Here is a 66,899-nt window from a genome sequence, read left to right on the forward strand (position 1 = left end):
ATATAAAGGATATATATATATATATATATCCTTTTGGATAGTGGCCTACTGTATGAGAATGCAGATTTTTTTTTTTATTGCCCACTCTCTACAGTACCCAGCAGAGCACAGCTCAGAATAGATCCTCAATAAATATCCATGGTAGGCTTAAATTGCAAATTGCTCCCGCAGTGACAAGAGTCTTAATATTGAGAAAAGATTTTCAGAATTTGTGGTTGGTCCCCACCCACACATACCAGTACACACACATGTTATTTTTCAAATGCATTTTCTTTTATTGGGTATTATTATTATCATAGTCTGTTTAGAAAAAAAACCCCACCAAATCAATGTAAGTTTTTTAAAGGTCATATTCAGATACTCTCCATAAATATAAGCCTCTCTGGAGCAACACTTAGAAAACATTGCAAAGTAAATTAGATGTTTTGTTCCTTTGAGGCCAAGTATGTTTTCATTTCTGTGAGCAAATAAAAAAATATTGATTTTTCCCTTTCTTTTACTAAGAAAAATTCTTTAAAATACAATAGGCAAACTGCTTCCATGCTACAGAAAGCCAAATGTCTAAGGGCACTGAAATAGAAAAATTAGTACTGCATCTCATAACTTAAGGCTATCTGAAGGGAAAACTGATGAATGCCGTGATTTGAAAACTTGAGGCTGGCTAGTTTTTTTTCCGCTTAATATAAGAAATGCCTCCAGTACCCACTTCACTTCCATATATTAATATTATTGGCATGAAGGTCTTTTCCTACTAGATTGCTGTCCTCAGAGCCTCACTTCACTCCTATGTATTGAAATTATTGGTATGTTTTTCTTCACTAGATTATAAATTCCTTGAGGGTTATATTCTTGAAAGTTGTTGGAATTTATAAATGGATTTTTCCTCACTAGACTTTAAGTTTCTGGAGGGCGGGAACTGTCCTTTATGTATATTCCACCAGCACTGACCATTGATCTTTGCACAGAGCATTCACTCAACAAATGTGAAATTCATCTTGCCCCATGGCTACTACTCTATTTGACTTCCTTTGTTTGCTAAAAGGACCTATCCCAGACTTAGAATCTTGTATTAACTGTAACGGGACTTCCCTGGTGGCTCAGATGGTAAAGAATCTGCCTGCAATGTAGGAGACCAGCTTTCAATCCCCAAGTTGAGAAGATCCGCTAGAGAAGGGAATGGCTACCCACTCCAGTATTCTTGCCTGGAGAATTCCATGGACAGAGAAGACTGGCGGGCTACAGCCCATGGGGTCGTAGAGAGTTGGACACAACTGGGTGACTAACACACACACTTTCATTAACTGTAATGGAGGTTCAGAAGCTGTAGCACAGATCCAAAGTAACAGTCATGCATTTATTTATAAACTTTTAATTTTATATTTGAGTATAGCCGACATAACAACGTGATAATTTCACATTGTGATAATTTTAAGTGGACACCAAAGGGACTCAGCCATACATATACACGTATCCATTCTCCCCCAAACTCCCCTCCCATCCAGGCTGCTACAAAACATTGAGCAGAGTTACCGTGCTTTATGGTAGGTCCTTGTTAATCATCATAGTTTATTTAATTTTTACTTTTTTGACTGCATTGCATGGCTTGAGGTATCTTAGTTCCCTGACCAAAGATCAAACCCAGACCCTCAGCAATGAAAACACAGACTGCGAGGGAATTCCCCAAAGTAACAATATTTGAAATGATCCAGGTGTAAGCTTCCCTCCAGGGGAGCCCTACCTGGGCAGGTGACTCTGGGATGCTGTGTGCTCATTTGTCCTGATGTCTGTTGCATAATTCTATGGGGTCTGGTTCACACTGTGGGCCCTTGGAAGGATACCCACTATGTCATTTCCAACTGCACAGTCATATTCGGCAGCCCTGTACCAGCTCCACAATGGGAGAAATCCATGCTCCTATTTCCTATTGCTCTGTTATTTCTGGGGAGCTCCAAGCTGGATTGCTCCAAGCATCATGCTCCAAGATGGACTGCTGCCACTGCATCCACATTTCATTAAGAGCAGAATTACTGGAAGCTGCATGTGTCACTGCTCCTCATATCCCATCATCTAGAACTTAGTCATACAGGCATGCCTGGATGTAAGGGACCGTGGGAAATACCTTTATTCCCCGTGGCAAGTTGTACCTCAAGGGTTCAATTACCATAAAGGAGGAGAGCAGATTTGGGGGATGACTATAAGTCTCAATTACAAAGCAGAATGTCACCTTCCATTTGTCACTTAACGTTTCTAGTTCTGCAATCTTTATTCCAGCTCTCAGTCTCCTCTATTCCTAATAACCAGGAGAACTTCATTTGCTGCCTGAATCTCTGCAGTATCACCTGTGAAGAATGACAGCTTTGTTTCTCTCTTCCTCATGCTTTTTCCTCCTCTCATGTCACTAGGCAGGACCTCCAGGCCAAAGCTGAATTGAAAACGTAATAGCAGACATATGTTTCCTGTTATGAGAAGGGAAACATTCACTAGAGCACTAGTCCTCAACCTTTTTGGCACCAGGGACTGGTTTCGTGGAAGACAATTTTTCCACAGACAGGGGCGGATGGTGATTTCAGGATGAATCAAAGTGAAAGTGAAAGTCTCTCAGTCATGCCCGACTCTTTGTGACCCCATGGACTGTAGCCTGCCAGGCTCCTCTGTCCATGGAATTCTCCAGGCCAGAATACTGGAGCGGATAGCCGTCCCCTTCTCCAGGTGATCTTTCCAACTCAGGGATCAAACCCAGGTCTCCTGCACTGCAGGCAGATTCTTTACTGTCTGAGCCACCAGGGATGATTCAAGTTCATTACATTTATTGTGCACTTTATTTCTATTGTTATTACATCAGCTCCACCTCGAGCATCAGGCATTAGATCCTGGAGGCTGGGAACACCTTCCCTACATCACCTTCATTAAATATGACATCTGCTGTGGATTTTTTGTAGATAAAAGGTACTCGTTTAAGAAAATCCCTTTCATTTTCAACTTAAAGCACAGCATAGCTACAACCAAGAGTTTCTAGCGATGAAGTACCTTTGGGACTCCAGGATCCCCTTTCTAATGCCTCTGAGATTTCTTTGGATACTTAGAGACTCAACAGTCTCCTGCTTGAGTCTTTCTATTAAACAAACTCTGGCTTTCTGTCAATAGGATATACATTTAAGACATTTAATCTCTATCACTATAGCAATGTTTTGTCATTTGTTTTATTCATTCATGTACTCTTTATTTCACAAAAGATTTTAGAAGATTTATTTATTATATATACCAAACTGGGAAAATAGAAATACAGATAGAAAATAACTTCATGAAATGTCTAGCTAGTATAGAAAATCATCACTAGGGTGTAATTAACACATAACCTTATACAGATCACATGCTATAGTATTATTAAAATTGACCTGTAAATTTTTTGGATGTTCTTTATAATCAGTTTTGTACTGACTGTAAGAAACAAGTGTATCAGTTATTCACAGAAAATAAAAGATTTCCTAGCACTTTAGTTCAGTTCAGTTCAGTTCAGTCGCTCAGTTGTGTCTGACTCTTTGCAACTGCATGAATCGCAGCACGCCAGGCCTCCCTGTCATCACCAACTCCCGGAGTTCACTCAAACTCATGTCCATCGAGTCCGTGATGCCATCCAAGCCATCTTACCCTCTGTCGTCCCCTTCTCCTCCTGCCCTCAATCCCTCACAGCATCAGAGTCTTTTCCAATGAGTCAACTCTTCACATGAGGTGGCCAAAGTATTGGAGTTTCAGCTTCAACATCAGTCCTTCCAATGAACATCCAGGACTGATCTCCTTTAGGATGGACTGGTTGGATCTCCTTGCAGTCCAAGGGACTCTCAACAGTCTTCTCCAACACCACAGTTCAAAAGCATCAATTCTTCGGTGCTCAGCTTTCTTCACAGTCCAACTCTCACATCCATACATGACTACTGGAAAACCATAGCCTTGACTAGACAGACCTTTGTTGGCAAAGTAATGTCTCTGTTTTTAATATGCTATCTAGGTTGGTCATAAATTTCCTTCCAAGGAGTAAGCATCTTTTAATTTCATTGCTGCAATCACCATCTGCAGTGATTTTGGAGCCTCTAAAATAAAGTCTGCCACTGTTTCCACTGTTTCCCATCTATTTCCCATGAAGTGATGGGAACAGATGCCATGATCTTAGTTTTCTAAATGTTGAGCTTTAAGCCAACTTTTTCAATCTCCTCTTTCACTTTCATCAAGAGGCTTTTTAGTTCCTCCTCACTTTCTGCCATAAGGGTGATGTCATCTGCATATCTGAGGTTATTGATATTTCTCCCAGCAATCTTGATTCCAGCTTGTGCTTCTTCCAGCCCAGCGTTTCTCATTATGTTTCCTAACACTTAGGATTTGGAAAAAATTCTTTAATCTCTTCATATAGGTAATGTAGAGGATATTATCCATACTCAGAGAAATGCAGAAGCAGATTGCCTGTGATGGTTTATTGATTCCTTCAAGGTAATAGGGCATTTCCAGAGCAAAACTCACTAAACACAATTTTTCAAGCTACCTAAATATTTGGGACTAAGTAGCCAGTTACTAAATTAGCCAGTTAGCTAGTGAAGTAATGCTCAAAATTCTGCAAGCCAGGCTTCAGCAGTACATGAACCATGAACTTCCAGATATTCAAGCTGGTTTTCGAAAAGGCAGAGGAACTAGAGATCAAATTGCCAACATCTGCTGGATCATTGAAAAAGCAAGAGAGTTCCAGAAAAATATCTATTTCTGCTTTATTGACTATGCCAAAGCTTTTGACTGTGTGGATCACAATAAACTGTGGAAAATTCTGAAAGAGACTGGAATCCCAGACCACCTGATCTGCCTCTTGAGAAACCTGTATGAAGCTCAGGAAACAACAATTAGAACTGGACATGGAACAGACTGGTTCCAAATCAGGAAAAGAGTACGTCAAGGCTGTATATTATCACCCTGTTTATTTAACTTATATGCAGAGCACATCATGAGAAACACTGGGCTAGAAGAAGCACAAGCTGGAGTCAAGATTGCCAGGAGAAATATCAATAACCTCAGATATGCAGATGACATCACCCTTATGGCAGAAAGTGAAGAGGAACTAAAGAGCCTCTTGATGAAAGTGAAAGATGAGACTGAAAAAGTTGGCTTAAAGCTCAACATTTAGAAAACTAAGATCATGGCATCTGTTCCCATCACTTCATGGGAAATAGATGGGAAACAGTGGCAGACTTTATTTTAGGGGCTCCAAAATCACTGCAGATGGTGATTGCAGCAATGAAATTAAAAGATGCTTACTCCTTGGAAGGAAAGTTATGACCAGCCTAGATAGCATATTAAAAACAGAGACATTACTTTGTCAACAAAGGTCCATCCAGTTAAGGCTATGGTTTTTCCGGTAGTCATGTATGGATGTGGGAATGGACTATAAAGAAAGCTGAGGGCCGAAGAATTGATGCTTTCGAACTGTGGTGTTGGAGAAGACTGTTGAGAGTCCCTTGGACTGCAAGGAGATCCAACCAGTCTATCCTAAAGTAGATCAGTCCTGGGTATTCATGGGAAGGACTGATGCTGAAGCTGAAACTGCAATACTTTGGCCAACTGATGTGAAGAGCTGACTCACTGGAAAAGACCGTGGTGCTGGGAAAGATTGAGGGCAGGAGGAGAAGGGGATGACATAGGATGAGTTGGCTGGATGGCATCACCGACTCAATAGACATGAGTCTGGGTAGGCTCCAGGAGTTGGTGATGGACAGGGGGGCCTGGCATGCTGCGGTTCATGGGGTCACAAAGAGTCGGACACAACTGAGCAACTGAACTGAGCCAGTTACATTCTTCCTTGTTCTGAGGGGGTGGGACATGCAGACTTTTTGTTAACCTATAATCTTAAAACTTTCTTCAAATAAGTTTGTAAATCTCCTTTCTAGGATTTATTTTAATATGACTTGTGTAGTGCACATTTGAGTTGCAATTAATTTCTAGTAAAGGCTTCCTGTGACTGCTTAAAGACAGAGGGACATCCCCAGTGGTGCAGTGGTTAAGACTCCCTGCTTCCCAATAAATGCTGGAGAGTGTGTGGAGAAAAGGGAAACTTTACACTGTTGGTGGGAATGCAAACTAGTACAGCCACTATAGAGAACAGCATGGAGATTCCTTAAAAAACTGGAAATAGAACTGCCATATGACCCAGCAATCCCACTGCTGGGCATACACACTGAGGAAACCAGAACTGAAAGAGACACTTGCACCCCAATGTTCATCGCAGCACTGTTTATAATAGCCAGGACATGGAAGCAACCTAGATGTCCATCAGCAGATGAATGGATAAGAAAGCCGTGGTACATATACACAATGGAGTATTACTCAGCCATTAAAAAGAATACATTTGAATCAGTTCTAATGAGGTGGATGAAACTGGAGCCTATTATACAGAGTGAAGTAAGCCAGAAAGAAAAACACCAATACAGTATACTAATGCATATATATAGAATTTAGAAAGATGGTAACGATAACCATTTACGTGAGACAGCAAAAGAGACACAGATGTCTAGAACAGTCTTTTGGACTCTGTGGGAGAGGGAGAGGGTGGGATGATTTGGGAGAATGGCATTGAAACATGTATATCATATGTGAAAAGAATCACCAGTCCAGGTTCGATGCATGATACTGGATGCTTGGGGCTGGTGCACTGGGATGACCCAGAGGGATGGTATGGGGAGGGAGGTGGGAGGGGGTTCAGGATGGGGAACATGTGTACACCCGTGGCAGATTCATGTTGATGTATGGCAAAACCAATACAATATTATAAAGTAATTAGCTTCCAATTAAAATAAATATATATTTTAAAAAATCTTACTCTAAAAAAATAAAATAGAAATTCATGCTATCTAAAAGCCTGAGCTTTTAAACACTACACTATATTGCTCCTTTTTATTATCTTACATTGCAAACTTAAGAAACAATAAATATATAATTTTACATTTTCCAGTAGTCATGTACAGATGTGAGAGTTGGACCATAAAGAAGACCAAGTGCCGAAGAATTGATGCTTTCAAACTCTGGTGTTGGAGAAGACTTTTTTTTTTTTTTTTTTTTTTACAGTGTTACTAGATAACATATTTATTTTTGTTGTTGTTGTTTTTTTTTTAATTTTAGTTTTTTATTTTTTAAATTTTAAATGAGAAGACTTTTTAGAGTTCTTTGGACTGCAAGGTGATCCAACCAGTCAATCCTAAAGGAAATCAACCCCGACTATTCATTGGGAGGACTGATGCTGAAGCTGAAGGCCCAATACTTTAGTCGCCTGATAAGAAGAGCCAGCTCATTATAAAAGACCCTGATGCTGGGAAAGATTGAAGGCAGGAAGAAAAGGAGATGACAGAGGATGAGGTGGTTGGATGGCAACACCAACTCAATGAACATGAGTGTGAGCAAAATCCGAGAGATGATGTACAGGGAAACCTGGTGTGATACAGTCCACTGGGTTGAGGAGAGTTGGACACGACTGAGCGACTGAAGAATAGCAACAAGCATATTATGTAGAAATGTTAAGGAATATCACCAGAACAATGTAAAAGAAAAGAAAATGTTTTAATCTACAGAAAGGAGTTTAGGGCAGGGAAAGACCAACCCAAGTGACTGCTATTTCTCAATATAAGCTTGCTGGAATTTTTTATTTAGGTACTATATACATGTATAATATAATAAAAAAAATTATATAACAACAACAACAACAAAAAGACTCCCTGCTTCCAATGCAGGGCACACAGGTTTGATCCCTAGTTATGGGACTAAGATCCCAAATGCCACGTAGCAGAGCCAAAATAAAAAGACAGATAGACATAAATGAATCATCACTCTCTGCATCCAGAGGTGGCTTCTTGTCCTCTCCCCTTGACTCCAGGTTGAACCTAGGTCTGCCTGAACAACAGAATGGGCTTCAAGTGATGCTGAACCAGTTCTAAGTCTCACCTTTATGAATACAGCTTCTCCTCCTTGCTTCCTTGGGCTTCCCCGGTGACTCTTTTGGTAAAGAATCTGCCTGCAGTGTGGGAGACTTGGGTTCGATCCCTGGGTTGGGAAGATCCCCTGGAGAAGGCAACGGCTACCCATACCAGTATTCTGGCCTGGAGAATTCCATGGACTGTATAGTCCATGGGGTCACAAAGAGGTGGACACGACTGAACGACTTTCACTTCACTCCCCTTCTTGCTCTGGGGACGCAGCCTCTCTGCACCCAGCTACCCCAGAGAAGCCAAGACCAGACAAAAAAATCCATGCGAAAGCCAGCCAAGAGGCCCAGCTCAGCTCCCAGGTGACAGCCACATGTGCAAGTTATCATGGGTGCTCTTACCCATTGAGTCCCAGGTGACTGCAACCTCAGCTGACATCACATGGAGAAAAGGAACCCCCCAGCTGAGCCCAGTCAACTCAGAGGCTAGTGGGAGAGTAAAATGATAAGCTTTAAGCCACTAAGTTGTTTTGAGATGGTGGGGTCTTTTCTTGTTTTGCTGTACTGCACAGCTAGCAGGATCTTAGCTCCTCAACCAAGGACTGATTTCAGGACCCAGCAATGAAAGTGTGAGTCCATGTGTCTCTTTCAATTCTGGTTTCCTCGGTGTGTATGCCCAGCAGTGGGATTGCTGGGTCATAAGGTAGTTCTATTTGCAATTTTTTAAGGAATCTCCACACTGTTCTCCATAGTGGCTGTACTAGTTTGCATTCCCACCAACAGTGTAGGAGGGTTCCCTTTTCTCCACACCCTCTCCAGCATTTATTGCTTGCAGATTTTTGGATCGCAGCCATTCTGACTGGTGTGAAGTGGTACCTCATTGTGGTTTTGATTTGCATTTCTCTAATAATGAGTGATGTTGAGCATCTTTTCATGTGTTTGTTAGCCATCCGTATGTCTTCTTTGGAGAAATGTCTATTTAGTTCTTTGGCCCATTTTTTGATTGGGTCGTTTATTTTTCTGGAGTTGAGCTGCAGAAGTTGCTTGTATATTTTTGAGATTAGTTGTTTGTCAGTTGCTTCATTTGCTATTATTTTCTCCCATTCAGAAGGCTGTCGTTTCACCTTGCTTATATTTTCCTTTGTTGTGCAGAAGCTTTTAATTTTAATTAGATCCCATTTGTTTATTTTTGCTTTTATTTCCAGAATTCTGGGAGGTGGATCATAGAGGATCCTGCTGTGATTTATGTCTGAGAGTGTTTTGCCTATGTTCTCCTCTAGGAGTTTTATAGTTTCTGATCTTACATTTAGATCTTTAATCCATTTTGAGTTTATTTTTGTGTGCGGTGTTAGAAAGTGATCTAGCCAGGACATGGAAACAACCTAGATGTCCATCAGCAGATGAATGGATAAGAAAGCTGTGGTACATATACACAATGGAGTATTACTCAGCCGTTAAAAAGAATTCATTTGAATCAGTTCTGATGAGATGGATGAAACTGGAGCCGATTATACAGAGTGAAGTAAGCCAGAAAGAAAAACACCAATACAGTATACTAACACATATATATGGAATTTAGGAAGATGGCAATGACGACCCTGTATGCAAGACAGGGAAAGAGACACAGATGTGTATAACGGACTTTTGGACTCAGAGGGAGAGGGAGAGGGTGGGATGATTTGGGAGAATGACATTCTAACATGTATACTATCATGTGAATTGAATCGCCAGTCTATGTCTGACGCAGGATGCAGCATGCTTGGGGCTGGTGCATGGGGATGACCCAGAGGGATGTTGTGGGGAGGGAGGTGGGAGGGGGGTTCATGTTTGGGAATGCATGTAAGAATTAAAGATTTTAAAATTTAAAAAATAAAAAAATAAAAATTAAAAAAAAAAAGAAAGTGTGAGTCCAAACCATGGAAAGTCGTGGAGTGGTTTCTTTACAAAACACTTCTCATCCACATTTCAATTCACTGCATGCAGTCTTGCTCTGGCCATTCACACTCCCGCAAGTCTGTGCCAGTAAAATTTGTAATTTAACAAATTGTCGGGAAACATGATAGACATGTCCCATTCTTGCCTTTCTGAAATTCCCACTGCATTTGATTACTGATCTTTCCCTGTTTAAAAAATGCATGGGTAATATTTTCATATAGTTCAGAAACTGGAAAGCTTAAAATTGTCACCAGCAAGAAGCTTCCTCAGTTTTTTTTCCACACCTGGCCAATTCCACTCCCATCTCTGCCCCAAATAGGTAAAAATCATTCGTATTTTGTAAGATATCTTCCTCGAGTTTCTATTTATACAAACAAATATACATTATGTTTCTCCTCTTGCCACTTTTTAAACAAAATATGCATCTTACACACACTAGTCCACATTAACAACACATCCTGGAGGATTTTTACATGGTAGGAACTTGATTTTTTTAATCATATTCCTTTAAAAAAAAAAAAAAAAACTTCTGCCATATGACTAGTTTTAGATTAAAATGCTGTTTATCCCACTGAAGAATTTCTAGACCACCCACAAAAATGTAAGAGATTTTAGAACATAGGTGGTTCTTTCCTTTTTAGATTCACAAACAGACCCCCAAAAGCACTATTTCTGAGGCCTGCCCTTACAAGGAGACAAAATAATCAGTAAGTAGATCATAATGGGTTTTTCCTGTTTCATCTTGTGTAAGATTTTTTTGATTGTAATGTAAGTGCCTGACATTAAGCTTCTGATTGCTAAAGCATCTATTTCAGAGACGTCTATCTCAAATAAACACATTGCCAGATGCACAATGGGACAAAGGGTCAGGCACCCCCAGTCGTAAAGTCCCCCTTTACAAAAGCCCTGGATAACCTAGATAACTGATGATACTTGAGTGATCCCACTTTCCCCCTTTCTGCACTTTAATTCCTGCTCTTATGTCTTAAATTCACCTATAAAGAGTCAACCCAAGAAACCCTAGATACCGCATCCTTGACCCCAGTAAAGGCAGAACCCAAATTAACTCTCCTTCTCTCCCCACGATCTTGCTGTGTGGCCCTGTGATGTGTCTGTGTAATCCAGAGACTTGTGAGTCACAAACCTTGTCTTTTCAAAGTCCCCTGGTGGTTGTTGCTGAGGTGTGTCTTGCAATCGTATCAAGAACCACAAGCGTTGGACCAGCCACACCATCACAAGACTGGCTCCAGTCAGTGGAGAGTCTGTTGGGGCTCCGCCAGGTGGTAGGGGCTCAGGGCATTTCTAGTTAATAGCATAAAACATAACTCTGCCAAACAAATATTTCAATTTCAGAGTTTAAGTAGACCCATGCTTGTACTTGAAGAGACATGGAGACAAAAGTAGAGAAAAGAATGGGACCCGAAACACACAAATCACCTCCACTTGTGATAAGTTCAAGAGCCTTTCCCATCTCTGCTCAGTGTTATGGGACAGCCTGGGTGGGAGAGGAATTTGTAGGAGAATGGATACATGCATATATATGTCTGAGTTCCTTTCTGTCCACTGAAATTATCACAACATTGGTTAAAATAGGCTATGAGTGTCATTGTGTGCTTTCAGTTCAGTTCAGTTCAGTTCAGTCACTCAGTCGTGTCCAACTCTTTGCAACCCCATGAATTGCAGCATGCCATCACAAACTCTCAGAGTTCACTCCAACTCACATCCATCGAGTCCATGATGCCATCCAGCCATCTCATCCTCTGTTGTCCCCTTTTTCTCCTGCCCCCCATCCCTCCCAGCATCAGGGACTTTTCCAATGAGTCAACTCTTCACATGAGGTGGCCAAAGTACTGGAGTTTCAGCTTTAGCATCATTCCTTCCAAAGAACACCCAGGGCTGATCTCCTTTAGAATGGACTGGTTGGATCTCCTTGCAGTCCAAGGGACTCTCAAGAGTCTTCTCCAACACCACAGTTCAAAAGCATCAATTCTTCGGTGCTCAGCTTTCTTCACAGTCCAACTCTCACATCCATACATGACCACTGGAAAAACCATAGCCTTGACTAGACGGACCTTTGTTGGCAAAGTAATGTCTCTGCTTTTCAATATGTTATCTAGGTTGTCATAACTTTGTGTCCAACTCTTTGTGACCCCACAGACATCCCTGGTGGCTCAGACAGTAAAGAATCCACCTGTAATGTGGAAGACCTGGGTTCAGTCCCTGGATTGGGAAGATCCTCTGGAGAAGAACATGGCAACCCACTCCATGATTCTTGCCTGGAGAATCCCCAAGGACAGGAGAACCTGTCAGGCTACAGTCCATGGAACTGCAAACAGTCAGACATGACTGAGCAACTACTTTATTATTTTATTATTTAGACTGTAGCCCACCAAGCTCCTCTGTTCATGGAATTATCCCAGAGTGGGTTGCCATTTCCTCCTCCAGGGTATCTTCCTGACCCAGGGATCGAACCTGCATCTCCTGTGTTGAAAGGTGGATTCTCTACCACTGAGCCACCTGGGAAGTCACTTTTAAAATCAGCTATACTCCAGTAAAAAATATTAAGTTTAAAAAAAATACCAAGAGACCACTGGTGGTCCAGTGGCTAGAACTTCATGTTCCCAATGCAGGGGGCCTAGGTTTTCATCCCTGGTTGGGGAACTTGATCCCACATGCCACAACTAAGACTTGGCACAGCAAAATAAATAAATAATCTTATTTTTAAAAAAGGTCTTTCCTTTAATCTTGTAACTGTAATGTATATTCAAGTAAAGCAGAAATGAAATGTTTCCCTGACATATACACAGGCATCCCACTTTGGTGAGAAGGTCTTGTTCAAATTATCCTCATTAGAACAATTTGAGATTCATAAAAGGTAAAAGTAAATTAGTTCTTACCCTACCCCATACCATAACACTCAAAATTTCAAATGGAAAGAAAGTTACACAAGCCATAGAAGGATAAGAAAATTACTTAAGATTTTAAGATGTCTAGGTCTTTTTAAGCAAAACATAAAACCAGGGGAAACTTTGGCAGATTTTGTACCTGAAAATTTAAATCTCCTATAAGACAAAAGCCATTATAAACAAGCTAAACATAAGTGCACCATAGAAACACATGTGACAAAGAATGCACAGATATATATATATATATATATATATGTGTACATATATATTGGAGAAGGAAATGGCAACCCACTCCAGTACTCTTGCCTGGAGAATCCCATGGAGGGAGGAGCCTGGTAGGCTACAGTCCATGGGGTCACAAAGAGTCGAACACAACTGAGCGACTTCACTCACTCACTCACTCACTCACTCATACATATATATATATCTGCTTATCCAAATCAATAAAAATGACTAAAATTCAACAAAGGTGTGGGAAAACAATATGGGAGGGCAATTCACAGAAAAAAATACAAATAACTAATAAATACATGAAAATACACTCAATTTAAATAACTGGGTAAATATAAATGGGAAAAAATGAAAAGATTTGCAGTATTTAGTGTAAGAATATGAAGAAACAGGTGCTCCCATACCCTGCTGTTGGGATTAAATTGATATAAAATTTTTGGAACACAATTTAGTGGCATCAATCAGAATTTAAAATGGGTATTCTCTGTAACATAACAATTTTACACTGAGGAATCTCTTACGTGAATACATCTGTACAAAGGTCCAAAAGTCCTTGAGACTGTTACTTAACTTCTCCAAGTCTGATCCTTCATTGATAAAGTATGCATTAAAATATGCATACCTCATTTGCTTATTAAGTGAGATAAATGGTCTGGTATGTAAGTGTCAGTAAATATTATATATACCTATTATACATTGATATTACAATTATCAGCATTATCATCTCGTTATTTTCAGGACTTATCAATAATTATAAATTATAAACAAAAATGTCCATCATATGTTAAGAAGTAGCATGCATACGCACATATATATACACATGAAATCTCCAAGACATGTGAGCAAAATCATGCAAAATGTTTAAATTGTTGCCATTTATGTAACAATTTGTGTATGTGTCTGTGTGTGTGTGTGTATGGAAAGCAGAAGAGAAAAAATAAATGTGTTTTATAAAGGTCTAAAAGATACCAAGCTGTTATGTATGCCTAAAGTATTGGAACAAAAGGGAAAAGTGAAGAGACATACTTTTTCACTGAGTCACTCTGTATTGCCTAGATTTTGATCCTTCTGAACAGCCAATAGAAGCTGCAATGTTCCTTACAAAACCCGTGAACTTATCTGAAACATAACGGTTGGACCATATGACTTCATCAACTCTAACCAATGTGGTCATCTAGTTTTTCAGATTAGAAATGAAAGAAGATAATGTATAATCTAGATTCTGCACACCACTTAGGATGTCAGAGATTTATATCTATTTTTTTAATGGGTTGTATTTTTTTTAATGAGGTTGCTGAAGGTTTCTGGAAAATCATTTTATTGCTAAAAACGGCAGATTAATGAAGCATTTCTGAACAAAATTATTTCATCTTATTCTGATGAAGGAACTCTTCATTTGAGAAACCTATAATACTTTTACATCCTTTAATACCATACACACAAAGTGCAAGTGTCACTGAGTCATATCTGACCCTTTGCATATAGTTAACATATTAATATTTCATCCTCACAATAACCCTATGAGGTAGCAACTACTATTATCCTATTTCACTGCTGTGGAAATAGGAGAAAGGGCCATAGGCCAGTCAGCTGGGACCTAAACCCACCACGCATCTCACCGTCTACACTCGTCAACTACTCCACTGTACTGGTTGGGGCCTAAGCATATACTGTGCCTCGCTCAGTCATGTCCAACTCTTTGTAACCCCATGGACTGTAGCCCACCAGGCTCCTCTGTCCATGGGATTCTCTAGGCAAGAATACTGGAGTGGATTGCCCATTCCCTTCTCCAGGGGATCTTCCCAACCCAGGGATCAAACCCAGGTCCCACATGTTGCAGGCACATTCTTTACCATCTGAGCCACCAGGAAAGCCCCAATTATTAGTAATATGCTGACACAAGAGAATTCTCTAAAAAGATCTTCTGTTGTAAGGATAGTGCTCACATCCTTTCAGCACAGGGCCTCCTGTCAGTCTCAAAGCTCACCTCCTCTTCCCCTGCTCCTGTGAGCGATGCCAGAGGGCCAGGTTGGCTGGAAAATATCTCACTACAACTTCTGCATAATTGGAAATATTCACTATCAAAAGGCTCGCCAATCAGAATACCACATATATCCTAAAAGAGATAATGTCTAGGTTGCTCCTTTCCACTGTTCTGCTAAATGAAACTATAATCTTTTTTTTTAATTAAATGATTTTATTTATCTATTTATTGGCTGTGCTGGCTCTTGGTTGCTGTGTGGGCTTTTCTCTAATTGCAGTGAGTGGGGACTACTCTCCATTGCCATGTGCAGGTTTCTCAATGCGGTGGCTTCTCCCGTTGACGAGCACAGGCTCTAGGGCACACAGGCTTCAGCAGTTGCGGCATGTGGGCTCATGTATGGACTTAGGTGAGCCACAGCATATGGGATCCTTGTGGACCAGGGATTGAACCCACGTCTCCTGTACTGGCAGGTGGATTCTTTACCACTGAGCCACCAGGGAAGCCCTAGCCTTCTCTTCTAATTCAAGATAAGGAAAACAGCTAAACAGAAGCCTTCATTCAAAAAGATAAAAATAGAAAAAAACATAGAAAAAGAAAATTCCACCAAAACAATTCCCTGGATGTGATATTAAATTCTACCACAGAAGTGAGTGAGTTTGATATGACACCAGGCACAATATAGTTGTTATAAAACCATTAAAAGCAAATTGTCATTAATTCCAATTAGCATTGATTATTTCTATTTGCCAAGCTCTGTGCTACATAGTTGCAGATGCTATCTCATTTGCATCTCAGGCAATTAATAACCCCATTTTACAGGAGACGACTCTGAAGCTTAAGAAAATTAAGTATTTCCCCCCAAATCTAGCACAGGTCTCACTCCCAGGCTCCAGGTCTTAACCATTATACCTGTCATCATTCTATTGCTGAAAATAGCTGATTAGAGAATTTTAAAATATCTAATAATAATAACCTACGGTATTGCTTATAACTTTGTTAGTATTTTTCAGGAAATATATCTGTGGACACTTTACCCCTAAATAAATATTTATAGCTTTTGATGAATCCATTTTATTCACTACATGACTAGAATTAGCACTAAAACAACTCAGCCTTAATCCCACAGAAGTTCAAAATTAATGTGGTAATGATTTCTTCTTTTAATGTTTACTGAACAAAACACATATTTTAAAATAGAGTAAAAATAAAATTAAAAAATAACTTTTGAAGAGTAGGTAGATTGCAATAAAATAAAATGTACTGCAATAGAAATAAGACCATGCTAATTAATATCTTTACTATGCTGAAAATAAAGTTGAGCAAGTGAGTGAAGTAAAAAAAAATAATAATAAAATAAGCAAACTGTTCTATGATATATAAAATAGATAACAAACAAGGACCTAATGTATAGAACAGGGAACTATACTTAATATTTTTCAATAACCTATAAAGGAAAAGAATGTGTGTGTGTGTGTGTGTGCGTGTGTGTGTGTGTGTGTGCGTGTGTGTGTTAGTTGTATCCAACTCTTTGGGATCCCATGGACTGTAGGGATCCAGGAGCCTCTGTGCATGGGATTTTCCAGACAAGAATACTTGTCTTGGGAATTTCAGACAAGCAGCGGGTTGCCATTCCCTTCACCATATATATATATAACATAACTGTGAATCACTGTGCTGTACACTTGAAACTAACACAACATTGTATACCAACTATACTTCAATTTTTAAAAACCAAAAATAAATTTAATTTTTAAAACACAAAAAATAAGCAAACTCAGTAAGTGTTTTCAAGGTATACAAGCATTTAAAGTTAAATCACAGGAAATATTTTAAAATACTTCTTCAAAAACCATCTGAATGTAATTACATAAAGTATATAATTCCATAAGCATAATATACAATAAGGATTTTTCAGGGCCAAAAATGCTTCATAACTATGAACATGTACAACCTGTAAAATAACCAACATTTTCACAAACCTGTTTTTATAGGCCTTTTTTCCTACCTTATGCTCATACCTTTTTTTTTTTTTTAAAATACATGTTAGAATGTCATTCTCCCAAATCATCCCACCCTCTCCCTCTCCCTCTGAGTCCAAAAGTCCGTTATACACATCTGTGTCTCTTTCCCTGTCTTGCATACAGGGTCGTCATTGCCATCTTCCTAAATTCCATATATATGTGTTAGTATACTGTATTGGTGTTTTTCTTTCTGGCTTACTTCACTCTGTATAATCGGCTCCAGTTTCATCCATCTCATCAGAACTGATTCAAATGAATTCTTTTTAACGGCTGAGTAATACTCCATTGTGTATATGTACCACAGCTTTCTTATCCATTCATCTGCTGATGGACATCTAGGTTGTTTCCATGTCCTGGCTATTATAAACAGTGCTGCGATGAACATTGGGGTACATGTGTCTCTTTCAATTCTGGTTTCCTCGGTGTGTATGCCCAGCAGTGGGATTGCTGGGTCATAAGGTAGTTCTATTTGCAATTTTTTAAAGAATCTCCACACTGTTCTCCAAAGTGGCTGTACTAGTTTGCATTCCCACCAACAGTGTAGGAGGGTTCCCTTTTCTCCACACCCTCTCCAGCATTTATTGCTTGCAGATTTTTGGATCGCAGCCATTCTGACTGGTGTGAAGTGGTACCTCATTGTGGTTTTGATTTGCATTTCTCTAATAATGAGTGATGTTGAGCATCTTTTCATGTGTTTGTTAGCCATCCGTATGTCTTCTTTGGAGAAATGTCTATTTAGTTCTTTGGCCCATTTTTTGATTGGGTCGTTTATTTTTCTGGAATTGAGCTGCATACCTAACTTTTTTGTTACCTATCACATTGTTAGTTCACACTGCCTACTACATATAGTATCAACTCTTCTGCAGAAAAAAAAAATTATCCTGAAATTTGCAAATTTCCAATTAAAAAATGTGATACATTTTAATGATAAAAAATCAGCTTTTATATAAATTATCTTATATATGTTCATTTTGGAATTGAAACAAAAAAGTAATACTAGATTTTAGAGCAAATGCTTATGCATAAAAGTCACAAAGTTATACCTTTGAAAAAAAATTTGATGTTAAAAATCAACATTCTCCCAGCTGAAAACTGTTTAAGTCATTTTTTTCCCTTCTTGAGTAAAGTTATTGTAAATTAGTCTTTCCATTTCCTCAGTTCCTAAGATTAATTTCTTTTGTAAAGTTTTTAATAAAGTTCAGTTAAAGTAAACTCAATAAAACTAGCTTCGGAACATATCCATTTAACCGCAAACCTATTTTAGTCAAGTGATGATTAAATTATAAATCACTCAGGCAAATTATAATTATTTTCTATTGTGCATATTTCTCAAAAACAGTAACACATATGTTTTTCAAAATCTTGAATATATTCCTTTTAAGAAGCATGTGTGTCTTTAATTACCAAAAGAGACTAGAAGTTGTTCAATGAACAATACTGCTGCTGCTGCTAAGTCACTTCAGTGGTGTCTGACTCTGTGCGACCCCAGAGACAGCAGCCCACCAGGTCCCCTGTCCCTGGGATTCTCCAGGCAAGAACACTAGAGTGGGTTGCCATTTCCTTCTCCAGTGCATAACAGTGAAAAGTAAAAGTGAAGTCGCTCAGTCATGTCCGACTCTTAGCGACCCCATGGACTACAGCCCACCAGGCTCCTCCGTCCATGGGATTTTCCAGGCAAGAGTACTGGAGTGGGTTGCCATTGCCTTCTCCATGAACAATACTACTAAACTAAAATCTAACTGTCATGATGTCCATTTATTTCATAAGATTAAATTCGGTACAATAAATAACCTGATTATCACTCTGGATTTTAATACTGTTCTCTGTCTTATGCTCTAAACTACTTAAGTGAACAGACAGATCAATTGCATGTCTATAAAATAATGCATACTTTAAAAACACATACAAAATGTCTTACTATCTCACACTATGCAAATATCAAGTTTTTCATCTATATAAACTTAAAGCTACGGTGTTCATTTTGGTGAGCGACAACAGAACAATGAAGCAATGCTGATTTTTTTCAGTTACATAAGTACATACAATACAGTACTTGTAAGAAGTCACCTTTCTCGGCCCCCTGGTATCTCTCTAAGGCAGTGTTTCTCAAATGGATAGTGGAACCTCTAAACTGCCTATATCAAGCTGCCCAGGACCTTGCAAAAAATGCAGATTTCTCAGTTAACATGCCACTGGTGCAGAATCTCTAAGGGAGGGCGTCTGGGGTCCTAGGATCACTCTTATAGAAGCTGTGGTCAAAATCCTTTTTTCTACAGTCTTAACTCTAAAAGTAAAATCCACAAAATGTTAAGTGGATTTAAAGAACAATTTTAATTTTCAAGTTGTACAAATGACATTTTAAAATACAGGGGGAAGGCAATACCCTAAATCAAGAAATAAAATGTATTAAAAAAATTTTTTAATGTTTTAGTCTTGCTGCATGGCATGTGGGATCTTAGTTCCCCAACCAGGGATTGAACCCGTGCCCCTGGCAGTGGAAGCTTGGAGTCTTAACCACTGTACCTCCAAGGAAGACCCAAAATGTATTTCCAGAGCACGCTCAACCTTGCATTATGTATCATTTTGGTAAAGCAGAATATCATGGTGAGAGTATACAATAAAGTAGAACAGAAACTGTAGTTAAGAACTTGTAAGCAAAACCAAAGTATATTAATTAATCACAGAGTTTTACAGTCTAGGAGCTTAAATATCAACATAAAGTTTGATTTCATAAAACGCCTGGAAATTCCATGTGTAAAAATCATTTAGCACTTTTTAATCCCTTAAAAAGACATCAATCTTCATGTATCAGAGCAAGGCATATTAATCAGGTTAAAAAAAAATCCCAATGCCACATTTCAAAGCCAAACTCCAGTGAATTAGACCAAAAAGACCTATGTGTTACTCTGCAACCAAAATATGAAAAAACAAATCACGTAAAACATCAAAGTTAGTATCACCAGTAAATGGGACAAATTGATATTCCTGTGGAAGAGAGAATAAATTAAAGCTAGTCATGAGGAAATATCAAACTAACACAAACTGAGAGACTTTCTCCAAAACAACTGTCCTGTACTGTTGAAAATGTTAAAACCATGAAATGAAGAAAAGCCACGGAATCATTCCAGACAAGAAGAGATGACAACTAAAGGAAGTGCCAGAACCTGGATGGGCTCTTGACCCACAACATATGTTCAGAACTTCCCTCTTGGTTTTTGAAGGACTGTAGTTTAGTTAGGTTTCCCTGGGGGCTCTGAGAGTCAAGAATTCGCCTGCAACACAAGAGACCTGGGTTCAATCCCCAGGTTGGGAAGAACCCCTGGAGAAGGAAATGGCAACTCACTCCAGTATTCTTGCCTGGAGAATCCCCTGGACAGAGGAGCCCAGCAGGCTCCATGGGGTTGCAAAGAGTCGGACACGACTAAAATGACTTCATTTTCACTTCGTAGTTTAGATATTCTGTCAGTTTTAATTTCCTCATTTGGGTCATCGTACTGTGGCTGTTTAAGAGAATGCCCTTGTTCTTAAGATCATACACTGAAGAAACGGTTCACAAAATATTTCAAATAGAATGTTACAACAAAATCACAAAATGTTAACAAGTAGGGATTCAAGTGAAGACTAGCATTCTTGCAACTTTCTTGTAAGTTTGAAATTCTTTCAAAACAAAAAGTGAACCATGTATTTTTAAAAGCTGAAAAAGGAACACTGGAAAAAAAGATAAAATTTTAAGAACAGATTTTTAAGCTTCCAGTCTGGAGGAACACAAATATCTCTCTGTTTCATAAATTTAGACTAAACAAACTGAATTTTCAATTTCATTTAATGCCTTCATATTGCAAATTACAAAACTATGTTGCTCTTTTTATCATATATATATGTATATTCCAGATCTATGTATATATTGATGGAAAATATGTCTACATTTTACACATTCATTTAAATCTTGCTTCTTACAGTTATTCTTCCTTCAGTGTCGCACCTTGATGATTTAACAGCTGCATATCTGTAAGGGTTTGAAAATAAATTTAAACCAGAATATAACCTATTTAATGGCAGTCTGATACACTTATACACGTGAGTAACAAAGAACCTTGCCACATCTGGATGGGGAGAAAGGATACATATTTATGTATGGCTGAGTCCCTCTGCTGTCCACCTGAAACTATCACAACCTAGTTAATCAGCTATACTTCAACATACATAAAAAGTTCTTAAAAAGCCAATAAACTCTGCCACATCAGGTTATCTATGCACTCAGTTTTGTTAAAGCACAAGTAATCATTCCACACTGTGATTTTCTAACCAATCTGACCTGGTAATTATGTCAGAGGTTCACTGTGTATTTTGGCTAGACAGACGTATGCTAAGAGGAAGATGTTAATTCCTTAAAACAGTCCTTGGCACACAATGAGCACAAATATTCTTGGGGGCAGAGAGGAGGGGAAGGGATTATTGCATAATCTTATATCACTTCTGTGATATATCACCAGAAACCATGAGATAGTGGCATAATAATGAGATGCTTAATAATCTGAAGATGTAATGTTTCTGAGATCCTACAGATGTCAAAGAACCAAAGCCTTTAATATTTATTTTGGCATTTTTAACTAAGTTATAACTATTAGGGAAGTTGCTCTATTAATATCAAACTGAGGTATTTCCCTGGCAGTCCAATGGTTAAGAATCTGTGTGGAATCTGTGCTTCCCACTACAGGGGACACAGGTTCAATTCCTGGTTGGGAAATTAAGATCCCACATGCCACATGGTATAGCCAAAGAACAACAACAAAAATAACAAATTGAGAACCATGAAAAGTTGAAAAAAAAAAGACTGGAAAAATTTTAAAATGCATATTATACCTATTATTGTGTGATATATTAAACTATAGAGCTATGAAAAATTTAAAACTAGAATTACAAGGAATGTGAAATCCCACTGGAAGTTGTTGGCATCAAAATTTCTTGGTACATGGTTTGTCAAATCCAAAATCTTCAGGACTGAATTCAAAATCTATTTGATTCAAGCCTGATGTGCATACTCAAAGGATTGTTATAGTGGCTTTGGGAGATTTTCCAAAAAAGATTCTATCACAGGAGACAAGCGCAAAGGACTTTCAAATATTTCTCCTTATTGCAATCAAATTACCATTTAAACACTTTATTTTCTACACAAAAGATGGCTGAGAATTAGCTGAAATAAAAGATCCCGAAGATAAACTAAATCTAAAGTTTAGGCATACTTTGAGCATATTAACAGTCTCTGAATAGTCTGATGTATTGCATTTTTATTAAAGTTGATCACAATTTCTACTTCAAGATATTCCATCACTTAAGGGGAAAAAAAAGAGTATTAAATCTGCTCGTTAGGCGTACAAGGTGAATTAATGCAAATTTTAGGAAGAAGACTGAAAATACTTTTCATAAGACAGGCATCTAACAGGATAAACATGTGAACTTCTTATACTATGTTACCAAAGGGGAAAAGTCCCTGAAAATTTCTTCCATATAAAAATTCAAGATAAAAACAATCAAAGTCAAATAAATACAGAATGAACATTGCATTTTTGAAAATTAGTAACCTAATATTACAGAGAAAATATTAAAATGTAATAAAAGAAATAGCACCTTTTAAAAATCAAGTTATCTAAGATGTAAGTTTGCAAAACTATTCTGAACTACAAATTTCCACATGAAATCATTTGAAGAGGAAGTGATAATGCAAAACAAGCAATTCTGAAAAGTGAAAAGTTACATGTCAACTATAAATGGAAACAATACAGAACAATTAAAGCCAAAATTATACCTACACATCTATAACAAGCAAAAAATCCTGTTTTTTTTAAGTCACATATTTAAAATTCTCTTTAAAACAGGTCAGGAAAGCAATATACTTTAATATTAGAGGGGAAATTTTTAAAGGATATACTTAAGAATTAAAGCATGATTAGATTATCTTCAGTGTATCTTTCTATTAAACATGTGGACAGAAGCTTTATTATGAGACTTTTTACTGGTCAACAAAATTCAGAATAAAATAAGTCTATTTTAGATCATATCCTAAAATTTCTGTTATCTAAGTACCACAAAGGTGTATCACAAGATGAATTTTATTAGATGATCCCACAGTATAGAGCAGCCTTTTTCAGCCAGAGTTCCCAATGTAACCATCAGACTCAATATTATCATTTTTCTTTTTACAAGTGAAACCAGGTATACACTTATATTCTTTCTAATCTGTTAAAATCCTTACAGTTGGAAAGGTTGACCTTGAGTAGTCAATTCAAATGAAAATAAATGTGCTTTAGCAGTAATTTCAGGAGAAGGCAATGGCATCCCACTCCAGTACTCTTGCCTGGAAAATCCCATGGGCGGAGGAGCCTGGTAGGCGGCAGTCCATGGGGTCGCTAAAAGTTGGACACGACTGAGCGACTTCACTTTCAGTTTTCACTTTCATGCATTGGAGAAGGAAATGGCAACCCACTCCAGTGTTCTTGCCTGGAGAATCCCAGGGACGGGAAAGCCTGGTGGGCTGCCGTCTGTGGGGTCACACAGAGTCGGACACGACTGAAGCGACTTAGCAGCAGCAGTAATTTCAATGGCCTAAACATATTTCTAAAGACTATTTTCCAACTGTGACATCTTCTTGAGTATTTTTGACTTTTATATGGCTACTTTATCTAAATCAAAAGATTTATCCTAGCAAATTATGTCCACGTCTCCAAAAGCTGTTATTAATCAAAAATGCTACCTGATATACTTCAGAGAAATAGACCCTGGGTTCAAGAAATGCCAATACATTATTAACAAGTTATCATAATTCTGTATTTAGTTTCACTTATATAAATATCACACAAATATCACTGGCAGGCATTATAACGTTAAATCATTAAACTAATTTTTAAATATTGATTTTAAAAGCTTTGAACCTATGTAGCAAAAATTACTTAGTGAAACTTAAAAACTATTGAAGCTTTTGCCCCACCCCCACTCCAGGTAATATACCCAATTATTTTTTTTGATGATCATCACCTACCCAGGAGTTTACACTTGTAGCAAATGGAGCTGGCACAATCTGAAGACAAATATTGGCAAATACCACGTGCCCCAAGTTATAGTTTAAGAAATAATACAACCCGCAATATTTATCAAGTTGTTTATTCTTGTTATTAAAACTTGGACTCAAGTAATCCTGGTTATTCTGGAAAAAGCACCTTGTTGTGGGGATCATTTAATCATCCTTTTCGACAATCACCTCTCCATGAAGCACCTTTCTTCTCTGACGTAACATATGAAAGTAGAGTTGTGGAAACACTTAATGGAGAAAAGAGAACAAGAAGGTAAGCTTTTGCTGGAAATGTTTTATAGTTGCAGCCTCTCAAACATGGTGATCTTTGAGAGCAAGCCCGTCATGCACCATGGCTACCACCCTAATCATTACAGGGCTCAGATGCCCTGAGCTCAGATGTAAGGGCTCAGACGTAAGGGTACAAATGGAGGCTCCTGTACCATATGCCTAAATGTTTTAATACCATAAACTGTCAATTTTTTTTAGCAAACTTAAATATTTTCTTAAATATATCTTTGTAATGACATGGAAGGCCATGTTTGAATTGAGAACTCTATAACACTGGATGGACCTAGAGACTGTCATACAGGGTAAAGTAATTCAGAAAGAGAAAACAAATATCATGTATTAACGCATATATGTGCAATCTAGAAAAACGCTACAGATGAACCTATTTGCAAAGTAGAAACTGAGACACAAACATAGAGAACAAACATATGGACACCAAGGCGGGGGGTGGTGTGAGATGAATCGGAAGACTAGGATTGCCATGTATACCCTGCTATGTATAAAATAGGTAATTAATGAGAACCAACTGTATAGCACAAGGAACTCTACTCAAGGCTCTGTGGTGACAAAGAGGGGATATATGCATCTGTATAGCTGATTCACCTTGCTGTACAGCAGAAACACAACATTGTAAAGCAACTAAACTCCGATTAAGAAAAAAGGTTTCAAAAAAAAAAGAAAAAAGGTTTCTATAACTTTTAGGAATACTGTGCCAGAACAGTGCGGCACAAAGAACCTGGCCCCTTCTCTGTGTTCTATCAGCTGCCCTATGTCATGAGGGGTTTCAGGAACATCTGTGTGGATGTCCAACCCCACGCAACCCAGCTGCATCCATCCACCTCCCAAATAGCTTCCCCTTGTCTCAAGGACGTGCACACAGGTGACACAGTTAACCCTCAGGAGAACAGATGCGGGAAGAGAGCAAGGCAGTTCCTGGATGCATGCCCAGTGCCATCTGGGTAGCAAATTCCATGGTTCTAGCTTTCTAGGATGTGAACTGAAGGAAAGGGGTCCTGTGTGGAAGAGTGATCAGTGTGGGCCCAGAGCAAAAACCCCTACTGGTTGGGCATAAGGGTGGTCTGTTATTTACAAACACACAAATGCACATACATGTATTAGGTCAGTTAAACAAACGGTTATCCACCCTGTCGAATTTGGAGAATTATTCTGAGTCAGTTTGAACCAGTACTTTGAATTATAGGGTAAATGCTAGTGGATGAGCAAATTAACATTAGCTATAAATAATACAAATATAAAAATACATCTGAAAATGATACAGAATAACCAAAATGAATGAATCTAATGACAAAACAAGCTCTGAATATTTTGCTCAGGGAACTGTGGATAAGTACTTACAGAATTTAGCTCAAATGGAGCCAAAATGCATGAAAGATTTTACTTTTTATTTAAGTAGGTACTATCCACCTTTATAAATGTAACCATCATATTATATCTAAGAGTCTAAATATATTCAGGCAATGTAGACTTAAAGCTAACTGACCAAGTTTTGCAAATACGTCTGTAACATCCTGATTAAATCAGACTTGTTTTGAGTGCTAAGATAAGTGCTCAAAATATACTTTTATACTTGTAACTGGCAAAGTATTTAAAAGAGTCAGACATTACTTACAGACTAAACAAGAACATCAAAACTAATACTAATCAGGTGAAAAACATCCCCTGCTGACTGACTGATCCTCCAGCAGGAGGTGGGGTCTCAGGTAACTGACAGCCTGATAAACTGAGAAGCTGCTACTGACAAAGGCCAGTCTTCACAGGACACCTGAAAATGCGCTCTTACAAGTTACTGGTTTCATGGTTTCAAACCATGATCTCTTGGACCCTGGGTTTTCACAGACATGCCTTGGTGACTGTGAAGAAAAAGGGAACTCAAGACCTGAACCTGTAAGTATCAGGGGACAAGTGTGGTTCTGCTCCATGTGTGCTGCTATTCACTAGATGCTGGGAAAATCAGGGGAAGAAACAAGTATTATAGGCTTAGCATCCCTGAGCCCCCCTGAACTCGTTCTGGTAGAGAAAAAGAAAAGAGTCAGACTGAGAAGAGAGAGGATCGGGGAATAAAAACATATGACAAGTCTGTTCTCTGTGTCTGCCATCTCTCTCTATTCCTGCCCCACAAATAGGTTCATTGGTACCACTGATTCTACATATATGCATTAATATACAATATTTGGTTTTCTCTTTCTGACTTAGTCTGCTCTGTATCACAAGCTCTATGTCCAGATAAATCTCTTCTCTTTTTGGATTTCCTTCCCCTTTAGGTCACCACAGAGCACAGCAGAGTTCCTTGTGCATAGAGTAGATTCTGGTTAGTTATCTATTTCATACATCATGGTATATATATGTCAATCTTCTGACATCCTTCGAAGCACTTGCACAGTGTAGCCTACATCAGAGTGCTAACAGATACATACTCACATGGTATATATGAGGCCATGGTTATAAGAAGAAAATAATAGTAGTCAAAAGAGACATTGTATTTATTGGGAAGTCTTATGGAGAACATTCCTGTTTTCTTCACATATGGTAAGGCAGCGTATATTGTAAGAAGTTCACCAGCAACTCCAACAGGATATAAGATGATAAAAAAATTATATCTAGAGAAAGAATAATCAGAATTATTTTTCTAGAATAATTACTGGGTTTTATCATTCTTTTGCTACTACTTTATTTAAGTTTAAAAATTCTCCTTCCTATATACTTATATTAACCTCACATACAAGGTTAATCTTTTCTACTTTAATCATTTACTTAGTAATTTAATTATTATCACTTTTTTTTCTTCTAGCAGTTCCCATTTTAAACAGCAAGATCTTAATAAAGTAAGAAGTCAACTTACTTTACAGGACTTAACTATAAATTTTAAAGTCAATGATTGATTTTTAAGTATGATAAATAATGCAAGTATTTATTACAGTCTATTGTAAAGTAAATATAAGCATTGTAAGATATTATAAAAGTAACTGCTTGGGCCACCTGGAATCATACTGATTTTTTTCCCTGCAGCTAGTCATTTGTTGATCCAATGCTATGTTTTTAAAAGGTCAGTTATGATTCTAATTTTAGATCTAAATTTTGAAACTGCCAAAATAGTTGTTTGGAGGCATTCGGAAAACCCTTTGTGGTTATTAATGAAAAGAAACTCCTATTTTAGAAAACTGATAAAAACCATCTGAAGCATCATCAATAACTGCTAACCGACATATTGTCTAAAATTGTTTTTATGATAAAACAAGGAAGATAGGTCATTTCCTGAATCTGCATATTAAAGGAATAGTTAGATTACTTAAAATGGAGCTGAGAAAGTTCTAGTCAAAATCCAAATCACAGTTTGTTCATTTGGATTGCAGGTCATCCTCTCACACACACTGGGCCTGCAAGTGCCTGGCATCACTTCCGCCTATAGTTAAGAGGTACCCTGTGAAGTCTCCACTGGTGGACCAACAGGGCACCCTCAAGCACCCCAGGTAATAACATTTCTCCATTTAAAAACAATCAGTTTTCTCCAAGTCAGTTGCTCTATAATAGTTACCACAGAAGTTAAGGTCAAAATTTTGGTGGAAAAAGAAAGCAAGCAAATTGATCTGGATTTTAATCATTTTGTTGGGATTAAGACATATTTGTAAAGAGAAGTCAAGTGTGTGAATACAGAAGGAGCTTGGAGACAACTTAAAAGTCGCCTTACTTCCATGTGTCAAGGATATGTATGCAAAGACAAGAGATGACAGAGAAAGGCAGAATTATTTGCCAAAATAGATGAACGGGTAAAGAAAGAAGAATGATTCTTCAACAGTCCCTGCATGCCCCTTCCTTGCCTTGTGCACAGTACAGTTCTCATCAGCCTTGTGTTGTTCTGTGTATATCACTTAAATCAATCTTTTCCTATCTCAATTTAAAAGCACATAACTGAACATTTTATATTCCTTTCTCAAGTAAGACATTCAAACTTAAGTATTTTTTTTAACTTTATGTGGCTCTCAGATGACTTTTTTTGGGTAGGACTATTCTTTAATTGAAAAAAAAATCACTCAAAATAAAGTATGTTAAAGTCATAAAAACAGTAATTATTTTCAATGAAATGGGGAGAAATTACATAATTTATTTGACTTTATTTGCACTTTAAAAGGCTGTATGTCACCAATTCTCTAAGTTTTGCAGCAGCATGAGAGATTTAACTAATATTCCAAAAAAGATATAATGCTTCCTTACAGATTCCCAATTGTCATCAAAAAATTTTTTAAGGGAATGCATTTTTGAAAATAAAAAGAAATCAGTATGAAAACATAACAATATACATTTATCTATTCAGTGAGCTTTTCTAAGAACATTTTTGACAAATAAAGAGAATCAAATCATATCCAAATATCCAAATCATCATAGTAAGGCAATGCTTTATAAATAAGAAGCCATTTTTAAAGTGAAGTTTTATTTAAGAATGGCTTCAGCATTTGAACATTGAATGCTACTTTAGGTTAGTTTAATAAGGTGAGCAAATACCTATAGGAGTTTGGGATCTTTATGAGTTTTTACATGAAACGTTAATTATTCATGATTATGATGAACTGACATGATATATTATGTTAAAATATGCATTTCAAAGTTGAAAGATTTTACAGAAACTTGTTTACCATTAAGGCAACTGACAAAGGATTTCTGACAGCAAATTTAAGCATGCAATGGTAGAATTTTGAACTTTTCCAGAAATTCAAGACATGCAAATGCATTCTAAAAGGCAGACAAAATATTAAAGACCATGTTATGGGGAGGGAGGTGGGAGGGGGTTCATGTTTGGGAATGCATGTAAGAATTAAAGATTTTAAAATTTAAAAATAAAAAACTAAAAATGAAAAAAAAAAAAAAGACCATTACCTTCCACAAATTTTATAAATATAGCAAATAAAAAGAGACTATATCTTGAATTAGTATTTTCAAAGGTGCTGGAGGGTCTGAAAGACTTGAGGTCATGCAAAATGACAATGAGTCACATACTGGGATTAGCATCCAGCCACATTCCAAACTGCTAATCTTGTGAAAGCCCCAATTGCTAGAGTGATTAAATTTTCTGGTACAGGAAAAATAAAACCAACCAAATGCTTATAAATGGTAGTGTAACCTTCAGCAGATAAAATGTTTAAGCTCATATTATAATTTTAAAGCCTTATTTTATATACAAGGGCTTCCCTGGTAGCTCAGCTGGTAAAGAATCCACCTGCAATGCAGGAGACCCTGGTTCAATTCCTGGGTTGGGAAGATCCCCTGGATACAGTTACCTACTCCAGTATTCTGGCCTGGAGAATTCCATGGACTGTAGAGTCCATAGGGTCACAGAGTCAGACATGACTGAGCAACTTTCATTCACTCACTCACTTTATATACAAAACGGTAAGCCACAAAAAAAAGAGCTAGAGAATATAAAAAAGTTTGAAAGGATATATATTGATAGTATAATTAACAGTGATTATCTTTTATAAGGGGAATATAGACAAATTTAAGTTTTTATTCTTAAGATAGTTAGGTTTTTAGTATATGGTAATCAAAAACCCTAACCAGAAGTAATCTAAATTCTGGCAATAGAGAACTGAGTCATTCATCCTATGGAATAGGACGCAGCATTGAGACAGAGAGCAAGCTCTAAATGGATCTGTGCCAATTTAAAAAAGAAAACAAGAGCTCCAACATATAAACAAAAATCAAGTATCATGTCATTCATTTATTTTTCAAAAACTCACATCTGTGTGTTCCCATTGTTAATAAGAAAAAGTCTGGATGGTAAACTCCCAACTTTCTCCAGGGAGAGGGCAGGGCGATCAGGTAGGAATACTAACAGAACTTTCAATGTTTATTATATAGACTAAAAACTGTGTTTTTTATAATGAAAACATACTACTTTTATAGCTAAATTTTAAAAATTTTAAGACTGAAGATACCATCAAACTCTTTTGTCCTACTTATGTGGGATTTCTATCCATCTATGTATCTATTAAGGGCTTTCCTGGTGGCTCAGAGGTAAAGATGCTCTGCCTGCAATGCAGGAAACCGGGGTTCGATCCCTGGGTCAGGAAGATCCTCTAGAGAAGGGAATGCTACCCATTCCAGTATTTTTGCCTGGAGAATTCCATGGACGGAGGAGCCTGGAGGACTACAATTCATGGGGTCACAAAGAGTGAGACACAACTAAGCAACTAACATACTTCATCTATCTACTAATATCTATCTATTATCTATCTACCTACCTACCTACTGGGTTGGCCGAAAACCCAAATGAACTTTTTGGCCAATCCAATACATAGCCATATATGGGACAAACATCTCTTACCCTAACAGCCTCCCTACATTTCTCCCTACGGGTGTTTCTCAGACCTATTAGTCGTTTTATTTTTTTCTCTTGCATCAGAAGATAGAGATTTTGTTTTCCTCACACCTGGGTATTTTATTATTATTACTGTTATTTCTGATTATAAGTATGTAGAGAATGAAATGAACAAATCTATGCTGGTTTGTGATTTGTTCTCCAAAGAGCAGTCTTATTTTTATAATAACTTTGTAAAATATCAGCTGCTCAAGAATGCAAACTTTAAAAAGGACAGAATATATTTTACTTTAAAAACTGTTGCTTTGGGAGAGCTATGTTTAGAACCTTTGAAATATAAATGTTGTCCTCCTTCCAAATAATACAATTCCAAATAAGGATGATGTTTAAAAACTGTCTGTCTCTGCTACTTAATACACACACAAAGCTGACATTGTATATACAAGATACTAAAAGTGTGGATATGACAGGTTGAATATTAAGTTAATGACTGATTGATGTAAGGATCACTTTTAGCAATTACAAGAACATTATGTATTTAATTCAGTGAAAATCTATCATGTTAAAAAAATTTCTAGGCGCTGAAAGTTTCCAATAATTTCTTTAATATCCATTTTGTTTCTAAAGCTCGCCTGTTTAATAGTTTTAGTGTTTTAGTTTATTTTCCTAACTTTGTTTTGTAGAATAAAGAGTTTGTGAGCTGTCAAAAAGAAAATTTTAGTCAATCAGACAAAATGCCATATTTTGGGTCAAGAGTTGATTTAATATAATTCCACAGATGTGTATCTTGCTTTCAAGGAAAAATGAATAACCAGTTTGGAATTTATTTAAGGATACTAACATAATTTGTCTGGCACTGCTTTCACTCAAGATATATGTTAATATGACTGTTCCCTAGTCATTTAAATTAAGCATTTAGAATGCAAGTTATAAACGGCTAATATCCAAAACGACAGCCTGCTAGCAACACACGGCTAAGACATACATTTTAATTTTCTGTGTTAGCTCAGCACACAAAATACGCATGCGCAGCACCATGAGCAAATAAACTGCAAGACATCATCGCCACCTGGCCCATTTAATGAAGTATGGCAAGTGGTCGAGGAGACTGAATGTGTAGAAGGAGTAGCGAGTGATCTCTGTCACCGTCCATGCGACCAGAAAAAGCACCACACTCTCCTCATTCTGGATCTGCGGAATTACAGAGAAAGTTACAGGTTCATTGAACTTCTTTCTCCATGAATATTTTTTTTCATTATTTACTATGTGCCTTTTGTTATAATGGAGAGTTAGGGTTAGAAAGATGCAATACAGACAACTCAATGCAGTCACCACTACCTAGGTCTTTACCAACATCATATTTAAATATGCCGTTAACAGAGGAATGGTTGAATTTCTACTGGGTCCTCTCTGTCCCCTTTTGTTACAGCCAATAACTCAACCATCCCAGGACAATATCAGCCTCTCAGAACCTGTACGCACTGTCCAGAACAGCATCTCTTTTTATTTGATTGATCTCTTTTATTTATTGGTTGGACTCCTGCTCTTAAATGACAAGGCAATCTGAATGAGGGCCTGATTTTATACGTGTACATGTGTGTCTACTGCCATCTGTATGGCAGGCACTGGTTAGGGACCAGGTGGACTGAGTCAGCTGAGTGAAAGATTCTAGTCGAGAGGGTTGAAGTGTAGAGCAGTAAAGGGCAGAAGGTCAGCCATCTGTCCCCATGCAGACTGGAGACCATGAGCCCAGCAGGCCATGGAAGGGAGGTTATGTGTCACCACAAGCAGACAGGACAAGCCAGGCATCTGAGGGAAAGGAGAGGAGGCCAGAGAGCAGTCCTCAAGTAGACAGGAGGCTCCAGAGGCTGTCAAAAAGGTCAGGAGGGCCCATGTGGGAAATGCTTCTGTCATGGGTTTAAGAGGACCAATGGCTTGAAATGCTAAACATGGTGTCTGTTTGTCTAAAAGGCTTTAAGCCATAATTAGACTCGAGTCTCTCTCCTGTCATGCTTCAATAAGTAGCAAGCTTATTTTTCTCTAAGTTCCTTAACTCTTCTTACTTTTAATTGAGTCTTTTCCAAGTATTCAGAGCTACAGAGCTAGATTAACTGTGTGCGTCTCTAGCTACAATGCTCGACGCTAAATGAGGAAAAAGGAACTGTTTATACTGACAACTTCAATTACATAATCAAACACAATACACACAACTTCAACAGAAAAGAAAATTCTCATTTCACTACGTGACAGAATAGGAACATTCTACTTCATTTTATTTTACTTATTTAAAAAAATTTTTATTTTATACTGGAGTATAGCCAATTAACAGCGCTGTGGTTGTTTCAGGTGCACAGTAGAGCGACTCAGTCATACATATAAATGTATTCATTCTCTCCCAAACTCCCCTTCCCCTCCAGGCTGCCACATAACATTGAGCAGAGAAACACTGATTTTAAAAACTGCAAAACTCCACAGGAGAGTATATTATGGCCATAAAAATGCCAGTCTGGGGGTTTGCTGGTGTTTCAAAGCCATTCTATGAAAGTGCTAAGTCAATGTACAATCCCACTTACATCCAAACCCAACCCTTCTTTGGCCAAGGGTTCTGCTTCCTGAAATATAGTCAGGTTAATATTTTGGGTTCCTGTTAATAAGAAAGCTTTCCTGCTGGCTCAAGTAGATGGAGTGTCATGTCACTTACTGGTTTTATACTGTGAGTAACGAGCCACACCATGAAGATTCTTGAACTCACTTGGACCCCAGCCACAAGCACAGAAGTAGGTACAATTCCTTAAAAAGAAAAACAAGTCAACCACTGCCCCAAATGCAATCTCTGCCAAACATAAAAATCAAATTGAAAAAAAACTCACCAATTAAACAGTGGACTATCTGTAAGCAAACAAACAAACAAACAAAAATCACATGTCAATAGCATAAAATAAATCCCTGTCACCTGGTTTTAAATGAATCTATGGGGAGTAAGTAATAAGCATAATAAGACTGATTCTGCTCCAACAGACATATTTTCAAATAAATATGATATAAAAACAAGCATTGTTGAAAACTTACCTCAAGCAAGGCAAATGTCTGGAAAAATTTAAGTGTCTTCTGAATACTTTTATATAAACCTTTGTGTGTTCCTTTTTCCATGTAAAAACGTACCATGGCAATAGCTAGTACCAACCACCTAGAGAAAAGAAAAGCATTTTATAAAGCTCTATCAGAATGAAGTCTCCTGAATCCTGAAAAGATATGTCATAACTTATACAGTACTAGCATGTACGTGTTAATATGCTCAGTTCATTATTCTATTTTCAAAAACCCACAGGAAGAAATGACAAACATCATTTTTACATTGACTCCTCAAGGAAATAAACAGGAGTGGGTAGCCCTTCCCATCTCCAGGGGATCTTCCCAACCGGGGCATCAAACCTAGGTCTCCCACATTGCAGGCAGATTCTTTTACCAGCTGAGCCACAAGGGAAGCCCAAGAATACTGCAGTGGGTAGGTTATCTCCCAAACCAGGGATCAAACCTAGGCCTCCTGTATTGTAGGCAGATTCTTCACCAGCTCAGCCACAAGGGAAGCCCAAGAATACTGCAGTGGGTAGGCTATCCTTTCTCCAGTGGATCTTCCTGAATCGAACTGGGGTCTCCTGCATTGCAGGTGGATTCTTTACCAACTGAGCTATCAGGGAAGTCCGTATTCAAGATCAGCTACACACAAATGTCAAACAATGTGCACTGTATTTTTGGTTTCAGCAGATAAACTGACAGACTGAAGAAGTAGGTTTCTCTACCAAAAATGAAGTCATTATAAAGTCCCTTTCATAACTATATAAAGATTTGATGTAAAGAGCTATATGTGTATAAATATGTATTTTATACAAATATATAGTTATAAGTAAAAGTCATTAATAAGAACCATTAATGTTTTTTATAATTTCCATTAAATAAAAACAATGGTGGTGCTGCAGAAGGAACACACATAGAAGGTCAGATGTAAACTTGCTTTTATAACCTTTATAAACATTTTTATTTATTCACTTATTTATTTTTCATTTCTGGCTGTGCTGGGTCTTTATTGTCGTATGCAGGTTTTCTCTGGTTGTGATCAGGGGCTACTCTCTAGCTGTCATGCACAGGCTTCTCATTGCACTGGCTTCTCTTGTTGTGGAGCACGGGCTCTAGAGCACAGGTTCAATAGTTGTGGTACACAGACTTGGTTGTTCCACGGCATGTGGGATCTTCCCAGATCAGGGATTGAACCCATGTCTCCTGCACTGGCAGGCGGACTCTACCACTGAGCCACCAGGGGAAGCCCCAAGCCTGATTCTAAAACTAGTGGTTACCAAGTGGGAAAGGGAAGGGGAGAGGGATTAAGACAAGAATAGGGGGTTAAAAGACACAAACTACTATGTATTAAATAAACAAGGAACAAGGATATATCATATGGCACAGGGAAATACAGCCACTGTTTTATAATAACTTCAAATGGAGCATATTCTATAAAAATACTGAGTCACTATGCTGCACACCTGAAACTAATATTGTAAATCAACTACACTTTTTTTTAAAAAAGAGTTCATTTTCAAAAAAGAAAAAATGCACATCCCCAACCCTTTCAACTTGGTGGTGGTTTAGCCACTAAATTGGGTCTGGCTCTTGTGACCCCATGGACTGTAGCCCACTCAGCTCCTTTGTCCACTTATACACTAAATGTAGTTGTGGTGAATTAACGTTACTTATAAACACAAATCAAACCTGTGGACACCAGCTTTCTTACCAGTCAGATACTCAGTCTCCAAGAGTCCCTGATAAGAGGTCATTTGAAGTTTAAAAAAGTTGCATCACCTGTAACTTTTAAACATCTTTAATAACACACTCATGGAAACGAATAGCTGCCCCCAGGCTTTCAGAAACAGTGGTCTCCAAAGTGACTAGTTAAATGGATTTATGAATTAAAAAATTATTACACAGTTTTAACTTTTTAATTAAAAAGTACTCATAAAATAGACAAATGGCTTAAAGGTGCCTATGAAGAAATGACTGATTGAGTGGGATGAAAAGCAGATTCAACAGAACAGTGAGAAAATAGTAGAACAGTAGTACTTCAACCCTGGGAATGCTCCCTCCTCAGCACAGAATGAGTAAAGATCAACCACTTTCTAGTGAGAATGACATGAAATCAGGCAAATGTCTGAAACTATCACAAAGACCTTTGAAATGCAGAAGTACTGAAGTAATAGCAAGTACACTTTTAGAGTGCTTTCAATGTTCTAGACACTGTCCTATATATATATAGTTAACATATTAATATTTCATCCTCACAATAACCCTATGAGGTAGCAACTACTATTACCCTATTTCACTGCTGTGGAAATAGGAGAAAGGGCCATAGGCCAGTCAGCTGGGACCTAAACCCACCACGCATCTCACAGCCTATGCTCGTCAACTACTCCGCTGTACTGGTCGGGCCCTAAGTATACACTGTACCTGGTGTGTTGTGCTGAGTCACTCAGTCATGTCCAACTCTTCGCAACCCCATGGATTGTAGCCCACCAGGCTCCTCTGTCCATGGGATTCTCCAGGCAAGAATACTGGAGTGGGTTGCCATGCCCTCCTCCAGGGGATCTCCCAACCCAGGGATCAAACCCAGGTCTCCCACATTGCAGGTGGATTCTTTACCATCTGAGCCACCAGGGAAGCCCAAGAAGACTGGAGTGGGTAGCCTATCCTTTCTCCAGGGGATCTTCCCGACCCAGGGGATCTTCCCGACCCAGGGATCAAGTGGGGGTCTCCTATACTGCAGGGGGATTCTTTACCAGTTAAGCTACCAGCCTGGGGACACTAGCTAATCATAAAAACACATGTATTTAAATTGCACTAATTTTTAGTTATACAGAGTGTTACACTCAGATATTTCAGCTGATAGTAGTATGCTATCAGGAAAGTTTGAAGGCCATTGTTCAATACAAGATAATCACCATGCAGAGACATCTAAGGACTTATCCTAAGGCTTAGAGTAAGTTCATGGTGGAGGTCTCTTAAAGCCCATTGCTGTTCTCTTTTTACTACACCATGGCTTCCTGGATTCAGCTCATGGTTTCACCCCACATTGGACCCAACACTCAGTCCTGTGCTGGTTTCATCTGAGTGTGCTCATCTGAAGGATGTTTTAGGTACCTCCCAGTTGTAAAATGTTATGATTTTCAATATTCTCAATTCCAAGGCCTTATATGACTTCTAGTAAGAAAACAAGCTTCATAAGTTGTTTTAATTCAGAGCTTCCCTGGCGGCTCAGGGTAAATAACCCGCCTGGCCCGACTGAAGTGACTTAGCAGCAGCAGCCAATGTAGGACACGGGTTTGATCCCTGGACCAGGAAGATACCACACGCGCAAAACAAAAATTATTACACTACCAAAGAATTCATCAGAAAATTCATCAAGATGATAAGTTTTCTATATTTTTAAAAACAGGATATAAAAATCCAAGCATCCTTAACAGTAACACATTTTACTGTTGTCCCATAGGTGGCAGTATTGTACCAACTATTAATAGTATAGTATTAGAATACCACCACTAACCTGTTGGAAATAAAAGAAATGAACACTCTAGGGTTATAAAGGACCATGGAACCATCTATGCTAACCTCTCACCTGTTTTTCAATAAATACAGCCAGAAGCTCATCTGAACTAATCCATTCTCACCTCCTAAGCCCTCCATCACAAAGGGTGAGGATCAAAATTTCTCTTACAGGCCCTGCATTTAAGTAACCCTGGACTGCTACCCCCATCAGTTGAGTCATTATAATTTTAAAGATTTCCAGAAGCAACTAGAGCTTCTACAATTCGGAATTCTTTTCTGGAAAGTTTTCTTAAAAAATATTTCAGAGCTATCAATTACACAAATATGAACCCAGACACTTTCAGTCCTTAACAAAACACTCTCTTTGGAAAATATAAACGTGTTCCACATGTAGAAGGTTTCTTACTTGCTTGATTCATTTATTTATTCATTCAGCTTCAGTATCAACATTTATTGCTACACCAGGTACTGTGCTAGGTCCTGGGGAATTAGAGATAAGACGTAGTTCCAGTAAGTGGAGACAACACAACACTGCAGCAAGGAGAGAGATGTATCATTTCCTAAACACCTTACGGCACTCACTCAACTCCTTCTTCTTACGCGCTATGGCTGTGATGACCCTAAAAAATCTTACTGAAGGTGGAGCTCTCTCTTCCAGATGTCTTCTGGTGCCTCTTTTCCTCCTACTATCTCTTGGAGACCACCTGCTTTTTTAAGAACTTGGTTATCTACATCTATATCTCCTATTTTTTAAAATTTCAACACTACTTAAAAAAATTTTTTATGAACAACTTCAAACATATACAAAGGTGTAGAGCATGAATGAAAGGTGTAGAGCTGAAACTCCAATACTTCAGCCACCTGATGCGAAGAACTGACTCAATGGAAAAGACCCTGATGCTGGGAAAGACTGAAGGCAGGAGGAGAAGGGGACGACAGAGGATGAGATGGTTGAAGAGCATCACTGACGCGATGGACATGAGTTTGAGCAGGCTCTGGGAGTTGGTGATGGACAGGGAAGCCTGGTGTGCTGCAGTCCGTGGGGTCACCAAGAGCTGGACACAACTGAGCAACTGAACTGAACTGACAGCATGAATGGTACTATGAACCCTGTTTGCCACTGCCCTGCTTCAACCAGTATCATCTTTTAAATTCTTTAAATTCATTTTATTTTTTGACCACAAGGTATGTGGGATCTTAGTTCCTTGATCAGGGATTGAACCTGTGCCCCCTGCAGTGGAAGCACAGAGTCTTAACGACTGGACCACAGGAAGACCCAACCAGTATCATCTTACAAATAATTTTGTTTCGTCCAGACTTCTATTCACTTCTCTCCCCACAAGCCTTCCTCTCTGACTATTCTGAATTAAATCTCATACATCCTATGATTGATAAATGCTTAATGATGTATTTCTCAAAGGTTTATTTTCCATAAACAGAACCAAAACACCACTATCCCATGTGAAGATCTGAATGAGAACTTCTTCAGTCACAAAACAGAGTTAAGATACAACTGTCTCAGAATTTTTAAAAATCATAATTGGGGGAATTCTCTGGTGGTCCAGCGGTTAGGACCCAGTGCTGCCAATGCAGGGGGCATGGGAGTGACCCGGATTGGTGAACCAAGATCTCATATACAATACAGCCAAAAAAAAAAAAAATCATGACTGAAATAAGATTCATTCACTGTAATTAGTTGCTATGTCTTTTATGACTATGTCGATCTATACATTTTGCCTCCTTCCATCTATCCTTTCATCTCTCCTCCCTTCTCTTTCTCGAAAACTTTATCTGTTGAAGACACTGAGTGGTTTGAATGGATAAAATGCACTATTTACAATAGCCAGGACATGGAGCAATCTTAAATGTTCTTTGGGGAGGGAGGTGGGAAGGGGGTTCAGGATGGGGAGCACATGTACACCTGTGGTGGATTCATGTCAATGTATGGCAAAACCACTACAACACTGTAAAGTAATTAGCCTCTAATTAAAATAAATAAATTTATATAAATAAATGTTCTTTGACAGATGGCTGGATAAACAAAATGTGGAACATATATACAATGGAATATTACTCAGCCATAATGAAGGAATGAAATCGGGTCATTTGTAGCAATGTGGATGGACCTAGAGTCTGTCATACAGAGTGAAGTAAGTCAGAAAGAGAAAAACAAACATTATATATCAATGCATATATGTGGAATCTAGAAAAATGGTACAGATGAACCTATCTGCAGGGCAGAAACAGAGACACAGACCTAAGAGTGTGGACCTGGGGGCACAAAGGGTGGGGGATGAACTGGAAGAGAAGGATTGACAAATGTACGCTACATTGTATAAAATAGCTAGCCAGTGGGAAGCTGCAGTATAACACAGGGAGCCCAGCAGTATAAGCCCGGCTCTGTGATTACCTAGAGGGGTGGTGTGCAGGGGGGTGGGGTGGTGGGGGGTGAGAGGAAAGTTCAAGAGGGAGGGGATATATGTATACATATAGCTGATTTATTTTGTTGTACAACACTATAAAGCAACTATACTCCAATTAAAAAAAACAAACAAACAAAAGCTGGCACAGATCCACACATGGATTCATCCTCCCCAGGAATAAAATATATGTCTATTACTTAACATGTTGAGAAACATACATGCCTGAACCTTGGGTCTGGTGCTCTGCTAACATACACTGTGTACACAGTGAGAATATCTCAGTTTCTGCACAAAGTGCACTTTTCAATTCACCACTAGGAATAGCAATTATCATTTCTAAACACCCACTATGTGTCAGGCATCTCTGTCGACCACTTCAAATCCACTTAATTCCTTGTAATAATCTAACAAAGTAGTTGTGTTGTTCCTTTGACAGATGAGAAAACCCAGGGTCAGAGAGGTTATGGAACTTATCTGAGGTTACCCGGCTAAAAAGGGGTGAAAACACAACCTTCAATTATCACCGTCCCGTACTGCTTACAGGTTAGAATCCAAACATGTTAGGGAAGCATGTCAGGCCTGCGCGAAGGGGCAGGTTACCGGTCCATCTTTCTATCCCAGCCTATGCTTCAGACCCACTTGTTTTCACCCCAACAGCATGTCAAGTGGTGTCACATCTCTGTACACTAACTCCTGCTGCTTCCTCAGCCCTGCCAAGTAAATAACACCTTTCTCTGATTCTCCCTACCTACAGGCATGACACCTCTGCAGAACACTTACTTCATCCCATCTTTCACTGCAATCTATAAATGTCCCTGGTAACGCTTCTCCAAGCGCAGGGCCTAAAATATTTAGCTTTTGTCTCTCACTTGACCTAAGACAATGCATAAATACACGCAGGCTTCAAAAGTGTGTGCGGCAAAACAAAAAAGGAGAGAGAGAAAATACTCCTAGCCAAGCATCTATTATGAACAAGTACCATAAAAATCCTAATTACATTATTACTTAACTAAATCAATTCTATCCTGTAGTTCTACTCTGGGAATTCATCCTAAACAAGTAATTCAAGAGAAACAAATTAAAGGATAATATCATTAGAGGCATGATTTGGACTATCACTGTAACAACTCTATTCACTTTTATATAACCATGAAAGAGTGTAATTTTGAAAACTACATGGAAATATTTGGTGAAATAGTGCATGAAAACTGAATATCCAACAGAGTAGATATTGTAACTACAATACTCTATAATATCAGTACATTCATTTACCCAACAAATACTGGGTTGGCCAAAAGGTTCCTTTGGGTTTTTCTGCAAGATGTTATGGAGAAACCCAAACGAACTTTTTGGCCAAACCAATATTTCTTGAGAGTTTCACGGCGCTAACATGGTATAGGGCCTGAGAAGCAGACCAATAAGCAACAAGATGATTTAGTAAAATTCATCATACAGTTATATGGTAACAAGCATGATGGAGAAAAATAAAGCAGGCAAAGGGGATAAGGAGTGATTTGTAAGCAGCTGCTACTTAAATGAAGACAGCCAGGGAAGGCCTGCCTGAGTATGGTAATTTGAGTAAAAATCTGAACAAAGTTACTCTCATGAGACATTACAAGGAAAAATGAAAAGTCATGCTGAGCTTATAGAATTAGGCAATTTCTTTTTTACACTTTTGTAAAAATTTCACTTCTCAGATATTGTTTGATTTCAAAACTATTACCAAAAAAATCAATAAACCTTCCAAAGTTCTTCTAAAAGTGAAAAAACCAAGCAAATAAACAAAAAGAACCTCTGCATTAGCAGACGTAAGCTATTATATATAGACTAAACAAGGTCCTACTGTATAGCACAGAGAACTATATTCAATATCCTATGATAAATCATAATGAAAAAGAATATATAAAAACAGAATGTCCATATGTGTATAACTAAGTCACTATGCTACAGAGCATATATACAGCAGAGATTGGCACCACACTGTAAACTAAACTTCAATTTTTAAAAAAATCAGTTGCTAGGATCCTAAATCTTAAATGTTCTCCATTCCAAAATAAATGTGGCAACTATGTGAGGTGACAGATGTGCTAACTAATCTTATGATGAAAATCACTTTATAATATACACATATACCAAGTAATACATCAAGCAATCATATTGTACACCTTAAACTCCCAGTGTTAGGTGTCAGTTACAACTCAAAAAAGCTGGAGAAAAAAAAGCGGGCAAAAAAAGAAAAGAACCTCCAAACCACTCAATGTACACGTGTGTCCCACTTTGAATACCACAGCTTTGCCAACCTCATCTGCACAATGTCTGCACTATGTCCCTTCAATTAAATCAGGAAGCTTCACTGCATCTCATGCCTATTTTCAGAACTCATCTCACTTGAAATAGCCACCTTCTACATATGCAAATCCTATTCTTTCTTCAAATCTCAACGCCTCTAGAAAGCTTCCAAAGAGTTAGTTACATGGATTATTCCATTTCTGCTCCCCTTGCCTTTGAACAACTGAGAGACAAGTTTCTGGGGAAGCAGTGATTTTGCCGAGCCAGGGAGGAAGGTCAGGAATGAAGTTTGAGAACACAACGGAGAGAACATTTAACTCTGTTCCAGGTGGGGTAAGACACCCAGAAAACTTCAAAGAGGTGACTTGGTTAAAAGTCATAGTAGGAACACAGGGAATATTATCCACAGGATGAACAGCCTGAGCAAAGACGGAGAGAGCCGCGAAAATAAAATTGCAGGGTGCTTTGAGGGCAAAGTTGAGTGAGTGGAGATACCAAAAGCAATAAAACTGGGAAGAGTAATCAGGCGGCTATTGCCTTGAATGACAGCCTAAATCCCTTCCATTACAGTGGAGGTAATGCAGAGTCACTGAAGGCTTTAAACTGGAGGGATGCATTGATCTTCATTTTTTTAAAAGGTAACTCGGCCTTCAAAAGGGAAAGTGGCCTGGAAAGGAAAGGGACCGCAGACAAGTTAATAAACGGCAGGCTTCCCCAGTGTTTATTAACTGGATGAGACTAGCACAGAAGAGACAATTTTTTTCAGGCTGTAGCACACAGTGGGTACCCAGCTGTTCTCCAGTAGCTTGTGAATCAGTTAGTTTTCTTTTTCAAGATTAGAAAACTTAAGAGTGGAAAGCAGAAGTAGCAGGGCTCTGGAGTCAAACTGTCTGGGCTTAAGTCTAGGTCTGACGCTTACTGGTTGTGTGAACTTGAGCAAGTTACTTAATCGATCTGTGCCTCAGGTTCCCATTCTATCAAATGTAACATCATGCACCCCTCACAGTCGTAGAGGACCAATGATGACACATTACACCTAGATGGACGGACACAGTGCCTGCCCCACAGTGAGTCCTCGTTAGGCATTAAGCACAAAAGTACTCAGCACTGTCTCAAATCATTTCTTAAATCTCGGTCAATCACATTTTTCTGTAAGCTCTAGAGAAAGTTTTCGATAATAAGCTCCCCCCCCCCACCATTTCCAGAAGTTAGTAATACTTCGTGGGATAACGGGAAACAGCTTTTTTTTTTTTTTAAGGCAATGCCATTTAGAAATGGAAGAGCATTTCCCAGCAGGTTTTTAAAAGTCACTGCGGCAGCTCTTTGCAGAGCTATAATAGTCATTGTGTAACTTTAACTTGTAAATCGCACTCAAAGCCAGAAATAAAAGTACAGAGTATCAGTCACGGAGCCACAGATCCTGGACACCAGTCCCACGCTCCGATCCCGCAGGGTATCTGGAAAATCGTCCCAGGTAAGAAGCTCTCGGGCGCACTATTACTTTAAAAAAAAATCGCAGAGACAGAAACAGTTAGCAAACTCTGCCCAGTGATCCGGAGCACGAGGTTGTGCAGTCCAGGGGCCGGCGACCGGGAAAGAGGGTCGGGGCCACTCTCCGGACAGCTCCAGGCTCGGGGGCGGCGGGACTCCGCGCTTCTTCACCAGCAGCGGCAGCAGTGGCGCCCGCGGGGGCCGCCTCCCCCGCGGGTCGGCCCCGCATTCCTGCCCAGGTCTATACTTAACCTCCGGCCCGCGCCCCGCGGCCGCAGCGCGCGCCGTGCACCGTATTAGGCAATGCCGGGCAAGCACGGCCCGGCCCCCCCGCCCCGCTCCATTCAAGCCCCGAGGCGCAGCGCCCCTCCCCCCACGACCGCAGCCCGCGCCCCCTTCCTGCGCCGCGAGCACCCCGGCGCCGCGACCACCCCGCTACCCGCGCGCACGCGCACCCGGCCCCTCGCCGCCCCTCCCGGGAGCCGGGCACGCTCCGCCAGCGAGCAGAGCGCGCAAAGTCGGGGGCGCGGGGGCGCGGCGGCGCGGGGAGGGCCCCCTCTGGGCGCGCGTACCCCGCGGTCATGGCGATGTTGTAGAAGGTGAGCCAGATAGTGGCCAACAAGCCCAGGCGCCTCCGCTTGCCCACCGCCTCCCTCTCCTCGCTCGCCTCCGAGGCGCCGCCGTTGGTGCCGTCCTCCTCGCTGGACGCCATGGCGGCCGCGCAGCCGGGGGAAGTGGACGAGAGGGGAAGGGGAGCGGGAGGGGGCCCGGCCGAGCGCGCCGCTGAAGCGCCGCCGCCCGCTGCCGCCGCCTCCGTCAGGCGCCCCATGTGCCGCGCGCAGGGGGCTCGGCGCCGCCAGACCAGCCGCCCGCAGTGGGAGGAGCGGGCGCCCCCGGCCGCCGCCCCGCCCCCGGCCCTCGGGAGCGCGCGCCGCGCGAGGGCCTGGCCGCCCGGCCTGGGCGCGGGGGCGCGGGGGTCCTGGGAGCCCCTGGTCACGATCTCTTGCCCCCATACCGGGGAAACCTCACTGACTGGGGAACCTCCACTTAGAAACGCCGGGGAAGTCTTGCTAGTGCACGGGAGCCTTGCTAGTGCACCGAGTCTAAACGCACCTGGACTTGGAGTAGCCCTGCCCCGCCCAAGACTTTTGTAAGATAAATTTCTGGCTGTGGAGAGGGGCCTAGGTATCTTCCCGCCAAAGACTCATTCTTAAGAGATTCTGGGGAAGGAGCACCCACTTCACCCTGTTTCGCTTTTCACGGCCAGTGGAGCAAGTATTCGGGGGCGGGAGGTGCAGTCGGATCGCCCCACCTGCGTGGATTCCACTGGAGCCAGTGGAGGCACTGATTGCAGTGTACGCGGAACACAGAAAGTCAGGGGGAAACAGGACGTGACAAGACATCAAAGGAGAAAAGTTTGAACAGACAGAGGCAGTCTATAGCTGTAAAGCTAACAAGAACCCTTCCCGCAGGAAACATAGTATCCCAGTTATCCACTCTTATCTCCCTCAAAAAAAAAAAACCAAAAAACCCTTCCTCCAGATACACATGCTCCTGATAGCTCTTCCTCTTTCCTCCTAAAGCACACAGTTAAGATGACAAGCTCTGGAGTCAGATTACTGAAATTCAACCCCCAAATTCGTGGCTCCACCAGTCTTAGTAGCTGTGTGAACTTGGGAAACTAAAATCTCTTCATACCTCAATTTCCTCAATGAGAATAAATTTAAAACCTACCTCGTGGGGTCGTTGTGAGATTTAAGTGAAATAGTTCATGTACACCACTCACAGGCCTGACAGTTTGAGTCACCCCAAATCAGTGTTATCAGTGTTGGGACAATTCCCGGTTCGGTTCATCCAATGAAAGAAATGCTGCACGGGCCAAGGAAACCGATCTGCTTGTTAGGTCATTCTTGGCTACCCTGCTGGCCCAGTGGTGAAGAATCTGCCTGCAATGCAGTAAGTAGACGCAGGAGGCCTGGGTTCAATTCCTGGGTGGGAAAATCCCCTGGAAAAGGAAATGGCAACTGACTCCAGAATTCTCCCCAGGAACATCCTATGGACAGAGGAGCCTGGTGGGCTATAGTCCACCAGGGTTGCAAGAGTCCAGCAGAACTGACTGAGCATGCTCTCCAGCTACCTGGAACCTGAGCCAGACCTCAGGGAGGGGAGGAGCATCTGAAGACCAGAGAGACCAAAGTTGGATCTGTTCCACACTGGGCTCTGATCTGGGTGGGCCATCCAGGTGGCACTTCCAGCCTGATACAGGGAACTTAGACATAATTGAGCAAGACTTGCAGTAGGGGAGGAAACGTCTGAGGTGTGCCTGGGGAAGAAATATTGGCTAAAAATTGTCGAAGTTTGATGAAAACTATGAACTAGTGTTTTTAAAGGTATTTACATTGGAAAAGAATAAATAAAACTATTTACAAGTGACAACATTGTATTAGAAAAAGCTAAGGAATGCACACCCCAAAAAGCTACTGGAACTAGTTGTAGGATACAAGGTCAATGTTACAAAAATCAGTAAATAGAAATTTAGAGTAAAACTATATAATACTTAGCATCCAAAACCGTGAAATATAGAGTGATAAATTCAACGAAACACATGCAAGACCTGTACCCTGAACATGATAAATCACAATCAAGAGAAAGTCCTAATAAACAAGTATTACAGCTTCATGAATTGGAACTCAAATTGTTAAACTGTCAGTTCTTTGCAAATTGCAGCAGAATATTTTTTTAATTTGACAAGATAACTCTAAAATTTATACAGAAATGTGTAAAAAAGCAAAGTTGGAACATGCACATACCTGTTTTCAAAACTTAGTATAAAACTACAGTTTCCAGGACAGTGTGATAGGCACAAGGTTAGATATATAGATCAATGAATAAAGTCCAGCCCCTTACATATAGTCAACTGGTTTTTAACAAAGATACAAAGCTAATTCTTTTTAACAAACAGTGCTGAAACAACTAGGTACCACATTAAAAAAAAAAAAAAAAAAAGGAAATGCTTGACCCTTACCTTACACCTTGCTGTGGCTGCTGCTAAGTCGCTTCAGTTGTGTCCGACTCTGTGCGACCCTATAGATGGCAGCCCACCAGGCACCCCCGTCCCTGGGATTCTCTAGGCAAGAACACTGAGTGGGTTGCCATTTCCTTCTCCAATGCATGAAAGTGAAAAAGTCAAAGTGAAGTCGCTCAGTCGTGTCCGACTCTTCGCGACCCCGTGGACTGCAGCCCACCAGGCTCCTCCGTCCATGGGATTTTCCAGGCAAGAGTGCTGGAGTGGGGTGCCATTGCCTTCTCCGACCTTACACCTTAGACAAGTATTAATTTGATGTGGGTCATAGATCTAAACATAAAAGATAAATCTCTAAACTTCTAGAAGGAAACAGCAGAATCTTTGTGACCTTGGAAGGCAAAGATTTCTTAGATACAACAACCAAAAAAAAAAAAAAAAGCATTAATCTTAAGAAATATGATTGGAGTTCATCAAAATGTAAAACTTCTGTTATCCCAAAGATACCATAAAAAAGTGAAAATATTCACAATATATGTATCTGACAAGGCACTTGTATCCAGAATATATTAAGAATACTTGTAACTTAAGAATACAATAACTTTTTTAATTAGCAAAATATTTGAATAGACACATCTCAAAGAACATATGGAAATAATAGCACAAGCAAAGATGTTCAATCTTTTTTGTCACTAGGGAAATGCAAATTAAACCCACAATAAGACATCACTACATCTAGTATTTATAAAGGTTGGCAAGGATGCAGAGCAATTGACATTCTCATTTATAGATAAAGAGAATACTACTTTTGAAAACAAATTGGCGATTTCTTTAAAAGATCAACATACATTGATCATATGATCCAGCAATTTCATTCCTAGGTATTTAACCAAGAGAATGAAAATAGGTCTGTACAAAGACTTGGACACCAATGTTCATAGCAGCTTTGTTCATAGTAACCTCAAACTGAAAATCATCAATGTGTCCATCAATATGTGAATGAATAAACAAACTGTAGTCTGTTCACACGACGAAACATGGCTCAGCAATGAAAAGGAAGAAACTACTGTACATGCAACATGAATGAATCTCATAAACTCTACACTGAGCAAAATCAGAGAGAAAGACTGCATAGTAGATAATTACATTTATATGAAACCAGAAAAGGAAAATCTAAATCCAAAAATCTATAGTGACAAGAAACAGGAAAGTCGTTGCCTGGTGCTGGGGATGTGTACAAAGAGAAGAGACTGAAAATAGACACAGGAATCCTTTTGGAGCAATTAAATATATTGTTGACTGTGGTTTTACACAGGTGTATATATTTGGTAAAACTCATCACAGAAAACACATAAAGCAGATGTATTTTATGTATATAAATTATTAATTAGAGTTGACTTTAAAGTGTCCTGAATAAGAAATATTTTAAAGTGTAACATTTACAATATTGATATGTTTAGCATAAAATCCAAATTTTGTGGCAGAATGGGTTTGTGTATTAATAGTTAATATTGTTTCCTCCAATTGTTACTTTAAAACATTGAACATGACATGAGATGTAACTGATTTTCAGAATGGCTGTATGTTTTTACAAAGTTGAATGCAACATTTTGGGGGGAAAAAAACCCAACTTTGAAATATCGTAAGGTCAGGAGGCAACAGTTAGAACTGGACATGGAACAACAGACTGGTTCCAAATAGGAAAAGGAGTACGTCAAGGCTGTATATTGTCACCCTGCTTATTTAACTTATATGTAGAGTACATCATGAGAAACGCTGGACTGGAAGAAGCACAAGCTGGAATCAAGATTGCCAGGAGAAATATCAATAACCTCAGATATGCAGATGACACCACCCTTATGGCACAAAGTGAAGAGGAACTAAAAGCCTCTTGATGAAAGTGAAAGAGGAGAGTAAAAAAGTTGGCTTAAAGCTCAACAGTCAGAAAACAAAGATCATGGCATCTGGTCCCATCACTTCATGGGAAGTAGATGGGGAAACAGTGGAAACAGTGGCACACTTTATTTTGGGGGGCTCCGAAATCACTGCAGATGGTGATTGCAGCAATGAAATGAAAAGACGCTTACTCCTTGGAAAGAAAGTTATGACCAACCTAGATAGCATATTGAAAAGCAGAGACATTACTTTGCCAACAAAGGTCCGTCTACTCAAGGCTATTTTTCCAGTGGTCATGTATGGATGTGAGAGTTGGACTGTGAAGAAAGCTGAGCGCCGAAGAATTGATGCTTTTGAACTATGGTGTTGGAGAAGACTCTTGAGAGTCCCTTGGACTGCAAGGAGATCCAACCAGTCCATTCTAAAGGAGATCCAACCAGTCCATTCTAAAGGAGATTGGTCCTGGGTGTTCTTTGGAAGGAATGATGCTACAGCTGAAACTCCAGAACTTTGGCCACCTCATGCGAAGAGTTGACTCATTGGAAAAGACTCTGATGCTGGGAGGGATTGAGGGCAGGAGGAAAAGGGGACGACAGAGGATGAGATGGCTGGATGTCATCACCGACTCAATGGATGTGAGTTTGAGTGAACTCCAGGAGTTGGTGATGGACAGGGAGGCCTGGCGTGCTGCGATTCATGGGGTCACAAAGAGTCGGACACGACTGAGCAACTGAACTGAACTGAAGAGTACATAACATGCCAACAGACTTCTAGAACTATCCCTTTAAGATTGACATATATATACTATTGGTACTATGGCTCAGTGGTATAGAATCTGCCTGCCAATGCAGTAGATGTGGGTTAGATCCCTGGATCAGGAAGATCCCCAGAGAAAGAAATGGCAACCACTCCAGGATTCTTGCCTGGGAAATCCCATGGACAGTGGGAGCCTGGCAGGCTAGTCTATGGGGTCACAAAGAGTCAGATATGACTTAGCCACTAAAGAACAGCAACAACACAAGATTGATAACCAATGAGAACCTACTGTATAGCTCAAGTAATCATTCTACTCAGGGCTCTATGGTGACCTAAACGGGAAGGAAATCCAAAACAATATGGATAAATGTGTACATATAGCTAATTCACTTTGTTGTACAGTAGAAACTAATACAACATTGTAAAACAACTATACTTCAATAAAGTTAACTTAAAAATAAATAAAACTGTCCCTTTAAAAGGTAGATAAATTATACTATGTACAAATAAGTATCAAAAAGTACTTTTTAGTGGCTAAGAAAATTATACAAACAAATGTATGCAAAGATAATGTTAGAAACATACCACCTCTCATGCGACAGGCAATTCTATTGATTTAATCCATACAACAATCTTTACAAATAAGTATTATTATCTGCATTTTCAAACGAGGTAGTTGAAGTCTGGAAGGATTAAGAAACTTGCCCAAGATCACAAGCTAACAAGTAGAACATTTGATGTTCTGCCTGACACCAAAGTCTCTATTCTATCATCAAATACAGAGTAAAAGAAACTTGAAAAGTGAATCGCACAGAGCTATAGGAGTAACTTGTTTGGGGGGCTCAGAAAAGGCTTCATGCAATAAATTACTTTTGAATACTTGAAGAATGAATCTGATTCTAACAGACAGCTGCAAGAGGATCTTGCAAGCTGGGGTCTCACCAGGAATGGGCAGGAAAAACAAAGAAACTTGAGGAAAAGTGATTTGTGCCATTTGACTAAGTCTTAAAAGCACCAAGAGAAAGGTAGTATAGAAATCCATTGAAAAACCACTCTATTTTAAAAGGCAGTAGTGAATTTCTGAAAACTAAAGAGAAGGAAAATCATATAAAAGAAGCCTCTTTCCCAAGGTTAATTTGGCAGCAGTATAGTGAATGCTGAAGGCATGCAGGAAAGGAGATACTTCAGTCTAAGAAGTAATAAAGCCACCGACCTAAGAACTAGGTCAGTGGTCAACTGCAGCATAAAGCAGGGAGTGAATCAGGAAATATTCTGAGACACAGCAGTTCAGCTCAGTTCAGTTCAGTTGCTCAGTTGTGTCCAACTCTTTGTGACCCCATGAACTGCAGCATGCCAGGCCTCCCTGTCCATCACCAACTCCTGGAGTCCATCCAAACCCATGTCCATCGAGTCGGTGATGCCATCCAACCATCTCATCTTCTGTCGTCCCCTTCTCCTCCTGCCCTCAATCTTTCCCAGCATCAGGGTCTTTTCAAATGAGTCAGCTCTTTATATCAGGTGGCCAAAGTATTGGAGTTTCAGCTTCAACATCAGTCCTTCCAATGAACACCCAGGACTGATCTCCTTTAGGATGGACTGGTTGGATCTCCTTGCAGTCCAAGGGACTCTCAAGAGTCTTCTCCAACACCACAGTTCAAAGCATCAATTCTTCAGCGCTCAGCTTTCTTTATAGTCCAACTCTCACATCTATACATGACCTCTGGAAAAACCATAGCCTTGACTAGAAGGACCTTAGTCAACAAAGTAATGTCTCTGCTTTTCAAGTAACTTTTCTTCCAAGGAGTAAGCATCTTTTCATTTCATGGCTGCAATCACCATCTGCAGTGATTTTGTAGCCCAAAAAATAAAGTCTGACACTGTTTCCACTGTTTCCCCATCTATTTCCCATGAAGTGATGGGACTGGATGCCATGATCTTAGTTTTCTGACTGTTGAGCTTTAAGCCAACTTTTTCACTCTCCTCTTTCACTTTCATCAAGAGGCTTTTAGTTCCTCTTCACTTTGTGCCATAAGGGTGGTGTCATCTGCATATCTGAGGTTATTGATATTTCTCCTGGCAATCTTGATTCCAGCTTGTGCTTCTTCCAGTCCAGCATTTCTCATGATGTACTCTACATGTAAGTTAAATAAGCAGGGTGACAATATACAGCCTTGACGTACTCCTTTTCCTATTTGGAACCAGTCTGTTGGTCCGTGTCCAGTTCTGATTGTTGATTCCTAACCTGCATACAGATTTCTCAAGAGGCACGGCAGGTAGTCTAGTATGCCCATCTTTTTCAGAATTTTCCACAGTTTATTGTGATCCACACAGTCAAAGGCTTTGGCATATTCAATAAAGCAGAAATAGATGTTTTTCTGGAACCCCTTTGCTTTTTCCACGATCCAGCAGATGTTGGCAATTTGATCTCTGGTTCCTCTGCCTTTTCTAAAACCAGCTTGAACATTGGAAGTTCACGGTTCCCGTATTGCTGAAGCCTGGCTTGGAGAATTTTAAGCATTTACTTTGCTAGCGTGTGAGATGAGTGCAATTGTGGGGTAGTTTGAGCATTCTTTGGCATTGCCTTCTTTTGGGGTTGGGATGAAAACTGACCTTTTCCAGTCCTGTGGCCACTGCTGAGTTTTCCATATTTGCTGGCATATTGAGTGTAGCACTTTCACAGCATCATCTTTCAGGATTTGAAACAGCTCAACTGGAATTCCATCACCTCCACCAGCTTTGTTTGTCGTAATGCTTCCTAAGGCCCCCTTGACTTCACATTCCAGGTTGTCTGGCTCTAGGTGAGTGATCACACCATTGTGATTATCTTGGTCATGAAGATCTTTCTTGTACAGTTTTCTGTGTATTCTTGCCACCTCTTCTTAATATCTTGGAATCTCTAATTTTCTTGAAGACACAGCAGAGTCCAAGCAAAAGCTTTTATTTTCTTATTTGTTGAAGGAAAGTTGCCATTAAGATATGAAGAGACTGTCTATGTGAAATAGGTTACTTCATGAAGCAAGATGTGAGAGGATAAGCAATTAAGAAGATAGATGGAGGAATTCATTTTCAAAAAGAGAAAGGACACTTCTTTCTCAGACAGGAATAAAGGAAATGGAGGTGGAGATATTTTGAGGCAAGGAAAAAGAAAGCTGAGGTGGGAGCCTAATTTAATGCCATTTGCAGCAACATGGATGGACCTAGAGATTGTCACGCTGAGTGAAGTAAGCCAGAAAGAGGAGAAATATCACATGACATCATCTCTTATATGAGGAATCTAGTAAGAGATGATACAAATGAACTTATAAAACACAGACTCACAGACTTAAAGAAGAAACTTATGGTTGCCCGTGGGGAAGGATGCAGGGAAGGGATAGTCGGGGAGTTGGGGATGGACATGTCCACACTGCTATATTTAAAATGAAAAAAAACCAACAGGTTCTACTGTATAGCACAGGGAACTCTGCTCAATGTTATGTGGCAGCCTGGATGGGAGGAAAGTTTGGGGGAGAATGGATACAAGTATATGTATGGCTGAGTCCCTTTGTTGTTCACTTGAAACTCACAACATTGTTAATCGGTTATACTCCAACCTAAAAAAAAGTTTAAAAAAAATAAAAGAAAGAAAGGAGTCCCCAAAGCAAAGAAGATTTGAAATAGCATTTTACATATAACCTCCTTTCACTTCTCACAACATTTTTTATCACTCTACGCATTAACCCTTGTCTTTCAGATAAAAATGGATTACTCAGCTTACCTTCAGAGCTCTCTACAATATCCTAACCCTGGGGACCCAATCAAATGTTATCTCTTATTAAGTGCCTGTCACCAAAATACACTGACCCAACCAAGCAGGTCTGTTCATTGTCTGTAAACTGATCTGGATAACTTTTAGTCCAAATCTCCATTCTTTTCTCCCTACCCAAATTGCTATTTTCCCTTCTTTCATGTTTGTGTAAGTCTCATTCACTCTTCAAGGCTATATTCAATAGCAGGCCTTTCTATTGGCTTTCCCTGATGGCTTCAAATCCTGCTGGATCTTTATACTTCTGCAAATAAAACTCTACTGGTAATGTGTCATTAATTTTAGCAGTTAATTACATATCATCTTCTGCTTTTACTTAACTCATACTTGTGTGTGTTTTAGTTCCAAAAAAACTTCTATTTCTGGTTTATTGACTATGCCAAAGCCTTTGAGTATGTGGATCACAATAAACTGTGGAAAATTCTGAAAGAGATAGGAAAACCAGACCACCTGACCTGCCTCTTGAGAAAACTGTATGCAGGTCAGGAAGCCTCAGTTAGAACTGGACATGAAACAACAGACTGGTTCCAAATAGGAAAAGGAGTATGTCAAGGCTGTATATTGTCAGCCTGCTTATTTGACTTATATCCAGAGTACAACATGAGAAACGCTGGGCTGGATGAAGCACAAGCTGGAATCAGGATTGCCGGGAGAAATATCAATAACCTCAGATATGCAGATGACACCACCCTTATGGCAGAAAGTGGAGAACTAAAAAGCCTCTTGATGAAAGTGAAAGAGGAGAGTGAAAAAGCTGGCTTAAAGCTCAACATTCAGAAAACTAAGATCATGGCATCCGATCCCGCTCACTTCATGGCAGATAGATGGGGAAACAGTGGAAACAGTGTCAGACTTTATTTTTTGGGCTACAAAATCACTGCAGATGGTGATTGCAGCAATGAAATGAAAAGATGCTTACTCCTTGAAAGGAAAGTTATGACCAACCTAGACAGCATATTAAAAAGCAGAGACATTACTTTGTCAACAAAGGTCCTTCTAGTCAAGGCTATGGTTTTTCCAGAGGTCATGTATAGATGTGAGAGTTGGACTATAAAGAAAGCTGAGCGCTGAAGAATTGATGCTTTGAACTGTGGTGTTGGAGAAGACTCTTGAGAGTCCCTTGGACTGCAAGGAGATCCAACCAGTCCATCCTAAAGGAGATCAGTCCTGGGTGTTCATTGGAAGGACTGATGTTGAAGCTGAAACTCCAATACTTTGGCCACCTGATATAAAGAGCTGACTCATTTGAAAAGACCCTGATGCTGGGAAAGATTGAGGGCAGGAGGAGAAGGGGACGACAGAAAATGAGATGGTTGGATGGCATCACCGACTTGATGGACTTGAGTTTGGGTAAACTCAGGGAGTTGGTGATGGACAGGGAAGCCTGGCGTGCTGCAGTTCATGGGGTCGCAAAAAGTTGGACATGACTGAGCGACTGAACTGAACTGTGAAAAAGTTGGCTTAAAGTGTGTGTTTTGGCTGTGGTGAAGAACTGCATAGAGATCATGAACTGTATTTTTAAAAAATCCTTTTCAAAGGCCAATTAGTGTTTTACAATTTTTCCCCCCACAGAAAGTGATTTGTTGGATTTAGAACAAAATAAGATGCTCTGAGAACTTTTTTTTAGCAAAGAAAATACTTTTAGAACTTTAAAACTTTTCAGAACTTTTTTCAAACACTGTTTTTGTCTGCTGTTAAAAGTAGGCTCTTCAATGTGGAAAACTCTCCAGAGGTCAGTACCTGGGCTGGATGGCACAGCTCACAACTGTATCATCTGTGAAACCTTCACCACCATCAAGATAGTAAACACATACATCATTCCAAAGAACTTCTTTGTGCCCCTTTTAAATCCCTTCTCTTACTCCTCCTCAGGTAACCACCAATCAGCTTTCCATCACTTTAGATAAATTTGCATTTTCCGTAATTTTATATACATCTCTTATATGTGGAATCTAGGAAAAATGTTACAGATGAACTTATTTGCAGAGCAGAAATAGAGATACAGATGTCGAGAACAAACAAAAAGAGAACAAAAAGAGGAAAAGAGAGGGTGGTGGGTGAATTGGGAGATTAAGATTGACATACATACCTTATTGATACTATATATAAAATAGATAGGGATTCCCAGGTGGTACCAGTGGTAAAGAACCCATCTGTCGATACTGGAGACACAAGAGATGAGGGTTTGATCCCTGGGTCAGGAAAATCGTCTGGAGAAGGGCGTGGCAACCCACTCCAAGTATTCTTGCCTAGAGAATCCTATGGCCAGAGAAGCCTGGCAGGCTACAGTTCATAGGGTCGCAAAGAGTCAGACGCAACTGAAGTGACTTAGCACGCATGTACATAAAATAGATACCTAAGGAGAACCTACTGTATAGCACAGGGAACTCTACTCAATGTTCTGATGAGACCTAAATGGGAAGGAAATCCAAAAAAGAGGCGATGTATGTATGTATATAGCTGACTCACTTTGCTGTACAGCAGAAACTAACACAGCATTGTAAAACAACCATATTCCAATAAAAATTAATTTAAAAATAAGTGAAATTATATGTTATGTGCCCTTTTTGTCTGTCTTCCTTCACTCAGGATAAGTATTTTGAGCAGGTCCAGCTTCACAGGCATGTGGCTGGTGCAGTCCAATAGGATCTTGTACGTAAAAGCGCTTGGCACTTGTTTTAATGCTCTGCTGTCACTGCTTTGAAATTCTTAATAATATATGAATGAGGGAATGCATATTTTCATTTTGCTCTGTGTTCCACCAATTATGAATTAGAGATTCATCCATGTGGCAGTGTGTATCAGTAATTTACTCTCTTTTATTGCTGAGAAGCATTCTATTGCATGGATATACCACAGTTTGTTTATCTATTTACCACATAGTTTATCTACTCATGTTTACATATTTGTTTTTTTTTCTCCCAGTTACAAATAAAGCAACTATGAATATTTGTTGACAAGTCTTTGTACAGAGACACACTTTCACTTTTCTTAGGTAAATACTTAGGAATGGGATGACTGGGTCGCATGGTTGATATTTGTCTAATTTTCAAAGAAACTGCTAACGTGTTCTCCAAAGGGATTGTACCATTTTACATTCCCACCAGCACAGTGGAGGAGTTTCAATGGGTCTACATCCCAGCCAACACTTGGTATGGTTAGACATTTTACATATTTTGATTCATTCTGCCCTGAAACTTTGAGCCACCTTCATAACTGTAGTTATCTCTTTTGAAAATCTGTAGCTTATTCTAACATGCATGAACGCCTCTGAAAAGTCTTTGAATGTAAATTCTGGGGAGGAGCAGATTTCTTGGGGATGTCTTTATTTTCTAACATCCTTCATGATACACCAGATGCAAACTATGTCAGCAGAAACCCTGAACCAACTGATGAGTGTTGCTAATCCAGTTACCCAGTCATTATCAGTTATTAGGTTAAAGAAAATATATAATCCTTATAATAAGAAAGGGGTCAAAGTGGAAGTCAGAAATTGAGTGACAGTAAGAAATTACATTAATAGAAATAGAGCTATTTAAGTGAACTATTTCTGTCTTGAGCTTTAGAATTTTGTGCTGTTGAAGGAATTTGCCTTTTCTTCTTATCTCGGCCATAATATGGGAATTCCCTGGTGGTCCCGTGTTAGGACTTGTCACTTTCACTGCTATGGGCCCAGGTACCATCCGTAATCAGAGAACTAATATATTGCAAGCTGTGAGGCCTATATATATTTATTTTTTAAAGAGAATTGGCCATAATAATATTCCCTTATTATCCTCTTAATATGTGTAGCATCTGTAGTGATGTCACTCCTTTAATTCCTGAAACTGGTAATTTGTATCTTTTCCCTATTTCCCTTGTCAATCTGACTATAGTTTTATCAATTTTATTCATCTCCTCAGCAAATGAACTTTAAGTGTGGTTTCTGCTATTGTTTCTCTGCTTCCTTTTTCATTGCTTTCCTCTCTGATGTTTAATACTTCCTTCCTTGTGCTTTCTTTGGGTTTCATTTGCAGTTTTTTCTAGATCCTTAAAATGAAATCAAGATAATTGATTAGAGAACTTTCCTCTTTTGCAGTATATATGCTATATGCTGTGCTGTGCTTAGTCGCTCAGTTGTGTCTGACTCTTTGCGACCCCATGGACTGTAGCCCACTAGTCTCTTCTGTCCATGGGCATTCTGCAAGCAAGAATACTGGAGTGGGTTGCCATACCCTCCTCCAGGGGATCTTCCCAACCCAGGGACTGAACCCAGGTCTCCCACATTGCAGGTGGATTCTTTACCATCTGAGTCACCAGGGAAGCCCAAGAAGACTGGAGTGGGTAGCCTATCCCTTTTCCAGGGGGTCTTCCCAACCCAGGAGTCAAACCAGGGTATCCTGCATTGCAGGTGGATTCTTTACCAGCTGAGCTACCAGGGAAGCCCATATATGCTATATTATATTATAAATATCCCTCTAAATACTGCTATAATTGCTTCCCATAAATTTTGTTATTTTATATTTTCAGTATCAACCCATTCTCAATACTTCCTATTTTTCACTTTATTTCTCCTCTAACCATTGGGTTATTTAGAAGTGTTACTTAGTTTCAAAATATTTGGGGACTTTTAAATATCCTTCTGTAATTTATTTTTAATTTAATTCATTTGCACTCAGAGAACATACTCTTTGCCAACAAAGGTCCAGCTACTCAAGGCTATAGTTTTTCCAGTAGTCATGAATGGATGGGTGAGTTGAACTATAAAGAAAGCTGAGTGCAGAAGAATTGATGCTTTTGAACTGTGGTGCTGGAGAAGACTATTGAGAGTCCCTTGGACAGCAAGGAGATCCAACCAGTCCATCCTAAAGGAAATCAGCCCTGAATATTCTTTGGAAGGACTGATGCTGAAGCGGAAACTCCAATACTTTGGCCATCTGATGCAAAGAACTGACTCATCGGAAAAGACCCCTGATGCTGGGAAATAGTGAAGGCAGGAGGAGAAGGGGACAACAGAGGATGAGATGGTTGGATGGCATCACCAACTCAATAGACATGAGTTTGAGTAGACTCCGGGAGTTGGCGATGGACAGGGAGGCCTGGTGTGTTGCAGTCCATGGGGTCGCAAAGAGCTGGACACGACTAAGCTGAACTGAACTGAATTGAACATACTCTGTATGACTTGACTCCTTTTAAATTTGTCAAGATTTGTTTTATGGCATGGAATATTCTCTATCTTGATAAATATGTCATGCACTTGAAAAGACTATGTAATCAGCTTTCATCAGATGTAGTGTTGTATCAGCTTCATTTAAGTCAAGTTTGATGATAGTATTCAAGTCTTCTACTATTGAGATGGGGAGTTGAAACTTCCAACTATAATCATTTAGCCTAGTTTTCAGTTGTTTCAGGCAAAATGATAAATCCAGTCTCTGTTATTCCATCTTGGCTAAAGGCAAAGTCTGAAAAGTATATTCCTTTTTCTTCTTGACTTTAGCACTGCTGCTGCTGCTAAGTCACTTCAGTCACGTCCGACTCTGTGCGACTCCATAGATGGCAGCCCACAAGGCTCCCCCGTCCCTGGGATTCTCCAGGCAAGAACACTGGAGTGGGTTGCCATTTCCTTCTCCAATGCATGAAAGTGAAAAGTGAAAGTGAAGTCGCTCAGTCGTGTCTGACCCTCAGCGACCCCATGGACTGCAGCCTTCTAGGCTCCTCCATCCATGGGATTTTTCTAGGCAAGAGTACTGGAGTGGGATGCCATTGCCTTCTCCGTGACTTTAGCACTAAGATTGTCATTAAATAGTAGCATAAAAATGGGCATTCTCCTGTTGCTTCTTACTATAGAAAAATCATTCTCTTTCACCACTGAGTAAGATGTTAGGTCTAAGCTTTTTGGAGATGACTTTTGTCAGGTTGAAAAAGGTTTCTTCTACTCTTTGTTGTTTTTATCATATCACAAAGGTTTTGAATTATGTCAGATAGTATTTTTCTGTGGCTATTGAAATTTTCATATGGTTTTTCTCTTACATACTGTTAGTATGGTGAACTATGTTGATTGATCTTCAAATACTAAAGTAACTTTATAGTCCTGGGATACACTACTTGGTCATGATGTATTCTCTTCATATTCCTATAAATTTATTTTTTTAAGGGTTGTTATATTTCTATTAATAAAGGTATTATTTAATATAATTTTATATTTTAAAATATATTTTAGAATAATTTTGATAATTATAACATCTGATTTTGGTGTCAGGATGCTTTTGGTCGCATACAATAATTAGGAAATTGTTCTCATTTGTTGTATTTTCTAAAAGATTTTGTAAATGTTTGATATTATTTCTTCCTTAGAAGTTGATATAATTAACAATTGAACTCATGGCCCTAGAGATTTTTGTAGAGTGTAATTAATAATTTTATATATATATATATATATATATATATATATATATATATACACACATATGGCTCAGAAGGTAAAAAAATCCACCTGCAATGTGGAAGACCTGGGTTTGATCCCTGGGTTGGGAAGATCACCTGGAGAAGGGTATGGCAACCCACTCCAGTATTCTTGCCTGGAGAATCCCCATGGACAGAGGAGATGAGCGGACTACAGTCCATGGGGTCACAAAGAGTTACAATTGAGTGACTAAGCACACACATTGATATATATGTATAAAATATAAATAATATGTATTATATATATATATATATATCAATATGTGTGATGCTTACTCCTTGGAAGACAAGTTATGACCAACCTAGACAGCATATTAAAAAGCAGAGACATTACTTTGCCAACAAAGGTCCGTTTGGTCAAGGCTATGGTTTTACCAGTAGTCACGTATGGGAGTGTGGGAGTTGGACTGTAAAGAGAGCTGAGAGCTGAAGAATTGATGCTTTTGAGCTGTGGTTTTGGAGAAGACTCTTGAGAGTCCCTTGGACTGCGAGGAGATCCAACCAGTCAATCCTAAAGGAAATCAGTCCTGAATAATCTTTGGAAGGACTGATGCTGAAGTTGAAACTCCAATACTTTGGCCATCTGATGCGAAGAACTGATTCATTGGAAAAGACCCTGATGCTGGGAAAGATTGAAAGCAGGAGGAGAAGGGGATGACAGAGGATGAGATGGTTAGATAGCATCACTGCCTCAATGGACATGTGTTTGAGTAGACCCTGGGAGTTGGTGATGGACAGGGAGGCCTGGTGTGTTGCAGTCCATGGGGTCACAAAGAGTCAGACACGACTGAGTGACTGAACTGATGTTATCAAATTTATCAGCCTAAAGATTCTTAAAAGAATATTCCTTTATGAATGTTTTTTGTAATGTTTTAATTACAGGATCTATAGTCATGATGCTTCTTTAATTGTTGATACTGGTTATTTGTTTCCTCTTATTAATCTTTTGGTCTAGGTAGAGTGCTATCAATTTTGACTTTTAAGAAGGTTGAATTTTGATTTTATTGACTTTGTGTTTTATTGATTTCTGGTTTTATCTTTATTATTTCCCTTTTCTATTTGAATTCTATCTTCTTAAGGTAGGAGCTTAGCTCATTGATGTTAGAGTTTCTTTTCTAATATCTAATGCTTAAAGTATTTCCTCTAAGCATTACTTTAATTGCATCTCACAAATGTTGATTGGTTGTTTTCACTTTCAACTAGTTCAAGATAGTCTCTGATTTTCCTTTGACTCAGATTATTTAGAACTATATTGTTTAATCCTTACATAAATTGAAAATTTTCGGAGAGCTTTCTGTTACCTTTCTTTTTATTTTTCAAATAATTTTATTTTATTTATTTATTTATTTTTTTAATTTTAAAATCTTTAATTCTTACATGCGTTCCCAAACATGAACCCCCTCCCACCTCCCTCCTCATAACATCTCTCTGGGTCATCCCCATGCACCAGCCTTTCTAAGGTAATTGTTTTAGTCAAGGAAACAATCTACTTAATTTTATCCTTTAAACTGTTTTGAGTCAAGTTATACAGCCAGCATATTGTCTGTCTTTGTTACTGTTCTTATCTACTTGACAAGAATGTTTGGCTTGCAGTGTTTGGGTGGGGCCATCACAAATGTCAATTTGGTCAAGTTGTTTGAGAGCGTTCTTTGTCTTCTATGTAATTACTAATTTTCTATTTGTTCTATCTTTACCTGAGAGAGGAGTATTAAAATAGATAACAAAACTCTGGATGTATCTATTTCTTCTGTCAGTCCTGTAAATCTTGCTTTCTCTTTTTCCAGTTCAGTCTTTAGGTTAAACACATTGGATATTATTATGTCTTCTAGTGAATTTATGCCTTTATCTTTGTAAAGTGTTGTTCATTATCCCATTTGGTAATTTTGGGGTTTTCCCTCCCTGGGCATAATCAGAAACTGACTCTAGACAGAAGGCTGTGGCAATCATAGGGCTCATTGCCTGTTTTTTTCTCCTTGGGATCACAGACTGCTGTTTCAGGTCCGCAATCACTTTTTTCATATATTTTGTCCAGAGTTTTACTTGGTTTTGGTGAAAAGGTAAGGCTGGAGCCTGTTACTCCCTCATGGCTGCTAATGGCAGTGTACCAATTTAATCATGACTTATTTTATTTATTACCTTTAACAAATGTTTATGGAACACCTATTGTTGAAAGCCTGGGAACCCAGAGATAAGAGAGTCACGCCAATGCTATGGAAACAAGTAAAAAGTTACAATAGTGTGGCAGCTTTCAAATATGGCCCCCAAATTATTTAATACTCTTTCCACGGAGAGGTGGGTTTTATTTCCTTTCCACTTGAGTGTAGATGCTGCAATTGCTTGTTCAGTGGAATATGACAGAAGCACTGCTATGCCTACTTTCTAGTTCAGGTCTTTAGAAACTGGGAGTTTCATTTTCCTGCCTCTTACAATGCTCAGTCCAACGTGCTAACACATGGGAGGTCCCCTGCAGGTGTTCCGGCCAACAGCCCCAATGACCCAGCCAATTGCCAGCGTCAACCACCAGTCATGTAAGTGTGCAAGCTTTCAAAAGACTGTAGTTCTGGTGAGTGATCCCAGCCTTGAGCCCCTTACTGACCTTGTATGGAAAACAGGCAAGCTATGCCCACAGAGTTCTGTCCAAGTTTTTTATCTGCAAGCAAAAGAAATGATTATTGTTGTCCTAGGTCAGAAACTTTGGGGTGATTTTTATGTCGTAAAAGATACTTAATATAATACCATTAAGTGCTATGATAGAAATGGTCAATAATCAACTAACTAACAAATACTTACTACATGCCTATTACAGTTCAGAATTGGAATTCGAGTGGAGATTTAGAGAAGGTATAGAATCAGAGCAGGAAAGTAGAAAGAATTGCTTGTTTGAAGACATGGAAAGTATGGGGGAATCTGAAAGACTAAAGTAGAGGGTTTGAGAAACTAGTTTTTAAAAAATGAGATTTTCAGGGGCCAGTTCTATAAGAATGTAATACTAAGGAATTAGGACTTAATTATTTATTTAATGACACATTCCCCATCAGCTATACTCTATAAAATAACTTTAATCTCTGTTTTTCCAGCATCTAGTATGGTACTTGGTACACATAAGGAGTTAATAAATATTTATTAAATGACTGACTGAAGAACCATGTGATAACTTTAAAGGAATAACATAATCAGATTTTTGTTTTAGAAAAATCATTCCAGCAGGGGTATGGAGAAATGTAGGTGTATTTACTCAGCTGTTATAAGAAAATATCTTAGGCTAGGGGCTTAAAGAGATTTTTTAAAAACAGTTCTGGAGACTGAAAATCTGAGATCAGGGTACCAGCATGATCAGGTTTTGGGGAGCACTCTCTTTCTGGCTTGCAGACACAGCTGCCTTCTCACTGCATCCTCACACGGCAGAGGAGAGGAGAGAGAGTAAGGTCTCTGGTGTCTGTTCTTATAATGGCACTAATCCGATCACAAGGGCCCCATCCTCGTGTCCTCATATAAAGGCTTCCCTGGTGGCTCAGAGGTTAAAGCGTCTACCTCCAATGCGGGAGACCCGGGTTTGATCCCTGGGTCGGGAAGATCCCCTGGAGAAGGAAATGGCAACCCACTCCAGTATTCTTGCCTGGAGAATCCCATGGACTGAGGAGCCTGGTGGGCTGCAGTCCACGGGGTCACAAAGAGTCGGACACGACTGAGTGACTTTACTTACTTACTTATCTACGCAGAGAAGGAAATGGCAACCCAATCCAGTATTCTTGCCTAGAGAATCCTGTGGACAGAGTAGCCTGGTGGGCTGCCATCTATGGGGTCACAGAGTCGGACACGACTAAAGTGATTTAGCAGCAGCAATTATCTACCAAAGGCTCAATCTCTAAACGTTATCACATTGGTAGTTAGGACTTTAACATATGAATTTTGTGGGGACATGATTCAGTCCACAGCAGTAGGAAAGGAGAAAAACGTAGCAGGAGATAAATGTAACAAATCATCTAAAAGATGATAGGAGTGTGAACTAAAGTAGTGTTAGTAAGGTTCCTGGGATATTTTTTTTTTTAAACCTTTAAATTACAGATTTTTCCTGGAGTAACTCGATTTGCATGGAGGTGTCGTCTTTTTTTTTTCAAAATCAAACCAAAAAAGAAAAAGGGAATAATATATCAAAATTAACCACAGAATCTAGTAAACACCTATTACGGAAACACTTGAATGTTTCTTTTTGTCTGGTGCCCAGTCCTGTCTGACTCTGTGACTCCATGGACTGTAGCCCACCAACCTCCTCTGTCCATGGGATTTTCCAGGCAAGAATACTGGAGTTATCCAGGGTATCTTCCTGACCCAGGGATTAAAACTGCATCTCCTGTCTCTACTGCATTGCAGGTGGATTCTTTACCACTGAGCCACCAGGGAACCCCCTGAATGTGTCACTACAATGTTTTAAAAACTATGCTAAAAGTCAAAGTGAAACTCATGTAGTTTCAATGTTTTAAGGGATAATCATGGAAAGGCAACTTTAAAATACACCACTTTCACTTTTTCTATTTGGTTTTGTTAAATAATATTAAAAATGCTTCCATATCCTATTAATCATAAAGTCCTCAAATGGCTAACAGCATTCTTCCAGGTCAGAATACATGTATAATTCTATAATGATTACTAGGTGTGTTATTTTACTTTAGTATTTCTAGAGCACACATACTGAAGAGCAAGGCTTGAACAATTTGCTCACTAGCTTACTGCTGGCAACAGAGTTCTTCAGTGACGCACAAAGCACATCCAAATGCTTCTTCATAAATATCTGGCTCTGATACAGGGCAATTATGATTAATGTGTCCCAGCCACACGAACGTTTGGGAACTTGAGGTAGACAAGTTGTCACCTGATCCTGTCAGTGGAGTCATCAAAAACTGGTTTTTCAGAGAGAATTTTCCACTTCACTGATTAACAGTGATGTTTTGGAAGAATTTTATACTTGTCATAAGGAAACAGAAGCAAGCCTTGGTATTGGCTCCTTAAACTGTAAAGAATGGGTGGGACTAACATACTACATTTTTTACACAGTTGTGTTAACCATTTTTCTGCTTTTCAAAGAAACATAGCTCATATATTTGTAACACAGCATTAAAACATTTGTAAAATATAAACTGCCTAAGAACAAAATATCATCACAAATCTTACAATTCACAGATAATCAAAGTATTCTCACATATGTCCTTTTAAACTGAAAATTTGGGGTACTGCATAATCCTATATGGTTTTGTAAGTGACTTTTTAAAAGGAATATACTTAGATGTCATTCTGTATAAACACAGATCTGCATTAACACTTTTGGAGAATTTTTAGCTGTATGTACTATGATCAATACGAATTAAAATGATTACTTACACTTATTTAGTGCTTACTATATGCTGGGTAAAGAGCAATATTGCATAGGAACCTGGAATGTCAGGTCCATGAATCAAGGCAAATTGGAAGTGGTCAAACAAGAGATGGCAAGAGTGAACGTCGACATTCTAGGAATCAGTGAACTAAAATGGACTGTAATGGGTGCTTTAACTCAGACGACCATTATATCTACTACTGCGGGCAGGAATCCCTCAGAAGAAATGAAGTAGCCATCATGGTCAACAAAAGAGTCCGAAATGCAGTACTTGGATGCAGTCTCAAAATGACAGAATGATCTCTGTTTGTTTCCAAGGCAAACTATTCAGTAAGTCTATGCCCCAACCAGTAACGCTGAAGAAGCTGAAGTTGAACGGTTTTATGAAGACCTACAAGACCTTTTAGAACTAACACCCCAAAAAGATGTCGTTTTCATTATAGGGGACTGGAATGCAAAAGTAGGAAGTCAAGGAACACCTGGAGTAACAGGCAAATTTGGCCTTGGAATATGGAATGAAGCAGGGCAAAGACTAATCGAGTTTTCCCAAGAAAATGCACTGGTCATAGCAAACACCCTCTGCCAACAATACAAGAGAAGATTCTACACATGGGCATCACTAGATGGTCAACACTGAAATCAGATTGATTACATTCTTTGCATCCAAAGATGGAGAAGCTCTATACAGGCAACAAAAACAAGACCAGGAGCTGACTGTGGCTCAGATCATGAACTCCTTATTACCAAATTCAGGCTTAAATTGAAGAAAGTAGGGAAAACCGCTAGACCATTCAGGTATGACCTAAATCAAATCCTTTATGATTATACAGTGGATGTGAGAAATAGATTTAAGGGCCTAGATCTGATAGATAGAGTGCCTGATGAACTATGGACTGAGGTTCATGACATTGTACAGGAGACAGGGATCAAGACCATCCCCAGGTAAAAGAAATGCAAAAAAACAAAATGGCTGTCTGGAGAGGCCTTACAAATAGCTGTGAAAAGAAGAGAGGCGAAAAGCAAAGGAGAAAGGAAACATATAAGCATCCGAATGCAGAGTTCCAAAGAATACCAAGAAGAGATAAGAAAGACTTCTTCAGCGATCAGTGCAAAAAAATTGAGGAAAAGAACAGAATGGGAAATACTAGAAATATCTTGAAGAATTTTAGACATATCAAGGGAACATTTCATGCAAAGATGGGCTCGATAAAGAACAGAAATGGTATGGACCTAACAGAAGCAGAAGATATTAAGAAGAGGTGGCAAGAATACACAGAAGAACTGTACAAAAAGATCTTCACGACTCACATAATCACGATGGTGTGATCACTCACCTAGAGCCAGACATCCTGGAATGTGAAGTCAAGTGGGCCTTAGAAAGCGTCACTACAAACAAAGCTAGTGGAGGTGATGGAATTCCAGTTGAGCTCTTTCAAATCCTGGAAGATGATGCCGTGAAAGTGCTGCACTCAATATGCCAGCAAATTTGGAAAACTCAGCAGTGGCCACAGGACTGGAAAAGGTCAGTTTTCATTCCAATTCCAAAGAAAGGCAATGCCAAAGAATGCTCAAACTACCACACAATTGCACTCATCTCACATGCTAGTAAAGTAATGCTCAAAATTCTCCAAGCCAGGCTTCAGCAATACGTGAACTGTGAACTTCCTGATGTTCAAGCTGGTTTTAGAAAAGGCAGAGGAACTAGAGATCAAATTGCCAACATCTGCTGGATCATGGAAAAAGCAAGAGAGTTCCAGAAAAACATCTATTTCTGCTTTATTGACTATGCCAAAGCCTTTGAGTGTGTGGATCACAATACACTGTGGAAAATTCTGAGAGAGATGGAAATACAGACCACCTGACCTGCCTCTTAAGAAATCTGTGTGCAGGTCAGGAAGCAACAGTTAGAACTGGACATGGAACAACAGACTGGTTCCAAAAAGGAAAAGGAGTACGTCAAGGCTGTATATTGTCACCCTGCTTATTTAACTTACATGCAGAGTACATCATGAGAAACGCTGGACTGGAAGAAACACAAGCTGGAATCAAGATTGCCAGGAGAAATATCAATAACCTCAGATATGCAGATGACACCACCCTTATG

General features: G+C 39.3%; 1 protein-coding gene across 1 annotated transcript; it reads right to left on the reverse strand.

The window, feature by feature from the left end:
* Positions 1-24,167: 24,167 nt before the first annotated feature.
* Positions 24,168-44,378, reverse strand: HACD1 (3-hydroxyacyl-CoA dehydratase 1). Its single transcript, NM_001009443.1, is given in 7 exon segments — positions 24,168-24,339; positions 26,822-27,000; positions 31,783-31,904; positions 33,415-33,503; positions 33,584-33,602; positions 33,783-33,900; positions 44,080-44,378. Coding segments are annotated over 7 exon segments (867 nt in total). The 5' UTR covers positions 44,337-44,378; the 3' UTR covers positions 24,168-24,256.
* Positions 44,379-66,899: the final 22,521 nt, after the last annotated feature.

Source organism: Ovis aries, chromosome 13 (genome assembly GCF_016772045.2).
Source record: "Ovis aries strain OAR_USU_Benz2616 breed Rambouillet chromosome 13, ARS-UI_Ramb_v3.0, whole genome shotgun sequence".
NCBI lineage: Eukaryota > Metazoa > Chordata > Mammalia > Artiodactyla > Bovidae > Ovis > Ovis aries.